Here is a 58,940-nt window from a genome sequence, read left to right as displayed (position 1 = left end):
GAAGCGAGCGAGAGAGAGTGTGTAAGTGTGTATGTGCGGGGAGTGCGAGGGGATCGTAATCGGGAAATTGGAATTGATCAAAATGACGAATGTACCGAATCGAAATGGTGAACGTTTTCATTGATTGCTCCGTTTCGCTTCTACAATTCCATTCCCGTTTTATTATTCATGAACGGTATATGTACTGCTCATTTCGGCACTTCACATTCCGCTTCCATTTTATTTCAACAAATCAATGCAAATGTCTTCTTTTGTTCCCCGCTTCATTCACACTTATTTTCATTTTATCACCGCTAATTATGAGCACTGTGATTTCTTGTTTAATTGCAATACTTGAAATTGTGTTCGTAGCTACGCAACACTGCGCCGAATGTCAAATGCCAGCCATATTTTAAGCACTTAACATTCCTTGTTTTCCGCCAAGGTAGATTCCATCATATGCACACTCATTCCAACGAAAAAGGTCGGCCGCATAATGTTCCAACTCATTCACTGACAACATTCTTTTATATGCTTTCCAACTCCGGCCGTCGGTATTTTTTCGGGTTGAATTCAAAACCTTCTTAACGCTTGAACGTTGCTTGCTTTTCTATCCTAAATAAATCGCGGGTCGAGTCAAAAGTTACGCAAATGCGGCACTTGAAATTAAAATTTAAAGGATTCGAGTGTGTGTTTTTCCCGACTTCTTCTCCTTTGCTTTGGCGTCGTTCAAAAGGTAAACTTGAACGATCGCATAATAAAATGTGAAATAAAAACACACAACAACACATCGCATGTTGGCAAAAGTTAAAAGGTGAGTGAGACGAACAAAAAAAATATTCGCTCGTGATTTTGTGCTGTTGTTGTTTTTCAGGTTGGTTTTCATTCATTCAAAGTTATATTGACGCTTGATTTTTATGGAGGCAACCATCTGTGTGTGAGTTTTTTTTTCGGCGTGATTACAGCCGTAAATTTTATTCTCGCAGCAAGCGAAACCAACTAAAAAAAATACTCGCGAAAGTCTCGAAAAAACGGGAAGTTTTATTTATTTTACGCCGCCGACGGGAGAGAAAAAAACGCATCGAGTTAAACAAATTTGTTTATTTCCAAACCGCGCGAAAACTAACCTGTTTCTTTTTTCCGGTGTTGTAATGATTTGCCATTTGAATACGAAATGAAGCGGCAAAATACCTCACTACCATTTAGAATTGACACGCTGTGTTTTAAAAGCAGCAATGAAAAAAAAGTTTCCGCTTATTTCCGTTTCTCTCTCTCTCTTTCTCTCCCTCGACAAACTACTTTTCATTTATTAAAAGTTTCCATTTGATGTGAGCATTACGGCAAGTATTTGCGGCAATGAGATGAAATTAAATAAAATTCAGTTAATAAAGCGACCGATGTGTTTGAACACGTTCATTGTTGTTTTTTTAATTTTGCTAATTGAACGCTTTATTTGGTTAGACGCAACGACGACGACGACGACTACGAATTTTCAGGATTGACTTGAGCCATCGACCCACCGACTGTTGGTTTTTTGTGCACCCACCCTGCAGCGGTTTGGCGGTATATATTTAATGAGATCTCAGTGACAGTGCTCATTTTGGTTCAGAGATAGAGAGAGAGGGAGAACTTCAACCTTGATTTCTTCACTGATCAAATAATAATTTGCTACGCAAACATTGAAGTATACATAGCTGCGTCTATTTGGAGCTCACGACCGAAAATTGCACTCTCATTTTCAGTCACCCAGCTTGCAGCTCTGCAGATGTGAAGAGCGTGTGTGTGTGTGTGCGGCGAAAAGGACAAACGAACGAACGGCTAGACGCTTTAGTTACGTACACATTAATTATTTATTCAACTAATTAATTTCACATGTGGTGACAGTGACGTAGCAACGGTGAATAGCGTTTGCCGTGTATGGAAAAAGTTCCATTTAATATTGTTAACACCGTTGAGCAAAAGTGCACAATTTTAAACTAATCAAATGTGCAATGAATCAAAACTTAGAGCTAACCTCTCACGGGCGGTAAATCATATGTGGCTTAACGCAAAATATGTGAATACGTATATTACATACTCAACGTATGCAATAAAATTGCCCTCAACTCAACGGTGCAGGCTGTAAGCAATGTTAAAAATATGTTTTTAATGAGAAAAACCTCAATGTGTAGGGTAAATAATAATCAACTATGATTTTTTCCCATGGGAAAATGTGTAACACATCACCACAGTGCTGTGGACGATTGGAACATGCGACATTAGCCTTAAACCAAAGCTTAGGAGAAATTGAAAAATCTCTTTTTCCCCTTCGTTTCATCACCAAAATCCTTTTCCATACGAATTATTTCCAATCAATTAAATCCTCCAACTTGACCTTGGTTACCATAACATATTGACTCAATATCAATGGATTGGATTTGCCAAATCAAGTCGAAACGGTTGTCCTATCTTAAATTTTCGATTTACCCGGTGTCAAATGGAGCGACGCAATTTCACAATGCACGTCTCTGTACAAACAGAATTCAATATTTGATGCTTACCATCTCTCAGACTGACAGCTCATGTCATCGAATTGTTTTCATCATAATACCCTCTTGTTTTCCCTTGTTTACTCTTCGCAATGTGTGCCGGTCGGATTTGGAATCGAAATTTTTTACAATTCAATGCGCATTCGGAAAATATTTATTAACTTGCGTCGGATGTTATGTGTGCGTTGGTAGGCTGAGTAAAGTTTTTTTTTTATGTGTGTGCGTGTGAAATCGGGTTTACTCAAACCGAATTCCCAAAGTGCCTTTCATTGATATATAGTGTATACCGGTTTGTTTCTGCTCCATTGTGTGTCTGTTGCGTGAACAAATAAAACTAAATAAATGTGAGCGCCGGTGGACATTTGAAAAGCCACACCACCGACACGGTATTTGTTTTCGGCTACTTGTTTATCTTTAGCCTTCTTCTTCTTCTCGACATCTCTTTTGCTAAGAAACAAAATTCGAAAACGAGCGAGTTGCTTTGACTGCAGTGAAATGAAGCGATTTATAAACACAAATTTGCGCGATTCAATTAAAGAATTTTGTTCGATTTGTTGATTAGGTTTTTGATTTTTTGTTTACACAAGCTGAAAATCGAGGTCAATTGTCGTGTTTATCAAAGTCAACGCTGCTGAACGCGATTCACCCAGATGTCATGCAAAACGATGGCATCAAAAATTTCCCATGCCAAATGAGCAAGTAAAAGTGGTATTCAATAAAGCGCTTTTGGTTAGACAAGCGAAAAGTGCTTGAAGTGCAGACGAAAATTAATGTGTGTGTGATGTGGAGAAGGCTGCAGAATTTGGTGGGTTCGTTCACTTACCCAGTTTGCTCGCGGAGAAGTGATAAATAAAATGGCATTGTGTGTGTGTGTGTGCTTTACTTGAGTTGTATGTGAATTAAGTACATCTGCTGCAGTATATTATCGAACAAGTTGGCATTTGGTTCACACAAGCATTTATTACGGTGGTGCGTTCGCGGCCGCCTTTTTGATACAGCCTCGATTCGGTCGGTGCTGATAGAGTGTTTGTGTGAGCGAGCTGCAAACGAATGGAATATGTGACTGTGTGTGTGTTTGCGTGTGTTGAGGAGAGCAAAACCAACGAGAGAAAGAGACGTAATAGTTTCGCCCCAGAGCAATAATGACAGGGCTAGAGCAAAGACTAATTGCGAGATCTGTAAAACAAAGAGCAAACGCTTGAACTGCGGCAATCTTCCTCTTCTTCTTCTTAGCTGGTAGAAAGTTTCTCTGTGCGTATCTCGCTTGAATCGACAAAATCCGGTTTCGGTTGCAGCGTTGCTTCTCGCATTGTTGCTTCTGTGATTTTTCGAGTTTTGCCACCACACACACACACACACACACACACACACACACACACACTGAGAGAGACATACAAGTGCAAACATATTTGCCTAGACACTCCTGGTTTTTCCTAGAGACTACCATATCTGACGTGCTGTGCCACTACTGTTTACATGCTCTGGGAATCAAATCACATGCTCCAAACCGAAAAGTCTGAAATCACACATTCGAAAACGAAAACAAATGAAATTGGAATGGATGGATTGCTCAATAAGTTTTTGCTGCTTTGAATTCGCACGCGCACACGGCGCGCACCAACATACAATGTGCACCAAAGCAATACACGCTGTCGAAAGCGTTTCGCAAAATAAAGTTTTCTTCACATGGTCAACCATGAGTTAAAAATCCAGCCATAAATAACAATGCAGCGACAGCAGCAGCCCATGTTCTACGACTGTCTCGGCGAAACATATGCAAGCGAATGTAATTTTTACATACGACGGATATCTTTATGCAAATGACACGATGCTCGCTCGACTCACCACTTGCTGCTTGCCAAGTGCTATATGCCAAACACCCATTAAAAACCTCTGGCAATATCATCATCATCATAGCCATGGACCTTTTCTTTTTCGCATTATCACAAGCCGAATATGATCGGCATGCAAAATGACTTTCTTCGAACAATACCGTATGTGAGATAGAGTGGGAATGAGAGAGGGAAAGAATGAGAAAAAACCGCTTGGCCGAAACACATTTCACGTATCATTACAAAATGAGTGCTTGTCTCTAAACAAACGCCCGTTTCCCTCTATGTTTTTTATCTGTGTAGTTTCTGAAAGCGGAAAGTTGTAGTAGTTTTCGGATTCGCATTTTATGCAAATGGTATTCGTTTCGCATGTTCAACATTGCGGATATTTACTCAATTACTTGATGTTCTAATGACCTCTTGTTTCCAGAGCATAGTTTTTGATCGTTTGAGCTTTTTATTGTATGGCTTCCGTTTTTACTCGCCGCCGCCGCTGCCGACTATGACGACGACGACGATGACGCCGCTCCCTCCAGCACTGAAATAAAACAACCGAAATTACTAGTATTCTCATTTTGTAGTTTTCGAGTTAATTACTTTTCTTGCAAACAAAAAGACAAATAAAAAGTGTTGCGCGCGAACTAGGAAACGTGTAAACAAGTTCCACCCCCTTATTCCACCGAAACTTTCTAAATGTCAGCATTTGTTTTCATTCCAAAGCGCTTTTTCATTCCGTGCCAACACATACACAATGCAACAGAGCACAGCACAGCACAGCAATAGGAGGCCAGTCAAGAGGAAGCAAACAAAAAAAACCCTGAACACCGTATCATGTATTTATTATGTACCATAAAAGTTTAATTGTGCAGAAAAAATTTGTGTATTCGCTAAAGCCCTGCATTTGTACGTTGCTTTTTTTTTGTTCTGCTCGTCGTTCACTCGGTTGTTGTTTTGAATCGAAAATAGATCAGCTTAAAGCGTTGAAATACGAAATTCTCCGGTAGACAGTATTTATATTTACAAGCGGAAATACGAGAATGAACAATCAGAGAGAAAGAAAACTCGGTCCCAAAATCTCGATGCGATTTTTTTTTCGTGCAGCTCCTTTCCGGGCATTTGCGAAAGTAACGATGTTTATTCACAGTTAAAACTATCAAAAGCGCTGAATTATGTGACGCTTGCAAAAGTGGTCGGTGTAAAGGAGAGCAATGGAGGGCTGGTGCCGGCGCACACAATTTGTTTCGGCTCGTGAAGCACACCGCAATTTAATCGATACAATAAACTATCAGGAAATCGCTAGTGAAAATGCCATGAACGAAACTCGCCAGCTCGCCATCGTCGCCACCGCCGTCGAAAATACAGACCGAGCTAACTTTTGTGAATGGGAGCGAGTTGCAAACACGATTTGTGGCATCATTTACTTATACAGACGACTATCAAACTTCGGTGCGATGCAATGAATATTGGTTAACTTGCGATGCGGTGTGGTTGTGTTCTGTGCTGGGTGCTGGGCGCTGGGCGCTGTGTGTGTGAGTGTTTTGCGATTATTACCACTGTTGTCAGAGAAGTGCTTGAAATTCATGTAAACTTTATGCCCATATCTTTAGCGTGTTTGTAATGCGTCGCCGTGGCCACACTACCGCAGCCACTATCGCCGCCGCTGTCGTTGCCGCCAGAGTCAAACCAGAGAGCGAGTGAACGAGTTTGGAAACAGGCAAAAAGACATGAAAAAAAACGAAATGAATAAAAATAAATTAGGGTAATTCATAGAAACGAAGAAAATTTATACCATTCGCACGCCTTTTACCTAATGTTAGCTGCCGGCGAAACGAGAAATCAACCGCAAACGGAATAAAAAATACGCTGTGAGAGAGAGCGCGTCCGCGCTCGTTCGGAAGCGAAAAACTTTAAACTTGATTCCATTGATGTGCAACCATAGTTTGGCCCATATAAACACATACACACACAACACTTCACTTGATGATCTTCTGTACGTTACCATAATTCGCGCGATTTTCCTCCCACCCATTGCTTCATTCTTCGTAGTTCAGTTGTACATAGTTTTTTTTCCATCGCTTGTATTTTGTTGCTTTCATTTTGCTAAAAGATCAAAACTATTAACCTAACACGTTTTTCAGTGTGTTTTTGTACTTATTGCGTAAGCTTCTCCACAAGCAGCACAAAATTTGGCCGCTCGAGCTCAACACACCGGAAGCCATCCCTAATTGGTCGCATTTCTGTTTTCGCAACTTTTGCAAAATAAATGTGCGCATTTGCCCAACACTTTTTGAACTTGCAGTTCAGTGGAACTGGGCACGTCATGACGGCACAGCAATGGGAATTTATCCTCGACCATTATTTCAGCTGATAGCTTTAATTTAAATTATTCGTTTACTTTTTAACTGGACGCAACGCTAAGTGAATGACAACAATTACTGCCGTTTGTTGATCAACTCAATCAATTGCCGTTTAAATAACCCAAAAACAACTCAATTTGCACTTGTTTGTTGGTCGCGAGTGAGCGAGCCAGCGCGCGCACATGTTTACAACAACAACTCAAATACTGAATGCAACGAAATGTTTCGCTTGGATTTTTCGCTCGCTTTCACTCTCCCTCTTGATATTCACGTGCATCGAGTTATGTGTTTGCCCTGAATAAACTATCGGTAAACTGACTGCCGTTTAAACTGCCGCGTGACTTTATCATATATTCATGGCCACCTTTGATACACAACACATCAATCTCAATATCAACATCAAACTTTTTGATTGATTCATTCGAATTCGATTCATGCATGCGAATTGAATTTGAACAAAATTCCAAAATAATTCAATAAATTCGATCGGTTGGTTGGTTACTGGTTGGTTTAAAATCAGTTCTAATTTTCTATAGCCGCCTGATTAAAAATGAACGTGCTGTCGGCGCACATTGGATGTCAGAAATTATGGGCGGCAATCAATAATAAATATGAGGTTTTAGCCGAATTATTAATGGCACGAGCTAAGGGCACTCTTTTAATGGAACATTCTTTCTCACTCCAGCTGAAGAGGGAAATCCCACTTTGTGCTGCACGCTTTGAAGTGATTATTTTTTAATAAAATTTATGATTTTATTATTAAATTAAATGTGTGAGTATCGCCACCGAAATACACATGTACGTCACTCGACCACATGATTAGGGTGTGATTTATAATCGAATTTTTCATAGCATTGAAATGTATCGTACGCAACGATGGTCGATTTTTGCGTCGGATTGAAAGTTGGTGAACGACAGAAGGAGCAGAAAGAGTCTGTTACAGGTGCTGAAAACACTACTTAATTCAAACGAATGCGTTACCCTAGTCACATAAATGACCTCCTGCCGCATACACACACAATGGATATGCAGTTGGGTGCCTGTTGGGTTCTGTTTGCGTCACTGGTGGTGGTGGCTGTGCTCTCTGGAAATATTGTGGTCTGCAAATAATCCAAAATACAAATGTCCTGTCGAGCTCTAATGACTGCATTTTATGCAAACGGCGTGAGTTTAATTCGCTTTTCTGCAACAATTAAAACCACAATTCATAAAATGCTGTGTGTATGTGTGTTTGGCGCCATCAGCCACGACGAAAATTGACCATTTAGCAAAAATGCTCGTATTGCCTAATTTAATTTACATGCAAAAAAACGAAACGCAATAACACAAAAACAACAAAAATATAATCATATCTCCGGTTGGCATGGTGCAAATCTGCATCACGTTCATTCGCTTTCTCTCTCCATCTCTCTCACTCTATCTCCCTTTATTTTTATTCCGGTCGAAATATTTCAATTTTGATTTTAATCGCGGAAATTTCGTTTAATCGCAATAAATGAGATTATGTTGCGTACAAACAATTGTTTATTATTATTTTTTGTTCGGTCTGGTCTTTCGCTTTCTATTTTTCCAGAGTCAGTGGTGAATTTAATCCTTGTGCAGTGCAGAGCAAAAGGGAGAGAGATGCAAAGAATTGCATCCATTCATCAGCCACTATAAATCACAAACGTGACGGCGAAGGAAAAAGCACAACGAAAATAGCAACGAACAGAGAGAAAAAAAAGAAAAAAAAATCCGGACATCAAACAATTTTCGTTATTCTTTTAGTTCGAAGAAAGCAGAAGAAAAATATAAAAAAAACAGTAGCAAATAAGCTTCCCAGAAATGTACTTTGTATTATTATTTTTGCTGTTGTTGCACGCGTGTGATATGAGCGCACGAGTTCGACCACACGGTATACAAAATTCACACTACCACCACCACCCATCTCCTATCGTATCTCCGGCGCTTACGAATTTTAATCTTCTTACAAGAAATGTTCACGTTTCAGCTTTAACGATTCCGAAAGGAAGACGACCAAAGCAATTCGTATTGCAAACACAGAACCCAACACACTCACACACACTCTTGCATACTCTCCGGTTGGGTTCTATCACATACGCTCACGAGCTTCAACAAATTAAATTTCGAGCAGACGAAAAACAAAAACATTGTGCAAATGCATCACAAGTGGGAATGAAGGTGTCAGACATCACCGGTGAGCTTCGACCATAAAGTATGCTTTACACACTCGCACTCATCCTCTTTCTCTCACTCATTCGACCTTCCACATACGCCACACTGCTCCAGCAAATGTATTTTCATTTATTTCTTGGAGTTTTACTTCCATCACACCATCGTTTTGTTTCGTTGTTTATTTTTTCATATTTTTTTAGTTTCGACTTGAATAAATTTTCTAATGCCTGCCACATAAATCCACTCTGTTGCATCTTCTTCATGCTGGCAGCACATGATTATCCCGAACCTGATATCCCTTCTCCTTCCTTCTCTCTTTCTCTCTCTCGTTCACTTTTCGCTTCACTCTTTTTCCCATCCCCACTCGCTGGCTCTTATGTTAAAACATGCTCTGACTGTCGTCCGGATCGCAGCAAATAAAAATACAAAGCAAAAATTGAAATAAAATGAATGACGAAACATAAAAGACACAACGGAGAAAAAAAGTGAAGGAATGAAGGAACACGGGTGGCAAAAAAGGCATGGCATTCAAGATGCAGGTAGCAAGTAGTTTTATTACATTCGTCAGTTGAAGCAAAACTGGCTGGCAGTGGCTGTGCTAATGCCTGTGACAGAGCTGCGGCTCGGAGAGAGGGTTTTGGTATGCGAGCACCGGCACACATCGACTTGTGTACAAAAAATACATCATAAACTTAGTTTTGTAACAGACTGCCGTAGATTGAAGTTGATGTCTTGTAATCTGTGCACAGTTGACTGAAGAAAATTGCATTTATCATATTTTTCTCGCGCGTTATCTTCGCTGCCATTTCTTCACTGATCAAATTTATCCGCTTCACATTTTTATAACTATGTTTTGTTGTTGTTGTTGTTGCTCAGTTTGGAGCCTTTTCTTCGACTAGTTCCTCGAAATATGGTTGACATTTTTTGTTCGTTCGTTCTCCTGCTCTCTTTCTCACTTCATTTCTATCTGTTGCAATTGGAATGGGATTCGTTTTGAATGACAAACATCTCAAGTTGTCGGATTGTTCATCTTCTCACAAGTATTATAATCAAATGTAATTTGTTTAAGGGCGAGTTTTCCGTTTGCCAACCATTCACCGATTCCTTTTTCAACACATTTTCTCCATCTCTCTTTTTCGTTCATTCGTTCGTTGAATCCAATTATTTGATTCAGTGCAACGAAGTGAATGGGGTTGTGTCGCGGAGTTGAAAATTTTTGAAAAGAAAATCCGTCTCAATTAGAACCAATAATGGAAATAATGACCTGCGCTTGTTTTCGTAAATGTTTATCAAATCGCTTTTCTGTTTGCATAATAACCGTCATCGTAATATTCCATTCGCTCCTTTACTCTCGAATGAATCGAGCAAATTATTCTCAATTTATTCGAATTTTGTGTGTGTGTGTGTCTAATGAAAAACTTTGTTCAGATGGGTTGGCTGTTGTATTTGCTTGCATTTTGTTTGCACGATCTCTCTTTCTCTTTTATTCACAGGATTATGTGTATGGGGTGATTGCATTCGCATCTATTTTCCCACGCAAACGACGACGAGTGAGCGAACACAGAGAGAAAATAGAGGTGCAATTCGGTCTTGCTTACGTGCACACCGAAGTTTAAGCATCAATAAATTACCGGTTGCTGGCGGTTGTGTTGATTGTGTTTTCTTCTCTTGGCTGTTGTTGATGGTGGTGGTGCTAAGTCTTGAGTCGTGTCGATGCAATGTGTAATGCGATACAATAAATAAACACCATTGACTTGTGCATCCCGCTCCAATAATTCATACTTAATAATAAATAATATAATTAGAATGAGGTAGAAATGAATGTTGAGGAAATAAGAAGAAACGTGCACGTTTCTGCACCAAAACAACAAAAACACACACACACATACATTTGGTAAATTACAAACGAGCGCTGGAAACTCGAAATAAATGCAACGCAAAGAGCAACATCAGCATCACTTAAACAATGGCCAAAAAAGTTTTACCCACTAAAATCGATGGTTTCTGTTTTTACTCGTTTAAGCAAACGGAAAAAGGATAAATGATAATTGGCAAGTATCTGGCAAAACTCAATTCGCCCGCACGCTCCGAATGCCTGATAATTTGACGAAGCGAACGAGAGCGAGCTAGCTAGCACAAATTGAATTTTTCTCCAAATAAATCAGCAAATACGAATTTAATTGTTGGAAACTTGGAAATGAAACGTGTCGATTATTGCAAACGGTAGCGATAAGCTTCACACCACCTTTCACATTCAAATGATAAGCTCGAAAATTCTCTCAACTCGACCACGAACCTCTCTCAATGCACCTCTCTCCCTGCTTCTGTCACTTCGAATTAAGCGCAGCTCAACGAGATTTACGTTATGCAACTACAATTCCAAACTTATTCGTTTTAATCCCACTTTATTAAATATTTCATTCAACAAAATCCAATTGAAATTGCTAATCAAAATAATAAGTTCTGTCCCGATTTTTCAAACGAATATTTCCACTGAACCGCTGCCACATCTTGCATTCGCAATAGATTTGCAAATGGAGAAAAAAAGGTTGGCAGCTGTAGGTGAAAAAAAAGAGAAATAATCGTGAAAAGAAACCATTCAATTAAAAGTTCAACAATAATCAGGATGAAGAAATATCAAAACCGACATACAATCCACCTAAATTTCCACCGTTGGCGAAAGCCAACCAAATCGAGACTAAACTTTTAATATTATGAGAGAGAAAAGAAAATATTACAAATTTCATTATTGAAGCTATATTCGCTCTGTGTTTTCTATTGTAATCAGGAACATTATGTCGAAATGAATGCTGCTCAAGAGCAGTGGATTTTCTTCTACGTTTCTCTCTCTCTCTCTCCAGCGAGTCGATTTTTTGCAACGCTCAACTTAAATTGCATGTCGACGAATGGTTTTTCAGCCTATGTGAACCACTTGAAAAAGTTGGATTAGTGTATCAGTAATTCAATATCGCAACGCCCAACAATAACAACACCGACCCAAGATAGGAAAATAAGGAACATTTCATAATTTTTGTAAATGATGTAACATTCAGACGACAACTGTTTTTTCGTCCATTTGGTTTGGACATTTTTTCGGAAAATTTTTACACAGAGAAACAGAGGAAACAATATGAATTGAAGTTATTCCTCAAAATGTTCTGGCCATTTTGGTAGACATTAAAATCAATAAATAAATAAATAAATTTCCATTTCGTTTGGTTTTATTTACTTCGATTGAGAAAAAAATCATTAAAAACATTAATTTAAAAAAAAATTCAATAAATCAACGTTTTTAAAGATAGACCAGATAATTTCCGGTTCAAAATCGTATATTTTTCAAAAGTTTTCTTTTATTTGCATTTAAAAAAAGAAGTTTTGTTCTAATAAACATTGAAAATTGGCATTTCCACGATTTTCGTTCTCAGCACTAAACAATACTTTTGCTCCTTGAGTTGCATGGAAAAGTAGAATGCGGGCCGTAGTTCTACGTAAGTTAAAAGAAGCAAACAACGGTAACAAGAGCAAATGATTTAGCGTGGAACAGGATTGCAATGTGCAATTTCACAAAAATACGAAACTTCTTGTTAACAATGCTATTTAGTTGAGTTGGCTGTTATCGTTGTTGTTGTTGCTTGTGTAAAAGTTGTCTACGGCAAAAAAGTATATATTAAACGAAACTTACCAAGTAATAAGTAATAATAAGAAGAAATAGGGGCCAATAATCATGGCAGCAATAGGTTGAAAGATGAAAATTCGTAAGCAAAAGAATTGTAATGAAAACATAAATGAGAGAAATATTCGTGCAATGGCAGACAAGTAGAAGACAGAAAAAAAGAAGTAGGAATGAAAAGCACTTAACAAACACAACAACGACAATGGCGCTACCAACGACAGCAGCAGTAGCAGTAGCAGCAGCAGCCGAACTGTTATATTCGAACGAAAAGCCTAGAAAAAAAAACAATTGCAAAACATATTTTTCTTATGATTGCCCATTAAAGACGTTTACATTTTTTATTTTTTTTCTTTCTCTCCGGTTTCAATTTTTCCTTAAGCCCAAAAATCGAAAGCAAAAAATCGCTTTGTTATAAAAAACATTCGGTTGAACATGCAAAAAAGCGTACCTACGTACAAAAGTTGAATGCGACCATAAGAGTCGGAGCAAAGTTATGGAGTAATTGATAAAAAAGCAGTAAAGAGAGAGCGAGTGGCAATGATTTTCAGTGATCAGGTTTTGTATGGAAGAAACAACAACATTTTCGTTAAGAGTCTTTCACGATAATTTTGCCGATTTATTCATTTCTTTGTTGTTGGTATTAGTTTGATGAAAAGTTTGTGAAACAACGTGATAGCGACGCTATTGTTTCCATCTCTATCTGCTGTTGGCTGGAGGCGGCTCACTCAAAGAATCGATCTGCCGAATTTAACTTTCATTGAAAACGTGCCTGTAAAGCACCTTATTCATTCGCAAATCGGATTTGAATATTATCATCAATTGAAGTACGATGAGTGCAGCAGCCACAAAGGCGATTGCAATTAAATTGGCCATGGTGATTTTTTTCAGCCGATTTTTTATCGTCAGTTTGCCGAATTGCAAAAGCCAAATATTTTTCTCGCTATTAAAATACATCTCTGAATTTCATCGAATTTAGAAAGCAAATCTCGGAAACCAGTGAAAAAAAAACTCATTTCGTTTGTCGGAAATTCGATTTCATTAGAATATTTTTGAATCATCATGAATATTCCTCCTTCCGTTGAACTTGCAGCAAATGGGGTTTATCACCTTTGTCTGGGATCCGATCGATTTAATTTCCGAATAAATGTGAGCATCTCTCGATAGCGATTTATTTAAATGCAATTGCAATCACAAACTTGCGGCGAATCAATGATAGATATAATTCCAACGGAAATGTAATAACGTCATTGAATCGGATGAACGTCAATACTCCCTCCCGTTTTCATTCATTCATTCGTTCGTTCATCGATTAAAAATCATGCAGGAAGCCTTACGAATGATGTAGTGACTCAACAAAAGTGTCGATTCACAAACTCGGCTCATTAATTTCAGACTTTTCCAAGTGTCGGCTTATAAGCATCGAGTGCAATCAAAGACAAAAAAAACCACTCACGAGAAAAGAAGGCGAAAAAACAACCCGAACAGAAAAAAACGTGGATTTGGTTCAATGCGCACAAAGTGATTCAGAGAAAATATCTAATCTTTCATTTCGCGTTGTTTTTTTTACTTTCTCTCGTTCATCGGTTCGAGTGTGATAAGCTCGGTGTGATAAAAAGAGGGATGAATGAAAGAACTCCATTATTTGTAAGTGATTTGCATTTAATAGGTCTCATTATTCAAAAGGGAAGGCAAAAAGAGAAAAAAACACAAACACAAACACAATCCACTGTTTTTCCAACTTTCATTCGTCGCATCATTATCCATTTGGCGATGCATAAGCAGAGCGCCAAACAGAAAAGGAAAAGAGAAAGAGAGGAAAAAAAGCAACACCAAACCACGGTGCCACTCAAAGGCTCAGGCTTTTAATTACCACTTTTTGTCACTGTTCCACGCAATCCATTATGTTTTACTGCTTTTTGCCACCGCAAATAATTGCCATTCCACAATGACAATCGAAATAAAATGGGCTTCTTATGCAAGTGTTCGCTTCAACCAAAATCTGCACCCAGCATAAATCCACACACACACACACAGGGAGAGAGAGAAGCAAAGCATGTCGAAATCATTTAGTGTGACACAAACACACAATGAAAAAAGAAAACACCATCGGCAACTGTTTTTGCATTCGATTCGCAGTTAATCAAGTGTGTGTTTCTTGTGCTCATCTTAGCAAAAGTCCACATCATTGCCGGTTTTGTTGTTTGCGTGTGAAAACAATGACGATGATCGCGCTAATTGCTATTTCGTTTGCGAGAGAGAGAGAGAGAGAGAGAATCCCATTGAATTAGCCGAATTAATACTCGGTCCAGTGATTTAATACAATTTCATTTCTTGCATTGATTCCGATATCAGCAAAAAATGAAATTAATTCCGCAACGCATCGACCATTTATTAAGTGTGATGAGAAATTTTACTCATTGAAACATGAGATAAGATAAGAAAATCTGTAAGAGAGGCTGAAATGAAGTACAATCTGTGAAAAAGAATTGACATTTGGTGCGGCACTATGATGATGTTGCATTCACTCTGGATACTCAATAGTATCCTTCGAATTTACTCCAATGCAGATATACAAACTATTTGAATACAAAGGATTTATAGAAAAATATACATATATTTGCATCATATGCACTCCCAAAAATCAGCCATATCCGTTATTAATATACCTTGTAGTAAACGCGTTCATAGTGTTTCACTGTAGTAGCAAAGTATCCTATTAAATTCCACTGTGGTATTACTACAAGAAAATTTAATAGGATACACCGCTACTACAGTGAAACACTATGAACGCGTTTACTACAAGGTATATTAATAACAGATATGGCTGATTTTCGAGAGTGTGTATTATTTTATTTCAAAATGTTATATCAATGTATACAATGGATTTTTAATAGTAGGAAAAATATTTCTTCAAATTCGTATTCATATGGATGATAGACTATATTGAAAATTGAGCGAAACTATGTTTATTGTTATTTAAATGAAAAACATTTTGTTGTACATCACCTTATTACTCATATTCAACTGACTAAACCAATATGCTAAATAAAGGTTAGCGCCCACGACGGATATTATAAATGATTTGGGGCAAAAATAGAATAAACAAAATCAGAACAGATGCTAATACTACCATTAGGGGATTTTTCTTGATCTTGTCGATGTACTTTTTTTCATCGGTTCGGATTAGGTCGAGTGAACAAATGATTCCGCTCGTAGTGGGATAATTATCCCCTCCTTTAAATTTAATTATAATGTCATGGTCAACGCGAACCTCATTGTTAAAATCGAAAGGAAATCCTAAAGGCCCACGATAAAGTGGTTGGATTGGGAATTGAATTTCGATTGTATAAGTGTGATTGGGGCGGAGTAAAATTAAATTACTTAGTTTGGTATGCGCTTTATATGGATTGTATGTCTTGTAATTTCGTTTATTGGAAAAATCAAGCAAATTACGTTGGTTGTAGAGTTCATTCACACTGCCATCGGATTTCATTTCAATAATTTTTGTATTAACCGAAAATTTAATCTTATCTGGATATTCGCAAGTGAATCCATTCAGTAGAACACGTTGATTGCAAGTGAATGTGGTTTCTAAGTTGCTTCCAAAGCCAATATAAAAGCCTCGGTCAAAATATGGGGTTACGTACCGCAACCAATTGAATCGTGAGCAATGTAAATGTTGTCCTTTAGTCGATACTTGTTTTATGCGTCGTGCAGTCCAGTTGAACTTTCTAGCTTCCATTTCACTTGCTTTGCTAACCATGAAAACGATTTCTTCCAATTCGTTTGCAGTGAATAGGCCGCGGCATGAGCGGATGCAAGCGGCTACATCTTCTTTTGTCATTGAACAGAACCGAATTTGATAGATAGACTCTTTGAGTTGAGCACGAAGACTTTCAGCGTTTGATGGATCTTCATTGTTGCGTGTGCAAGCCGCCTGCGCCCATGCGATGCACGCGTCGAAGATGTCCTTCTCTTCACAATTTAATTCATCGCACCGCAGAACATTTTCCAAAAATTCATACGGAAATTCTAAAAAACTGGATGATTTGAAGACCTTTTCAGCATTCGAACAGATTTCATCTTCGCAAAATGTCTTTAATTTCTTGGCTTCGTACATTAGTGCCAGTTGGTATCCAAAGAACATGCTATCATTAGTCAACGATTTTATGAGAAACTCTTCACATTTCTCAAATATATCGTCAGCTAACGACTGCTTGGCCAAATCAATAACACCTTCAATATTCTCCATTGTTAGGGTCACATCGTCCATGTAAGAAAATTGCAAAAATTCTTTAAAGGCATCGACAGTTGCTCGTCCATTGGTCATATCCACATCTTTATCTTCCGGCAATGATCCATTGAACATTGTACTCAACCATGGACTTGATGCGGTTAACATGAACTTATGGCCCGGAACTCGTTCACCATCGAACACAAACCAAACATCAGCTCCATTCGGATTCAAATATAAATTCTGAATCTTTTGTAAAACACCACTTTTTCTCATCGACATTTTGATTTGGCTACAAAAACGGGCGATAAATATTTGAATTTAAAATTAGAATCATAATTAAAATAGACCTTAGAAATCCTATAAAATCATACATTAACGTATACATTAAATATGTGCCGTATTTTTTTCATAAAAATGAAAACCTGTAGCTTAACAAACTGAATGTATTTAGAAAACTTCACTTACTTTGAAATAAAGCACCGAATTGTGTAAATCAAAACGACGAAATTCACTTGAAACTAATAAGCAAGAAATAATTGTGTTTTAATCAACAAGGTTTTGATAACAACTGAGATTTATCGTTTCTTCTTCTTCTTCTGTTTTTGACACTTCTTCCAGCTCTCACAAAAATTTTAGACATGTCAAGAAGCGCAAATACTTCAACTGCATACGTGATCTTCTTGCCGCTTACAATGATGTTTGGTTTTTGTGTTAGTAAAAACTTTGTTTTTAAAATTGTAGAACGATATGGTGATCAAAACAAAGCAAATTTATTAAATTCTAAAAGCCTCTAACAGCGATCAACTTAATACATTCACAAGATCCGATTGAATGAACCGCTTATCATTCGCTCTAATATGAACAGAACCTTAATGTTCATTTGACAGTTGCTTTGCATCTTACAATCTCTTCCACTCCAGTGTCTGTCAAACGATGCAGTTGATAAAGAGTCCAAATATGGCAACACTGATCATTTGTTTACATTTTTTTTGTTGACATACACCACACATACGTTATGTTCGATTTCATCACTTGAAACAATGATTGCATCTTATCACAGCTGTTTTCTTCTATCGCACGGTATAAAACACTGTTTCGGACCCGGAAGCAGTATTATTCTATTGCAAATAATTAAAGTGACTCAGTGAAGATAATATTTGTGCAAACTTTATTATCCACATTTTTTTAGTATTTCATTCTTGAATTTCAACCAAAGAAATGGAATATTTTATTTCCCAATGGTTTTTGGCCTAATTGGTAAATGGCTTTACAATCGATACAAAGACTAAGATAATTTGCACGATGAAATGTTTTTTGTGATGCTAAATGAACAGAATTGTTGTAAATCGAATAAAATCAGTGCGCATATTCGATGCAAAACGAAATATTGTATGGGGAAGTTGATGCTAAAAAAATGGTTAAATTGATCGATTCGGCGGAATGCTCCATTTACATTGCGATGTAAAACTTTAAAAATGAGCAACTCATAAGCAGCATGTTGAATGGTAAAAATGGTCGTTGACAGATCGAAGATAACTGTACACACATCAGTTGCTGGTTCAAAGCGGCTGGTTCTTTATTTCAAACGTTTGAATTTTCTTGTTATTAATGGGCTTATTCGGTATCTAGGTGTTGACGTCAGGCTCGCAGGTGAAGAAAGAAAGTTGATGCATAATAAATTCTGTTTGATTGACCCAATGTTTCCCAACGGTATTGTTATCAGCGGATCATTGAATTGGAGCAATGGAGTAGGTTGATCATTATTTAGATCGAATTAAAAAAATTTCTTGTGTTTCTAATCTGTAATGAAATTCATTGTGTATCTTCTCTTCATAGGGAATCCGAAACAATTGCGAAAATGTCACTTTCATTTGAAATAAACGCATCCACGAAGAGTACAAGGCATATTTTGATGAAATGTTGATGAAAATCGCATCACCGTTCATTTCATAATCGAATCGAATGATGCAACATGCATGTGCATAGGTTGAAATTTCTTCAATGTAATGAAAACCCACCTCTCCAGTTTTACTGGTGATAATCGGATATTGAGGTCCGTACCACAAACATGTGAAAGTTGAAATACTTTCCCATGGAATTTCCAAAACGAGGCTACTTTCTCATTGGAGAGACGTAAATAATTCATTAGATGACAAAGGAGTCAAACCGAAACATAATGGGCGTAACAAATCAGTTGATTCAGTACAGCAAACCAATCTTTTTTACAAGTTTTGATTGAAAATGTCTAAAAATAAATGTTGAATAAAGAAATGGAGCCGTATTTAGTTTTTATTTGTTCACATTGTATTTTCAGTGGTGTTCGTTGTCGTTCAAACTACGCAGATCCTTATGACAATTTCAATTATGGTAACACCACTCATTTGTTTGTAAACCACTTTGCTAATGAGCGACACAAACACAGACATAAGCATAAATTGTATTGTTTACAACCAAGCCGTCTATCACCCAGTATAAGACATTGTTTCCCAACATGAAGTTTAGTTATTCTATCACAGGCGTTTGAAGTGATCGTTTTTTTTTTAAATCCATATTCCCGTTCAAAAGTGACCCATTTTCAACAATGGATGGAACACTTGCTGTTTTTTTGGCAATCGCATTTGTATTTTGGTTCTACGAAAATGTGTTGAAGACGCGTATTGAGGTCTGTTTTGTTACTATGGACAATACCACTTGTTCCAATTTGAATAACGCACGGAATCACGGCACTAGATGTGAAAGCAAATATTGTCCGGAAAAATTGATGTCGAAAATTGCCAAAGTGATTGACTTGGCTCAACATTCGATTGATATTGCAATGTACAATTTAACGAATCACAAAATCGTTGGAAGCATTTTGGGAGCACGGAAACGTAATATCGATGTACGCTTGATAATGGATCGGTCTGCATTGGAAGGATTAGACAACCACACGGCCTTCATAAGTCTAAAGACAGCTGGTGAGAAATATACATTTTTGTTTTGTTTTAGTTTTTATCAACAATCTGAAGCCGAACTAAAAATATCTCCAGACTTTTGCACGTGAGTAAACTTTGTTTGTGTTTTTTTTTGTATTAGGAGTTCATATTAAAATTGCCGGCGAAGAGAAGAAACTAATGCACCATAAATTTTGCCTAATTGATACAAATCGTTGGATTAACGTTGGAATGATCATAAGCGGATCTTTGAATTGGACATATGGCGTACGTCTTTCTTAACAATTTGATTTAGTTATTGAATGATTTACTGGTTCTACATATTCGTTGAAAAAATATAATAATTTTAATTTTTCTTCATTTTTTTCTTGGATTTAGGGATTCAATCAAAACTGCGAAAATGTAACTTTTATTGAAAATCGGTTCACTCAAAATGAATACAATGAAACCTTCAATCATATTTGGAGTAAAATTGCAAAGCCAATCTAACAATTGACCCAATCAAACAACAATGTACAGATGCAATTAGTATGCATCAAGTGGAAATTTCCACAATATCAACACAGTCTTTCCTTTATCAAGGTCAACGGGTGTCAATGGAAACATACAAAAGTCGAGTAACTTGTTCCCCTTCAAATTGAAAACGAGACTGTTTTACGTTCCAGTTATTTTTCGTTGGGATATTTTTTATCAAATTGCCATCGATTCCAATTCTGATTATGATTCGAACGATTGTGTCGGTTGAACACATCAAGTCGAATACAATTTTTAAAACATTCCTTTTACCTTCAAAGTGTTACTCAATATCAGAAAAATAATTTAATTGAATAATGTATAAAAAAAATCATTCTATTAAATACATCAAACGAAAAAATGCGAAATCAGCGGTTTCTTTTGTTCATTGTGTCTTAGTTACAGAAAAAATAGCTTTCAGAAAGAGAAACCGAAACTGAAATCTGATATGGAATTAGAATTGTTTATGTATACAACGATATCACACTATAACATTAAAAGTGTTGCGCCGTCCATATATAGCAACACTTATCACTTGTAGGTCTCAATTAGACGTCAAACGATATGCATACGATTGCATGAGTGTAGAAGTATTTTCTGTTGTCTTTATCAATAAAGTGTTTCCATGTGTTGAACTGTCAGTGTATCGGTATCTTATCGTGACCAAATGTTGAAGCGCATTATCGGCTCCGCAACTAAATTGTATTGTTAAATTCCAGCTGATTGTGAAATCAATTGAAATTTAGTTTGGTTTATGTTCAGTTATCAACTAAACTGAAGCAATGACAGACGAGAAAGAAAGCAACGATTTTTTGTTGGTGCCCGCTCTGGTCGGAATAGTTGTACTGCTGCTTTTGAAAGTGTTTTATGATTTGTATCGAAAATTAACGAAAAGTCACCATGAAGTGTACTTTGTGATGATGGGTGAACCGGAATGCTGCAATCCAAATGACAGAAACATGAATCCGGGAAACAATTGCCGCAAATATTGCATGGGAAAATTGTTGCTGAAAATTATGAATCGTATCAATGGAGCAAAATCATCCATTTGTGTGGCTATGTACAACTTTTCGAACCATCGACTTGCGGACTGCCTTTTGCGTGCACATCGACGTGGTGTCAAAATACGACTGGTTACGGATAAGTCAACGTGCGAGAGCGGCGAAAATAAAACACAAGCAAAACGATTGAAAGATGCAGGTAAAACGATATTGGTTCTGATTTTGACATTTTGTCCTATTTTTGCTTCACAAAATGTGTTTCGAGTTAAAAAAAAAAAAACATTCAAAAATCCAATACAAACTCATTATGTTCTGTTGACCAGGAATTTCCGTGCGTATATCTGGCGAAGACGACAAATTAATGCACCACAAATTCTGTCTCATCGATGGAACATCACCGAAAGGCGTTCTCATAACTGGATCTCTAAACTGGACTTATGGTGTAAGTATACACAAAATCATCATCGACATTCTGAAACACAATGAAATTCAACTCAACAAACCAAATGAACCATTCTTTTTAAAAAAAAAATTTTGAATTTTTCACAGGGTTTATCAAAAAATTGCGAAAATGTGGCATTCATCAGCAATGGCCGTGTTCAGCAATTCTACCGCGAAGCCTTCGATCATATTTGGAACAAATTCTCCACACCGTATTATCCGCGCACATCGAATGTTTAACAATGACACACTGTCATTGTCAACAAATTGAAGCAAAATGAAACAAATTCCATGAATCCAAAGACTTTCCAAACGAATCGAATTTGGTTTGCGGTTGCCAATTGACAGAATTTTTGAACGAATTTATTTTCTACTTTTTTTTCTTTTTTTTGAATGGTAGAATATTTAGATTTAAGTCGATGAAAAATACATAAAATGAAATATTTGTAAGAAAAAAACCCAAAATGGAAAAATGTAGACAAATCAACAATCAAGTTGATGTTACGATTTGTGGCGAGAAAAAAATGTATGACTCATAACGGAGCACAGCTATCACGACTGGATAAAGAGATTGCAAAAACAAAAAGCAATTAATCACATGTGACGTACTGAAATATTGTACAAATTAAAATGTCTTTTGTTCAATTTAAGTGTCAGATACATGAGTGTGGCAAAAATGAGCGAAAAATTCAATATTTTGACAAAATTGGCATTTGGGTTATAATTTTGTTTTCATACAAGCCATTTTTGGATATAAACCTTAATAAAAAAAAAGTAATTAAATATTATAAAGACACCCTCACATCTTTTGGAATATCAAAGTCATATTATTATCTGCAAAACTATTAATCTCCTGCATTTATGTAACATTCTGTTGGTATTGCGAATATTAATTCCATTGAACTACATCGATATTATGATGACATTGCTAATTGCTATTGAATTAGGGTTATCTCAAAACCTCTATTGTGTATTGAATGTTGCATTAGTAGAATTAATAATCGAGTTAATGGATAGAAACCTAGTCTTTTGTTCTCGTGTTTGCATTGAATTGCAAAACAAAACCGAAATTAATACAAGAGTCTTGGGTCATTTTCGTGAATCAATTAAATTTTCACATCTCATCGCTTCCATTGAAATACCCCGAAAAATTCATTGTAATGATGGCACATTGTTCTTTCTTCTCATGGCGATGAGTTTCGTCTATCCAAAAGCAATTGACATCCAATTTCAAGTCTATTGTGTGTATGGGATTCAATAAAGATTTCTGCAACAGTGTCACCGGTCGATAAACATTCTCCTCTACGGTGGAATAATATGAAATGGTTCGGCTGTCCCATTCATTCATATTTGTTGAATGCCAATCATTGGGTCTGGATGACAGGTAATCAATAATGAAAATGCAGATACATTTTGCACCAATCCGAGTGTCACTCACGGTAGGAGAGCGAGAGTACGAGAGTGAGAAGTCGAAAAAGAAAAGAAAGGAGAGACGAAAAATTGTGAGAAAAATACATTGATTACGCTCTGAGTCGCTGAGTTACTGAGAATGTCTCGTTGACATCATTGCGGAAATTACATTCGCAGCAAGGAATATTATGGTGAAATCCATCGTTTCAAGTCGGAAACAGCTGCGCCGAACTGACACAATATTAATTAAATTAAATATTATTATTTTATTTTTTTCTTCGTTCATTTTCTACCGTAACCATATCGTATCAAGAAAGGAAATGAACAACTCTTACTCCTGCCGAATCCCCATCCAAACTGAATTCGAAAAATCCGAAGATTTTGCAGCTTAGCTACAGCCCGAAAATCCATCCAAAATATTGAATCGCTTTATCACTGTTCAATCTGACGTTTATTTGTATTATTATGATTTTTATTCTGTTTTATTGTATTTTCTTTTCAATATCTTCTCAATTTGCAGTAGCTCGACGACGTCGTTTCGCCGAAATACCGGATTTTTCCTCAAGCAGCAAACGAACATCTTGCCAAACTTTTCGGGTAAAATCGCAAGCGATGAAGAGTGTCGACACACATACACACACTGATTGGGGGAAAAATGTGCAAAATGAAAGTCGACACTAATATTAAATCTGAAGCATGGAACTCAACTGAACTGTTAGATATAGCATATATTTATGGGCTAAAAACACATCCACCGCGTGTCTCTTGTATAAATAAATAATATTATTATCACGATTCCTTCTCTATTGTTCGATAGTGTCATTCGAAATTGCATGATTTTGTGAAATCACACATTTTTCCGTTGGCACAACGTTGGCGTCGGTTGCTGCTCTGCGTCTACTACTGCATACTATATTGCTTTTCGTACCGTCTGCGTAAATATTTTCTCTCATATTTTCAACGCCAATCTACCGAATGTATAGCATCATCATCTCTTATTTTCATTGTAAATATACAATAAAGTGTCGAATTATTTCGTTTTTTCAAGCTTTCTCGTCGATTGGAAGCAAATGTTGATCTTAACAAAATGCTCGAAATAATATTGTGACAAGGGAAAAAACATCGGCATCAAATATGATGACAAATTTCCATTCAGCACTTCAAACAATGACACTTTACTTGCTTCGTCGCAACTCAATGCTATGATGTTTTGACCATTTGCAAGTGTGTTGTTTTGGAATGTTTCATTGGCCTTGTTTGTTATGTTTTGAAGCCGTTCTTGGAAATGCTGAACCGAAAACGATGAACTTCACGAAATCAAAGGAACGAATTCCAGGTAAAGTAAAATGCGTAGAAAAAGATGGAATTACCTTTCGGATCAACTGTTTTCGCCATATGGGTTGTGGATTTAGTATGATGAAAGATAAAATTAGAGGATCGACGGGATTTTCGTCCGTGATCCAATTTTGTGCACGTCAAATATATATATGTCAATAATAAATGCCATTTCACAAATTAAATAAATATAAACACAACATTTCTCATCTTTGGTCCATTTATTTTCAATTCGATCCATCGCGGTGAAAACTCGGCAATACGGAAAATAAGCGTGGAGAGAGATAAACGTAAGAAGAAAAAAACACACTAAAACATTTTGCTGGCCATTGGAAATCAGTTTATGTTAAATAAACACACCGAAAATCCGAAATCGTTGGCCCTTATCTTTTGAGTACTTCGAAATCAAAAGCGATTCAGTGTTTTCTCTTCTTCTTCTTTTCTTTGTGGAATACAATTTTACCATCAAAATCCCCAAAGGATGAGCGTTTTACTTTTGAGAGCAATTTCATTTAATTAACTTTACAGTCTTAATAGTGCATATTTGGTGGGGGAGCGAAACGGAGAGAGATAAACGTAGACAGGAAGGGGGGACGAAATACAAAGTGAAAACATCAAAGTTAGCAGATTATTCTAATCCATTTAGCCGATTTCACCGATGATTAAATAATCATAATTCGCTTTGAAACACCGATTTGGTTCGAGCCATCATCGACGTTAGCTCAAACTCTCAGACTCAGAATGGCTATATCTAACCGTTTTGAACTTTGGAACGGTGACTCATCTATTACAATTTTGATTATGCTTGAAATCCATGGGCTTTCACACGTTCTCTACAGCACCAAAACAGAGAGAGAAAAATATTATGATTATTTTCCCCGGTCGAGATTACACGTAGACGGTACGCAGAGAAGATAAAACGAAGACAATATTGTTGATACTCTCTTCGGGTACTTGAATGGAATCAAATACGCTTAATCCATCTGATTTGTTCCAGCCGGTCGATCCATACGCAAATACTCTATGCGAATAATGTTTTATAACTCTCGGAGAGGAATAGCAAGCAGCAAATCTGCCGCATTATCGAAAATACACATTCATTGCAATCAACCATGTTTTTACATCACTCCGCCCCACAAAACGATACTTATTACGATGCTGGATTAGTTGTTTTTTCGGTGTTGTTGTTACTGTTGCTATTGTTGAGTGTATACTCTAGGCTACGATGTGTACCGTTATAGAAAAGCTGACATCGAGATTATTATTATGCAGAGTTACAGTTTCCAAAATTAGGGCTTCGGATAATAAACCGACTCTTGACTCGATTTCATCCCACTCTTGACTGAATTATTCATTTCGTTTCCTGTTCAACATTTCATTGCAACCGGAAAAGGCGGTTTTGTTGTTCTGTCTTTTATGTCATCATCTGGTAAAACGCAACAAATTGTGACGAACGGCGTTTAATATTTCAGATCGAAGCGTATGCAGAAAATAGTTTGTTTTTTTCCCATCATTTTTTTTTATTACTGGTTTTGATTTGATCTTCATATTTATTTTATGGGTAATGTGAATCGTTTTCAAGAAATAAAACAGTACCATTTTGCCAACTTTTGAATGTGTTAAATTCATTTTTTAGGTATGCATTTCTAACCCGAATCTCTTGGAGTAACTGATTTTTCTCTCTTCCTCTTTTTTCCTCTCCCTCTCTCTATGTCTCTCCATCCCACAGAAAAGGGAAAAACTATTGAAATGTGAAAATGATGGTTTTGGTTGAACGGAAGGGACAAACACTGACGCACAAGTCAAAAGTGAAGATGATGGTCGATACAGCAGTTTGCTTTTTATGAGGATGAAAACCGTTTTCCTCGAGAGTTGTTTTTTTTCTTGGTTGCTTTCAAAGAACCTTCTTTCGGTTGATTTTATGCGCATCAACAAGCATCAAACTGTGAATCAAATGTGCGTGTTTTGTTTGTGGTTTCTTCCTTTTTATTCATTAAAATTCGCTTCAAATTGGAATGATAAAATGAAACACGATGCGAAGGTTGAAATTCAATCGGAAAGTGTGTAATATATACTTGGAATAAGTAACACTTGACTTAAAACATACCATTATTAGCCTAAAAGCTTGAGTCAAATTGAACGATAAACTGGTGAAATTTCGTGTGATAGCTTTTCCGATTCTATTAAATTGAAATCATTTGAAATTGACCTTTTTCTACGCGTTACCAAACGAAAATAGACGTTTCACTTGACTAAAAGAGTGTACGCAACTCATACAGATTATCAAATGTGGTGAAAAATGCTTTCATCCCACGTTTCAAACTTTATTTTAAGTGTGTAATATTGTGACTTTCTGCACTTTTCGATAGCGTCACGCGCTTGCTGAACAAGACAAGAAAAAAAAGGATCGAACGAGCAGAAAAGTCAAAAGGAGAAATGATTGCAACGTGACGCGCATTAAGAGTAACGAAAAACAACGTTTGCTATCTTATGTAAATGAACGACTCACTTTGGAACAAACGCGGCACAGCACACACACACACACACTCCCCACGAAAATCATAAAACAAAAGAGAAGCCGTGCGCAACAAATTCTTGAGTGGCTTGCCGACGGTGGTTTACATTTGAAATCACAATTTCGGTAATCATTTGAAGTGTTTTGAATGAAGCAAACGTGCATTATTAATGGTTTCACCGGAATAAACCAGCCAAACGTACAAATTTGGTTTGCCGTTGAATTTTTCGTGGGAAAATTCTGTTTTTGTCACATTTTGCATTTCTTTTCTTCTTTTTTTTTGTTGACAAACAAGCACGATCCCACATCAATTTTTGGATTTGGTTTTGATTCACCATTTTTACCTCATATGACTAGAGGAAAGGTCCATCGTTTGTGACAAGTGGAGAGAAATCTCCATTTGAACGCAGATGATCGTCAGCATCATTATCGCTCCCATTACTTGGAATGGTTTTTGCATTTTGCCATCGAATTGATACAAAGTAACGATGGACGGTGTGTGACGGGTGTGTGACAATGGAACCAGAAATTCAACTGAATCAAAAATGCACTTTAATTTCAGTGTGCATTGTAACCAATGAAGATTTGAGACTGGTTTAACAGCCCCAATACCATTTATGAATCAACTGGGAATCTAATCGGATCAAAAAGTGTACATTCGAAATACCATATGCATGCGCATACATTAAGCAATGATGCAAACTAGCTGTATGTGATATACGTAAAGCATTTATGTCACAACTAACAGCGCCATCTAACATCGTAATGGAATTATTCCAATGGATATTTCTTTTTTTATTAGCGAATATTCACTTAAAAAGTGTAAAAAATAAAAATTGATAGATCAATATGTAGAAACTTTTAATTTGCGTGAGATTAATATTTTATTATTGTAGAGAAAAATTTAAAATTTAAATTATTACTTAGTCACTTCACTTGTGTACAAAAGTTCAAGTTTTAGTGCTTTGGGTAAAGCTATTGAATGAACGTTAGCAACTCCACGTATGTTTACATTCGATGACAGCTGTCAGTGATACATTGAAATATTTACGGGGTTATAACGTAAATGATGTTTCCACTCGCGAACAATATTTATATAGTAATGTTTTCATAAATTAAACAATCCTGTGGCATGATAATAATTCCAGACATGGATTTTAAACTGTTAAAACTACGGTGATGCTGACTGACTCAATAAACCGACTGACTCAGTAAACCACGGTTTTCAATGACGTTTAACAAATGAAGAAATGAATTTTATGGTATTCTATCATTTTTGCAAGTATGCGATGAAAATTGTGTGAAAAAGATGCACAAAATATGTTGTAAGTGCTGTTTGTGGTAATCAAACATGAAAATGTTCGTGATCTAAACAATACCAACGATGAATTTTTCATGCCGCAAAAGAACGGCAACCTAACCTCCAAAGTTTAGCGGCTCTATGATTGCACCGACTCAATCAAAATATTTCATACTGCGCATTTTTTTCTCATTAATTTGAAGAAAATTTTTGTTTGACCAAATTATTTTCATGAAACAAACTCATTAAAAACTCAGGTTTATATTTTTATATAAAACATATTCGAAAAAACCATGGGAGATTTATGCCTTGGGCGTTAGCACTACAAATTCTTCCAATGAATTTCCTTAGTTTCGGTTTAATGAGTCATAGATATGGTTTATCGAGTAAGTCGTTAGTCGCATATCAATAATTGTTGTGAATCCAATAAAAATCAGGATTATAGAAATAAACTGAAATAATCATTGATTTCTTATGAATTTCCTTTTTTACCTTATTAATTGGATACTTATGGTTTGGGCGTTAGCACTACAAATTCTAGCATTGATTCAGGTGTTAGCCTTCAGTCAATGTTCGATGTGAACTCAACAAAAGTCAAAATTACTGAAATAATCATTGGTTTATTATAGCATTTTTTGCTTACTTTTATTTTCAGAAAATCAATGTAAAAATGTTGTTCTTTACACATAATTATACATAAAATAAAGTCTGCAATTCGAAAATTTGAAATTCCAAAGTACGCGCCATCACCACTGACTTTGACAGCTATGGGATTGAAGTATCTACCGTTTTTGAATTGTATTATTTTTTATTACGAAGTTAAACAAAATTTAGTTCGAGTTTTTCTCAATCAAGGAAAAATGCATATTCTTATGACTCACTAAACCGAATCAGAAATAAAAGTAATTGCAACATTCCAATTTGACGGATGGATCAAGCGTTTCGAACGTCTGAACGTTTGATCGTTTGAACGTTTTTTTTAATGTTTTGAAGCTTGACCGTAAGCATCATAGCTTTCTTCTAACGATTGTAGATGGCGCTATTCTTGTGCGTGTCACTTAATTTGCCTCATTGCATTAAGAGATGAATAATAAAAGCTGCATCGAATAATCTAAAATTAAAATAATGGTTTGAAGCATTTAAAATGAAACAGATGTTCAATCTTACAGCAAACAAACACGGATCACCATGTCAAAAAAGTGTTGTGTCGAATAGAAATGTTGGCGAAAAAAAAAGATAAATTTGGTTAATAAATTATGTTAATCTGTGGTCAAAAGCGCATGCAATTTATTTGCACGCCGTTCATTATTATTTAATTCATAATTAATTCACTATAAGCGCAGCTTGGACAGTAATCGTATGGTGAAACAATCCATTTTGATACGTTTTATCACGCGCGCACGCTGCGTTGTGTAACCATTTCATGTGCAGGTGTAAATATGTGCTTATAAGTTATCGTTAATATTATCACACAACATTAGCATTATTAGTTGGTGCTAAAAGTACACAAAAGAGCAAAACAAAAGAGCGAGCGACAACATCGCACGGAAAATAGAGCGACATACGTATAGAAAGAGAGAAGAAAGGTGCTTAGGTTCTGGTGGGAGAACGGTGTGGCGCCCGATAAGTATGCACGGGCACGATACAAGCTCTTTCGCATATTTAGCAACATTACACACAATGAAAGAGAGAGAAACAGAGAAAGAATGAGAGTCTTTGGTTGCTATCGCTTGAGGTGCATGTTTAGCAGCTAGCCGCTCCACTATTAATATTCTATTAACTTAGTTTTCATCTGCACATGTTTTCAGCTCGGGATTAGCACATTTGGCCGACAAGAAAATCCCCTAAATGCCATGCAAACAGATATATATGTGACATAAAAGAAGACATAAGCTTTACTGTGTATGAGAGGTGTAGAGTTGGTTTGGTTTGGTCCGTGTGTATATGTATGTCTTTAGTCGCATCTTTTTGTGTTTATTTTTCAGCGCGCGCGCACGTGCGCTCACCCGCACACTCGACGACTGAACCATAGAGAGAAAGAAACAAAAGTGCGTAGCGAAGAAGAAACGGAAATAAATTTATTGCTGCCAGAGGTGTTGATGATAATCGCACTTAATGCAATGAAATTTTTTCCTCCCTCGCTCTCGCTCTCTCTCCCGCTCTCTACCTGTACCAATACACACTGGACATGTTTATGTTTTCTTGACGTTTTTCCAACTCGATTTTCTTTTTGCTGCTTATGCTCACGTGTTTGTTCCACTTTCATCGTTTTGTTTGAGAACTTTTATGTGAATTGAACAAGAACCAGCATTTCGATGCGAACAGAATATTTCTACAGTTTTATTGTCTTGAAATGGTGTGTGTTTTTTTCCATCGGTTTTACCTAGTGGGTTTTGTTTATGCCAAAAAGTGCCAGCTTTATGTGGATTTGTACCGAAAGTATTTGTCGCACTGGGGAGCTACATAATCATAAAAATTATCCGAAAATCACTTTTATTTGCCGAAAGGAGAGGAAAAAATTGAACATACTGATTTTATCGAACGAACCGCTCTAAAAAATAGAGAAAAAAACCATGGCATTGTTCCGGTTTGTGATGACTGTTTGACGACATTCAAAATCCAAAAATTGCGACCATTTATTACAATGTGTTAAAGGTTAACAATTACTCCGATTTTGAGAGAGGGAAAAAAGGTATTTTCATCCATTTTTAATAGAGCTAGAACATTCAGAGCTCGGCCACGCGGGAAAAAAGCACGTGAAAAAATTTAATCGATTTTGCGGATTGAATGAATGCGGTTAGCTATCGGAAATCAGCAAATCATTTATATCCGGAATTAATTCATGAGCATACACCATGATCCATGGATAACAACGGTAGCACATATATAATGAAAAATATCTAGTAAATCTGTCTGCATGGAAATAAATATGGCAATGTTTCAACCTGCAATCACTCTCTTCCCTCTCTCTACCTTTTCTCTTTGTCGTTCGCTTTTTGCACTAATCCTCTCTCTCTCTCTGAACCCAAAAAAAAACAATCTGATACCATTCACACACAATGTCAGAGCGTAAAGCTTCTTCCGAATGCAACTTACAGAAAGCATTGACGGTGTTAGATGCTAATCCCTCGACTAATGCTGTTTACAAATCCGAAAATTGACAAGTGAACATGTGAAAGTATTAATTTCATTGTCAATTGCAACAAAAACCGATCGAAAGCATTTGAATAAACATTATCGACACAATTTCCGTTCATTTGCAACGACTGGTGGTAAATTGGTAGCTATGAATACTTTAGTGGGATGCCATTCGGCTTTCAATGATCATTTGGCTGAAATATTCGTTGTAGATTTGGTAAAATAAATTAAGAATTTCGATTGTAAAAATGAGTGAAGAATGAGTCTGAACCCGGAAATACAGAGCACGCTGTAATCGATATGAATTGTTGATCATTAAGCGCGTAGCCCGGGACCGTGGAGATAGAATTTCGTGTAAAATTATTTTGGGAATTTGTGAGAGAACCAAACATGTATTTGAATATTGTAAATGCTTCACATATGGACACATATGGTATGCGATGAAAATGCATCGGTTTTTTTTCTTGCTTGTATTTCGAATCGCACGCGAAAATGCTCCCCATCCAACGTTCAAGAATATTGCCATCGAAATCGTCGTCGATTGCAGTTTCAAAATGCTAAAGACATTATATGCAATATAAACAAATCTTGTCATTTAGAATCGATTCGACGAATGTTCGCTCGTGCGACAGAAAGCGAGCGAAACATTTTTGCCGGCTGATACATTTTCAAACGGATTGAAGAAAGCAGTTAAAGGTAAATGGCGAAGACAACAGATGTGCCTGAATCGAGAGATATTAAAATGAGATTTAGCGGCTATTAGAAAATCAGCTCCACATGTGACCGAATAAAAAGCGATTTCTTTTGTGTAAAAATGATTGAAATGAATGAAAAGGCTTCGAAATAGAAAGAAAAAACGCGCAAAATTGCGACGCGGATGAAGAAAATCTGTATGACATCAGTGGCGGAATTAAAGCATGAATAAGCCACAGCAGAAATACCGCAAAATCGTTACGAACAAAAAAATAGGAAAAATAGTCGAGAAAAGTTCGCGAAGCATACAATCACGTTAAATTATGACAAGTTTTTTTTTTTGTAAAATGTTCTAATGTTCGTGGATTGCAACGATATTTTGTGCGATTTTTTTTTGTTCATCGTCCTATCGCCCGTTCTCATTACAGCAAATTTTGTGAGCAATTTTTTTCCCGTCAAAAATCATAAAAACTACACATTTACAAACTTTTTTTTCCACCGGTTTTCCATTCACTTTGAGTTCCGATAGATAGTGTGTGCAACCCATATCGCTGTGGATAGAAGAAGCAAAAAAACACTGTGCGAATGAATGTGGAGTCGGTGTAAAAAATTGTTATAATCTTAAATGAGATTAAAATTTCAAATTGTTTCCTTTGGGGCACGTCTTAATCGCGGATATTAGTAATAGTATGCGAGCGACAGCACCATTCCAATGAACGATGACTGTTGAAGATGGGTGCGATGAAGGGATTTCACACGTTACTTTTTTTCATCTTCATTATAACCAGACAGAGAGTACTTATGAATCGAACGCTCCAGTAGACGCTCAAAGAAAATAAAAATGAAGACCAAAACCAAATTGAACATTTTCCGACAGCATTTCAATGTGCTGCTGCAACAACGAACGTCAAACGAATTTCATATTCATCGAACGCATCTCTTCTACTCGCACGGGCTCTCGCTACCGTGATATAAATAAATACTTGGCACTTCCACATATTACTTTCGGAATAACGGTGCATACATACCCGGCGAACGGGATTCCATGTGCATGTGCATATATTATGATGGTATTTTCAGTCTATCGTCGTCTCATATTTAAAGCGATTCTAATTTTAAGCAACACTTTTTTCGACAAGGCATGTTCTCCCGTTGCATAAATAATGCATTGAATTGGCTGCGGAACATATAAAACGATTTCCCCTGTTTTCACTTCGATTTTTGCTTAAAGCGTCAAACTTAACATGCAGCACGTACTCTACGAAAAATATGATAATTATCCCATTTTTTTCTCCATTTTTTTTTCTCTCTTTCTCGACTTTTCTACTACGACTCCAACAACACAACGGAAGAATGAATATGCTCGATCTGTACGCTGCTGCACCTGAACATTGCATACTCATTTTTCGCGCACGGAATCGCTCGCAGCCACAGCACGGCTCAACCGGTGTAGATAGCTGAAATAAATGGATATGTCATAAATGAACATCTTGCATGTATGAATATACTCGCTTTTTTTGCATAAGGATACTATTATGAACATATTGATAGTATAGCACACTATTTTCAGTGCATTGCCTTAATTCTGTGTATTCCTTCTAAATTTTTTTTTTTATGCATACCAGTTTTCAACTAGTTTTAAATCACAAAATAGCAATTGTTACTATCAAATTTCATTGGTCAATCATTTCGGGAAAATAAAAAGAACACAATCGCCGATTTGTTTTATTCAAAATGAACCTTAACTATAGTTAATTGATAGCTATTGGCAAAAGGCAAATGGTGAAAATTCGTTTGATCATGGTGAAACATGAGTGCATCTATCGTGAATGAGGGACCTATGGGAATCGAACAACTACATTTCTTGTGATGCTAAAAAGGAAAAAAAACGCGTAACAATTTTATTTTGTCAAATCATTTCAATAAAAGTTGGCAACAGTCACAAGATCTCTCAATGGAGAAAGAAAAATTATGCTTGCTATTAAAAGATTTCCAATAAATTGAAGTAAAATGCTTTATAATTCCCTTTTTTTCCATGAAAATACACAATTAAAATATGACATTATTTATTTGGTTAGAAAAAAGTGTCTGTGCTTTATGACGTTCGAAGTGGTTACCGCGCGTCTTAATTTGCAATGCACATTTAACAGTCTATGGGTTGTTTCTTCTAGCTATCGACCGAAGCCATTAATTATAATGGTCAGTCAGATATGAAAGCGAAGTATATCGCACTCAACCAAATGACCACCATAAAAGCCACAATTCAAATCATTAAATGAGAAATGGCGAACAATTGTAAAATAGAAATCAAGTCGAATGGATGGTAAGTGTTTGGCAAAGTATCCGAACTGAAAGTGTCATGAACCTGGTTCTGCCACAAATCGGATATGTGCCAAGTCTTAATGTCTTCACTCATATTTCTCCATCCCCGTTTTCATGCACGCGAGAAAAAAGACCAATACAACTGAACAAAAGTAAAACGACGAAAATAGAAAAACACTTTTATTTCTGTTTTTTCTCCATTTATTTGCCCGTGTGAATTGTTTCTCTTATCACAAGACATTTATAATGGACTGAAAATAATTTTTCGCTGAAATAATTGTTTCACGCGTTAGTGTCTTCTTTCGCTCTCTCTCTCTCTCTCTCTCTCTCTCTCTCTCTCTCTCTCTCGCTCTATAGCACGTTATTCATTGAACCTGGCGTGGAGCATTTCGTTTGTTGAAAATTGTGTTTTCATTCTTCTGCTCATTTTTCCAAGTGCACACACACACAATTGTGCCGAAGCCGAAAGTTGAATGAAGTGCTTTTACTGATTCATGTGTGAGATTTGGCGCAGACAATACACTTTTAAGTTATTTGTGTTGCAGACAGCACAAAATACGAAAGACAAATGCCATGCCAAGAAGAAACAGCAAAAATACAACAAAAGCAACAAAAAAAACAGCGAAGGAAAACAGGAACAACGGAGAAAGTGAACAAAATGTTTGGTTGTCTACAAATACAAAACGGAGTGAAGAGCAAATTTAAGATTTATGTGTATTTGCCATTATCATCGCACTTTATACAACGACTTCGTTTTGTGCAAATAAACGCGCGCGCCTCCGCGAAAGAGATTGAAAATGTACATTTGGCATTGCATGAGTTTCTGAGTAGATGGGAGAAGAAAAAAACAATCGAGAGTAGTAAAAGAGGAGTATAATCAAGGAGTATCTCTTTCATGTTGCTGAAGAGCGAGATCTGATGTTAAGAGTTAAACTCATGCTTGGCGGCATGCTGAAGGTTTTCATTTTTGCGTAAATTTATTATCTCGCTAAGATTCGTCTTGACGCTGCAAATGTATAAAATATCCAAAATGAAATGCTTTTCGAACTGAAGAGAAGTTAATTTTCGAATAAAATTTCTCGTACATTCAATACACTTTGGAATTCATACAGAAAATAACAGTAGTTGCATAATTCGAGTCATTGAAACATGCAATAAACTCTTTATAAACGTGCACCTCGTTTTTCGAAACCAAATTCGGTTGTTTTATCAAATGCTTGAATAAATAAAACGTGTTTACAAACACTTCCATACGATTTGGATGGATGCCCACAGCCATTACATACCCAGTCTTTGAGTTGATGTTAACCTATATGTCTGTTCTTGCTCCATTTACTTATTTATTTAGCTGAAAGTCAAGTTCAAACAATGGCATTTTGCATTTTGGTCCGGATATAATCAAATCGAATATTAAATGTAATTGTATTCTGCTCCGAAAGCCCGAAGTTATTGCCCTTTTTCTCATAACAAATTATCAAGTTCATAACGATTAATTTTGTAAAGCGGGTGGGAGTTCAGTTCGATGCGCATCGAATTCATACGGTTGCGAAATTAGCCTTCCAGTTATCATATTATTAACAGCGATGTTAATAAATATTAACATGGATGTTAATGAAATATTATCATGAATAAAAAGAATTACATTGGTAATCCCAAACTTTTCCGTACCGTTGGCCTGCGTTGTCTGTAGGTAATTTTGGTTATTTTTTGTGAATTTTCTTGAAATAAAGGCAGAGAAAATATAATAATAAAAATAAAGTGAAAAATCGGTCACTTTAACTAAAACTTCGACGATTTTGTATGAGAGGTACCCGTAAACCGATTCCTATTGGCTTCAAACTTTCTGAGGTTTCATTTTTTGGAGAAAAAGAAAATTTCGACAAAAATTGAGGACAAAAAATCAAACTTCTGCAAATGCGATCAACATGAAACTTTCAGAATCTTATTTTTTCTCCAAAAAATGAAACCTCAGAAAGTTTGAAGCCAATGAGAATCGATTAACGGGTACCTCCCATACAAAATTGTCCAGAAATCGGTAATTTTAGTCAAAACTTCAAAAAGTTTGTATGGGAGGTACCCGTAAATCGATCTCGATTGGTTTCAAAATTTCAGAATCTTAATTTTCTCCCAAAACATGAAATCCCAGAAAGTTTGAAGCCAATCGGATTCGATTTACGTATACCTCCCATAAAAAAGTGTCAATTTTTTGAGGTTTTTCTTAGGGCAAGTACCCCAGGATCAAATCGAAAATGGCTCATCTTCGAACTTAAACTAAGTTTTTCGGATACAAAACTTTTGGGACTTTCAGATTTTGATTATCTCCATTATTTTTTGAGTTATCGTGTTAACAAACACCAACGATAACGACAACGACAACGACAACGACGGCACACGAACGGAAAAGTGTCTCAAAAAGTGGTTTTCTACGCGTTTCATGAGTTTTTATGATGATCTAAGCTAATTTTGCGAAAAAAGTTTTCGGGACCAATTCCTATACTTTCCCTTGACACGTTGTGTACGGAAAAGTAAAATCGTAATAATATAGTATGATCCAAGATCGCTTAATAGACGAAGAAAAACGACACGCAGCCCTCTGGGCGAGGGACATTCAAAACAGTCATCGTACATATATTGAGCGGGCACTATCGATGCGTTAATTTGTGTGAATGCATTGTGTAAACGACAATGTTTGTGTTCAATATGTGTACGATGAAAGCTTCGAGCATTTCACGCGTAGAGGCGTCTTGGCGTCTCACGTCAAATCTTACCCATGTATTTGTATACAAAGAAAGCGACCTTGTATGATCATACTATCGGTATTAACATCGCATGTTAATAATATATTAGTATGATAATACCGGTATTAAGTTAATACTATTAACTAGTAAGTAATAGCGATATTAACAGGCGATGTTAATAACGTATCAGTTGTTAATACCGCCTAGTTAATAATATAGTATTAATAATCATTAATAATATATTATTAACTGTGCAGCTATAAACCGAACAAAGGAATTCGTACTTCAAGCTGCGTTCAACTTTTCAAATATTCCGTGAAATTTTTAGATAAGACTCAAAACAATGCCTTGTTGAAGAGTATGTATTGTGAAGTGAAAACCACATTATACAGAGCAAAAGTAACCATAACTGTATCGCTTCATTCATACAAACGTTTTGGCTTTCTCATTTTCTTGTGAGAGAATTTACAATGAAATGGTCTTAGCATTGATTCAAAATATTGGATTTGGTGTCTAATATAGAGAGTCTCTATTAGAGACTCTGTATGGTGCTACGCATCAATATAGTGAAATGGGTTTCATTCATGTTAATAATATCATGGAGTGAACAACATCACATATCAAATTTAGTGAAAACACACAAAACACCAAAAGCAAAATGGAAATGACACAAAAACCTATAGATACGTATTGAATTAAAAAAAAACGATTAAAATAGAAAACAATCGTACAACAAAATCAGCGTTTTTGTTTATTCATTCATATTTTTCCCACATAAAAAGTGTTCATTTTTTCTAGTTTACTAATTGCTTTTATCCAAAGCAAAAATCACTGCATGAAATGCATCGAATTTTTAGTTCAATTTCTAATCCCAGTAATAATCGGGCCTGCCTGATGTGATGGCAATCATTTCTTGGTCGAGTCGTCGTATTCGTCGGTTGATATCTGTGAACTTAGCGTCGATTAATTGCAAAATATTCTGTTCCATAATGTGAAATTGTTCATAAATAAAATCGCGTATGTCGTCGTTGATTTTCGGGCGTTTCTCGTCATAGTTACGAATGGTGCAATGGTGCTTGTGCTCATCGCTATGTTCATCGCCCGACGGGCACCCAATCGAATCGGATAAACATTCGGATTTGTGATTGACATTGCTTCCCGTCTTCATCGCTTGCATCGAATAGGTGGTAGCCTTAATTCGATTGCCATCAATGTTAAGAGTTTCAAGTTGAGACACGATGCCATCCAACTCCACTCTTAATATTTCATTGAACGACACATCCAGTGCATTCAGACTTGGCATTCGATTGTTTGGTACATCGAATCGCATCAGTTTATTGTGGCTCAAATCCAGCAGCTGTAAGTTGTTGAGCGTGTCAAAAATGTGTGCGTCAATGTGAGCGAGCAGATTGTACGATAAATTCAGATATTGCAAACGATGAAAATGTGTTACATTTGCCATGGATTCCATGCGATTGTTGGCCAAATGCAATGTGACAAGTGTATTTTCATGTGGTTCACTCAAATTATCCAAATTGATTTCGCGAATTTCATTGTTTGCTGCAATCAATGTGTGCATACGTTGGCTGAGTTGACAGATTTGGACGCCCGTATTTCGTACATCAACCGCTGCCACACCATTCAGCCGCATCAAGTGATGCGCTGCGACAACTGGATTATCGTACATTGAAAATGTTTGCATTGACCTTGGTGGTTCGGGCTGTTGCTGTGCACCACTACGCACATCGGCTATTTGGTTTGCATGCAAATGCAGCACATTGATGTTGGGCATCGAATCGAAAAGTTGCCAGTCAATTGCCCGAATTCGGTTGTTGTTTAATGTCAAAACGCGCAAATACAACAGCTTCTCAAACCATTGTGGCTGGACTACGGTTAATTGATTGTTGTGTAAATACAAATATTTGATCGAATAAGACGTGAAAATGTTTTCATTTAAATTTTGCAGCAAATTAAATGACAAATCTATTGATGCCAGTTTTGGTGCAGCATCGAATGCGAACGGCGCAATGTTGTCGATCTCATTGTGTGACACATTCAAACGAAGTAGTGAATTTGCATTCAGAAAATCGGCCGACGCAATTGATTTCAAGTATTTTTGGGTCATTTTAATGCTTTCGATGCCTGGATATCGATCGAAAAAATGCGCCGGCATTTGTGGATCGCTTGATTCAATGATTATTGCATCCGTTGCATCTTGTTCGCGGCAATTGAACGTACCATCGAATCTCTTCCATTCACCTTGTACATTCAAATCAGGCCCCACCCACGTTTGATACACCAACTTCAACGGATAACCAACAGTCGAAATATTCACAAAAATCACCGATTGATTACGCGCCAACACATTGGACAAATGAAAGAACAACATGCAGCACCAAACGGTTGATTGCGACGTTCGATGCCTAGAATAAAACAACAATGCTTTGAACATTAACAGCTAATTCCACTTGAATGATAACAATAATAATGAACTTACGGCATTTTTCCGTCTCCCTCTTTTTGTTTTCCTCTTTGTCTTGCTCTATCTGTTCCTCCTTCTATTTTTCTCTCCCTCTCTTTCTCGCACCGACTGGTTTACTATTTTGCAGTAAACTAGTTTTTGTTTTGTGCTTCTGTGCCGCCGCTTCGCTTGAGGGTTTTTGAATGACTGAAGTTCCACTCGGTTTTTATGGCTTTGTGGAGTGTGTGAATTTTACGAAAAACAAACACGCTGATGATATATACCTACGTGTCGATTTTTATTGCACTATACAGATTATCACCTGGTAGAAAAAAAAGATCACACGGTCAATAGGATTGATTTTTGTTTTCGAAATTTTTTTGATCATCTGATATTTAGTTCAGCTCATGAATAGTATAGGATTTTAAAAACCCTAACTAAAACTCCGGCTTGCAATGCATGGCCGGAGAATGCGAGTGAAATGTGATAATATAGAAAGCTTCCGATGACATTGGACACGTAACAAAACAACGGGTAACACATAAGGTTTGCCTGGTTTTATTTTTGTTTTTCATTTGCCAATTGTGTTTGTTAGCAGTTTACCAACTGCCCAATGATGATTCACACCCTGTAGCCGATACATCATTTGTGTAACAAACTCGTGTGAAATTATATACATCAGATAACTGTGTGTGTGTTTGCCAGACTCGATCTCCGTTGCTGTACTGTCATTTCTCGTTCGCTCAATAAATGTTTCTTTTTAACCGGCTTGTTTTATTTACGTTGCATTTTATCTCAGTCAAAACAGTTTTCGTCGGCATACAGACGGCGGCGCGCACATACAAACGGCAGATTGACAACACCGATACAAACAAGAGAGTAATAAAAACCTCCGAATGCATATGAAAACTTGACATTTGGATGAATGTGTGATAAGCTGAATTTGTGTAGAAGCTCTTTCATTTAATGTGTTCAATAGTAGCACAATGTTGTGTACCGGATTTTATTTTTGCCGGTGTTCGGTAGCATATAGTTCAAATGAATTGAATGAAATAAAAGGAATGTTTAGAATGCGACACAAACATTGTATAGTTTTTGTGTTATCTTTTAAGTGGCGTCTCGTAAAAAAATATACACACACAGTATGATTAACTACCATATATTTTGCACTTTAAAATGTTTATTGCATTCTCGTTTCCATGTTTGCCGAGAGTGGAATTTCAAAATTAGAATAAACTACCACAATACTGCACACATTGTGTCCACAGCAAAAATCTCAAGCAGCAAACAAAAGAGTTCGAAATGAATAAAATGCCTCGTCAAGTTGGTATGTTGAGTGGCCGATATGGTACTGATATACTGAATGCATAAAACTGGTTGGAGAAATTGCATGTATACCGAACAGACGGGCGACAAAACAAGAAAGAGAAAGGTGTTATATCGAAAACATACTCTTCACGACACCGAATGAAATATATGTGTGTGTGTGTGTGTGTGTGTGTGTGTGTGTGTGTTGACAAGATTTCAATGCCATAAAAAACGTGAATAAATATGAAAAGATTTCCGTTCGAACGGCAGCAGCTATTTATATTCAATGAACAAGAAAAAAATGTTCGAGATTTGTGAAGCATTTATTGTTTCAAAAGATGAATCATAATAATCGAATCAAACTCTTCTTTCACAACAGCCTATAATTTTAATTCCGTTCATTGGCTTCAACAATAACTGTATCAATTTTGCAACACTGTGGCCAACTTGAGTGTCAAAGGTCAGAGAGTTAGTTAATGTTCTGGATTGGATGTTCATTAGACAACACGTGAAATAAAATTTGGATATTTATTTACAACCAAAAACCGATATTTGAATTTACAACTTGAACAATAACACCATGAATTGGTTTGCTTGACACTTCCAATCGAAATTTCAAATCTTCCATTTTCATGTGTGTCGAAAATCAAAATTTCCGAAGCAATTTGGTCAAAATTGTCTTCAACGAGATAAATGCAAATCGTTGTCCAATTCAATTTCACGGACCGTTACTGAACGCCACAAATGCGAATGGGTTTCGTGTTGAGTTGGCTTCTCGACCGAAATGATCTGGATTAAATTCATCGGCATCTTCGCCCCAGACATCTTTGCGTCGATAATAGCCGAGACAATGACTGACGATAATAGCCGGTAATGGCCGAGACAATGACTTCCGTGTCGGTTGGTATCACCCCATTAATCAGTTCTGTATCTTCGGTGCAATGCCGAATTAAAAAAGGCGCCGCTGGATGCATTCGCAGTGTTTTCTTTATAACTTGCTCCAAATAGCTTGACCGATTAATTTGTTCCATTTTGATATCGCAATCTTGTGGCTCAGCACCGAACACCTCATTGATTTCGGCTATGACACGTTGCTCAATTTTCGTAGGCAGCACGAGCATTAGAATGATCATGGCCACTGTGTGCGCAGATGAATCTTGACCAGCAAAGATTATCAAATACACTTGATCGCGAATGCCTTGATCGGTAATGAAGTTGAGAAGTTGAGTCATCATCGTCTTCTTCTATGAAACTCAAATCTTCGTTATTGCTTTGCATGAATTCATCCATCTTTTGCGAGATTATCTAGAAGTAAAGATTTGTAGCATATTTCAAACGGAATTTCAGTCAAAAATTGGAAAAACAATACTTACATTCTCTTGTAAGGCCTCGGAAATTGCAATCGCCGCACATTCTTGTCCAGAGTTTGACTTATCCGCCAGATATATGCTATGGCATAAAAAAATATGATAAGTCAAACTCTGTTCTTGTCGATACCATCGCGTTTGTTGATAAATAGTGTCTGGGTGCAAAAATACGTTTGCAATTCGATATGTAACTGCTGTTAGCCAACTGTGGAGTGAAATTTTGAAAATTACGTCATATATCATTCATCGCCCTTCAAACGATTTCATTCTTTATTCCAACTTACTCCGTGAGTTCTTTCGTATAGTGCATATTTTCACCACTCTGTATGTTCATTTCCGAGCCAATTGCGGTATCTGAATAAAAAGAAACGATGAAAGAAAGAGTTCTAGGTCACGATTTCTTTTGGAGAACTTACGACAAACAACATCCAATGCCCATGCAGAAGTGTACTCCAGCATATCAAAGTGCCCTTTACCGACCACTCGACGCACATTCCAAACGAAAACATTGGCTTTCTGATTGAAAATCGGCAAAAATGACCGACAAATTTGATTGTTGAATGACGTTGACAGCTGTTTGCGTTGTGCCTTCCACATGTGTGCTTTCATTCCATGAAATTTAAGAGAAGTCATATTAGGAGTAGACCATGTTTCCGGTTTAAAGTGATTCTTTGGCTTGAATTTCAAATTCAATAGTTTAACGAGAAAATAATGTACCTGGAGATGAAAAGAGACCAACGCCCCGATTGAAGAATCGATATATTTTGCCTTTTTCAATACACGACTTGAATATCTTCCGGGTGATCGATACTTATAAAACACTTTGGGCCCAACCTACGATAAATGATACCGTTAAAGGTAAAATAATCAAAGAGGAACAAATTTACACATCAGATATTACCAACCAGCTGACGAACGGTGTTTTTCATTCGGTATAAAAATGCTTCATTGTGTCCATCAATTCTGTGGACGAAATCAAGGTCAATTTCAATTTTACTGCAATGACTCATTACCAATGGAAATGAATTCATCTTGAGATTTTAAATTAAATGTCCAGACTGATAGAAACCTTCACTATTCTTTGCCAAAAATTTCAAAGCACAACCCAATAATGGGCAATCATCAACTAACGGCATGTTCCTTGTGATTGTTAAAATTCGACGTTTATAGCGGTGAAATCGAATAAAACAGACAATTGGCCACGTCAGTACAGTCATCACAAATACAATCAGTAGATAATGACGAATTAACCACATTTTATTGAGTTTGAACGATCACCAAACACTCGCTTTAAAAATCTCAATGCAAATGATTTATTCTTATTTTTCAATGTAATTCTGAATGAAGCGTTTGCATGTGATCAATTTACTTCAAGAAAAACTCATTCGCCGTTAAAAGAGCATCAACTTTAATTGAAACGTTTCGAGTTAAATCGTTCGCACGAAGCTACCAAAAACCTTTAATCCAAAAAAATAGAATTAATAAAATAAGTGAATTGAGTGGCCGTTCTATTTTTCATGTGACGTCAATACATCTTGAAAACTTGACAACCTTAAATTGTTGAAAATTGTTGAAATGTTGTTCGAATTTTTTCAATGTATAAAAAAACGTGTTCTTGTATGCTTGAAAAAGCATGTCTTTTGATTCGTTCAATTTTAGTTCATTTATGTCCGAGTACTTACGATGCTTTAGTTGGTTCGAGCATTGCAAACGCTTCACTAAATTTCACATATTTAAATCCAACAAATTTGAATTGCAAACTGTGATGCAGCACCAACGATACGTATCATCTGTTTGGGCGACTGTAGATTCTCCACGAATCGTTTGGAATCATGCAACACCACTCTCTTTTTTCTCCCTCTATTTTTCCAACCATTTTTCTTTGCGGTTTTGATGATATTAGAATAATTTTATTCTATGTCACAAAATCTGAATGTGGGACAAGTCATGTACAGCTCTCGGAGTTCAAATTGACCGGATTTGGTTTTCTCTTTCCATTTTTCCTTCTGCTTCTGTTTGAAATGGGCTGAAACCAATGTCGGTTTGAATTCAAACGGCCGTTTCGGTTTTTTTACTCTCGCTCTGCCTCACTTTTGCATCATACAAACCACTGAAATCAATTTAAAACTAAATGAAATAGATCTATTCGAAGTTCATGTTTTTTTTTTATTTCGATGCCAACCACACGGCAACTTTTCGATTGACATTTCATTTCAATGTGCAAGCCATTTGGTCAGCCCATAACCACTAGATTTGTACAGGCAAAATGTATCTTATCGTTCATCATCCATTCAATGAAAAGAGAGAGGGAGAGAGAGAGAAAAAACCCATTCGAAACCGTAATCTGAATTTAAATCCATTTCCAATGCAAACTTAAGTAAATAATGAACAATTTACTCTATCTAATTTGATGAACGTAATCGCATTTCGATTATGTCGGTTATCCGGTATACGCTCGGCCAACGATTGAATTCAAGGCTTAAGCCTCGGTCAAAATGTGGAGAAGGGACAACATTATTCGTTCAACGATTGCCCGGGTTGTAGGGTTTACAATCAATTGAAAACCTTCTTTGTGGCTTCTATAATGGGATTGTATGCTCGATGATTTCAGACAGAGCGGTCACTAGTCATTGTATCATATGTATGATGTTTCATTTCCAACACATCATTTATTTATTTGTTGTTTTCATTTTAACTTCGATTCAATTGAAATTTTCACACATTTGCGCATTTGTGTCCATTTTTTTGGGAAACTTTAAGTGCAAGCAAAGTGTATGGATTATGTATGGAATTGAATCATCGCCAATTTTTTTGTTTTGAAAAAGGAGAAGAAAAAGAAAATCATCAACATCCCATTTTTGTATGTTCATTTAAATAAAAGTCAAGAAAATTTGATTTTTTTTTTATTTATCAACATTTTATTTACTATGTACATTGTACAATATTCAACTCATTTCCTACCGAAGAACCATCCATCATTTTTGAAAAATCAAAAGTTGGTACAAAATGAGTTGAACGGACTTTGCTTTTTCTAATTATCCATTCTGCTTAATTTAATTCATGAAACTGCGAATTTGAACTCAATGTGTTTTTTTTTCAAATTGCGGGGCATTGAATCTGTTGGCTATGTAACGCGGCTGTTGAACAGTTGCTGTCAACAGCGGCTGTTGGTTACGTACTTGTGCATGCGACAACTCATACATGTTCATGTCTATTGGAGTTGGGGCTACAGTTTGTCGCATGTGCAGGAATATAACCAACATCCACTGTTCAACAGCAGCGCCACATAGCCAGGAGATTCAATGCTCTGCTTCTTTTGTTATGTGGTTGATTTGCATGAGCTAATCAACTAATTTCCATGTTATTTTCGTATTCGAAATTTTGGAATGATAAATTCACTCCTTTGATGATTTTTTTTCTTTTCCAATTTTCCTCACTCATTTTGATTGTGAATTAGGATTAAAATGTAAAATGTGTTTGAAAACTCATTTTTTACAAATTCACGGCTCAGGAAGGGCATTTCGATTGTGCGATGTAAGCTAATCGATAGTTATTGTTTACATTCGATGGGGTGGAATCACTTGTAAAAACAATACTTGAGGTGACGTGATCTTGTATGGCACCCGACCAGACTTGCCACCTGTTTACAAAGGAAACACTTTGAATATTTTTCAACAAAAAAGCCATAACAAATGGAAAAATGTTTGCGATGTCAGCGAAAACACATTTTGTTTGTGAAATGAATAAAACATACTTTTTCTTGATTAATTGGCGCACACGAGCCTTCATGACGAATAGCAAAAAAATTATAAATCCTTGTAAAGAGTTCAAAATATCGAAGGCCAAGAATGCCATGTGATTGGGAGTCACAAATGAAATACCTTCAAAGAACCATGTCAATCCAAACACAATCATTAGTCGCAAGAAGAGCATGTAACTGAAAGCGAAAGACAAGTTGAAATATTTATCAAAAATAATTTGATGATGGAGTCATATGTCTAGGGAATAGTGCATTTTCGAAGAAATATATTTAAAATCAATTGAATCTTTTAAAAATTAGAATCAAAGGAAAGTTTTTCAAATAAGTTTTACCTGCTCTTTTTATCCATGGAACTGTTTTGACGGTGGAAGCCTTCTTCCTTGGAAAACGATCTCTTAAGTTCACGTTGTACTTGAATAATTTTCATTGTGCTCAGTGTGAATAATGTGGCGTTTATTGCAAATATCATGCAAAGCGGTAAATAGAAGAATCGAAATAATATTTGAACGTCCACTGCAATGAAAACAATACTGCCTCGTTAATTCTCATTAACAAAAAATACCACTAAAAGCATATTTAAATCCCAAATGACATACTTCTCAAATAGCAAATCTCCGTTCCAAAACCAGGCTTAAAATCCTTTGGAACACTTTCAATCGAATCGAGTACATATGCAATTATTGATATGAGCGATGACCAACCCCAAACGTAAAGCATATACAAATAGAATCGTTTCTTGTCAGAAATCGCTCTCGATCCCATGGTTGCCCTGCAATAGCGATCGAGAGTATTTTAATTTGCCAAATTAAAAAGTGAATAATTATGAAAAGAAAACCAATTACCGAAAACTTGACCACAAATCGAAACTCTATTCAAACAAACAAATAAAAAGAATAAGAGATAAGTCACGTTCAAACTTAATAATTAACAAATTTACCAATACGTTTGTCCAAATGAAGGATGAATGACACGAAAAAAAGATTATGTATGCAACGACTACACAAGGTGTATCTGGTGTATCACGATCCATATATATGTAGGCGGTGAATGCAAATGACACAGCCAAACACGCTAAATAGCATAACAAACATTTTCCCAGCAAATTCAAAAGTTCAGGCAGGCAGGAATACACCAGAATTGTGGCCAGCAAAAATATCACCGAAATTATCATAGCTATAGTAGAAAATTAAAAAAACGGAAATAACTTTTCAAAATAAAATAATAATGAAAAAATCACGGTGAGCACATTGAGACACTTCATAAGATAATTTATTGCATTAATTCCCTTCATTCTACAAGTAAGAAATAAATTCGACAAAAAATTTACGCACACACTTAAAGTAAAATCTTCTAACCGTAAGCCCGGAGACAATTGGAAGGTAGCTTAAGGTGAAAGCGGCACTGTACTCGGTGCACTCTTTTCTTTGCTTCAGTTTCAACAATGTGAATTGTGTGTTCAACAACAGAAAGTTGAGTGATCAACAACAGAATGTCCGTTGAAAAGTGGTCGTGCATTAAACGTCAAGGACTTATTGTACTTTGAGTAAAAATTTAATTTTTATCTTTGTCTTTGTCTTTTTGCTTTAAATGTGTTCGCGCTTCGTAAATTTTAACGGATTTTTCATAATTTTACCCAATGAAATATTTCTTGAATTGAAATGAATCAAGCCCACAATTGCCAAATACTTTTTGATACTTACTCTTTGGCAAAATTATTTCCTTTGGATGGATAGGTTGTTCCTCGGATTTAACTTCAGTTTCTCCATGTGTGGGACAAGCAAAAGTATGATTGTCATCATTGACAAAATATTGGTCTTCACTGAATTCCGTGCCTTTGAACATAACACTTTTGTTTTGAGACTTTGTTCCATCGCTGATATCGATCCAATCAGACGAATTACACGGTAATACATATGTCTTGGGAGTCACATCGATCGAAGCGAAACATGTGCACCTAAATGTAATAATTAACCAGAGACTGGCCACAAGTGGCAACGAACGAAACGCACAACACATGCTTACCATTTCAAAGTTGAACACAAATTGTGAAAAAATTTACAATGTAACGTACATTTCTTTAAATTTGATTACGTGATAAGAGTGGTGAAAATTTATTTATGAGTAAAATGGAATTTCAGAAGCCTTTAGTATCGGTTATAAGCAGGATGAGATAAAGCCATGGATATTGACGCAACATAATTTTATGTTTATATTTATAACAATCTTAATTCTTGGAATGTACCAAAGAAACATTTACACCAGAAAGAAAACATATTTAAGAATAAAAAAAGACGAAGAATTCAATTTAACATCAAATTGAAGGTCCCAATTGGATTATCTTTGAATAATTTTAATTGAAGAATCTAGAAAAATCACAGAAGAATACCTTTTTTTAAACGTAAAATGCAACACTTTATTCAATAGTATAATTTTATGCATGTATAAAAGAGCTTGAGCGTACTTTTTTATCCTCCAAGATAAGTCCATAAGAGTTGAGATGTATGTTAAAAACGTACAAAATAATCAAGTAATCATTAAATTTAAAATCATCTTACGTATTCAATGTATTACGTTCAAATTAAATTCAAACAAAAAAGCAATCTTTTGCGCATTTACACTGGAGTGTAAAATGTTTACAACGGTTTCTCGAGAACGATGTGCGTCACCGCTAGTGATAACATGAACAACAACGAAAATCTGCACAAATATGTATAAATGCGGGCTGTGAACTTTACAACTGCTACAAATTCCTTGTATGCCCTGGAATTGATAATAATAAAACATAAAATTGATATATTATAAAAAGGGGGAACATGTCAACCGAACCGATTATTTTCTTTCAATGCAAATGAATTCAAATTTTAATCATTTTTCTCGGTAGTCAAATCAGTTGCTATATTTATTATGCGCTATTTTTAATTACCCGAACTTTCCAAGATTAAATTAAATATGCTCAAAAGAAGATATGCTAAAAAATCGATGATGTAATAAAGCAAATGAATGTGAATATTATGTGGTTATTCACTACCCATTTTCTAACTAGTGTTCGAAAAATCAAGCATTTTGCATGGAAAACCGGTCTGGTAGAAAATGGGTTGAATAAGTATTTTGTGTAATTCTTCCTTCCTAAATGCATTTGTTATTCGATCAATGTTTCAAGTGACATGGTAATTTCATGGGAATGTATACACACTATGTGAATTCCAATCGCATTATCCTCTTACAAACTCAATCGTCTGATCGAAATGGTAGTATGCAAAAATGTAAATCTTGTAACCATTAATTTACTACCAGATCTTCGCAATTATTATACTTCATACATTTTATACATTGCATTGAAGTGAATTTCCGAACAATATCGATTTTAGAGATTTCATTATTCATCATTCAAGCAAGCGTTCGATGATTCGCTGCAAAAGATTCCATAATTCTATGAAATTTAAATGTGCTTATTGCTCTTCCGATGTGCATTCGCTGCAATCAGAGCCATTTGAACAAAATGCAAAATGACATCTCGACGACTTTTATTTCACGGAATGATTGTACGCAGAAAAAATTGCGAATTTCCATTTTGTATGCAACGAACGAACGAACGAAGGTGAAAAAAATGAGCCTCAATCATAACGAACTAGTTTGCAGCTTGACAACATAGAATTTGCTGCCTAGTATTTGCACATGACAGATATGAAACTAAAGGGAGGGAAAAAAATTGGCAATCGAAGATTTGGTTCCGTTCGGCGACACGAATCACAAAAATAAACATTCTAACAATTTTATGAATAAGATTAGCAATTTCCCTTGAATAAAAATATATAACACGATGTGAAGAGAAAAATACGAGTAGAAAAAGAGCGAACGGAAAGCAAATATGAAGTCGTCATGTGTGTGTACGAGCATGTGCCATTAAAACCAAATGCAGAGCGAGAAAAAAGTGTTGTCTACACAATGAATTTGTTCCGCTATGAAGATGTAGCTCTGTTTCCGTTTCGGATTCGGCAACAACGAGGCAGAAAAAAAGTAGCGAGAGGGAAAGGAAAACATGTAGACCGAAAGAGAGAGAAAGAGAGAGAAAGAATAACGAAGTGCTAAACTACACGTATGTCGACACACAGCACCAACTTTATGCGCTTGAATTCTCTGACTGTGCGATTTGATTTGTTTTATCGATTGAGTAAGTTCGTGTCTTGGCATTTGCTCGTGAATGCACTGCTAACATCAACATTCCGGCTCGCGTACAACTCATTTCTCTCTTGCTCTCTCTCTCTCTTTCTTCCTCTCCATTTCTCACTCTATCTCTCTCTATTCCTCGTATGCGAACGCCAAAATTGACTATAAGTAAATAAAATCTCCCGGCTTCAACGGCACACACATTTACAGCGCAACGATTGGTTGGCTATGCTTTTGAACATTATGCAAGCCAATAACGAACTATATTTTGAATAGATTGGCTGGAAAACGAAATAAAATGGTTAAAATGTGATTGAAATTTAAATGCTCTGTAACGCTGTGGAAAAACTTGTACTCTCGGGCATAGTCAAATTCCGCCAAAAGCGTAGGAAATATTAAAATGTTACACGCTTTCTTTGAATAGAGTTCGGGCAAAATTATGTATAAAAAGTGAGAGAGTTGCACCACGAAATGTGTGTGCGATTCAATGTGTAACATTTTCACGGGTTTTTAGATTGAATCACGCATTGAATTTCGTTGCGAATCAAAGAGATAAATCCCATTGCTATGTAATACAAATTCCATATCTCCATTGATCGGAATGTCCCGAAAAAAACCCCAAAAAAACCAAAAAAAATAAAAACAACTTTATAATCTGCGTAAAATGTTCTGAGTGCAGATAAAAAGTACTAAACCAAATAAAGAATTAAACGTGGCAAATGTAAATGTTCAAAGTTTTACACACATATTCCTGAATAAAATGCAAAATTAATCACGACAACAAAAAAGCAGTTCGATGTGACGAGAGTTTCATAAGTATGGAAGATAGAGAGAAAAAAACGCCAAAATGAACAAGTGATGTGCTCCATGTGACAATTCATCTCTGAATCAGCGGAGCAAGAAATTACAATGCCATTTCCATTTAAGCCCCATATAATAAACGAGGAGACACAACGATTTATTTCGGCGAGCAAGCACCGAACAGTGCAGTTATGTTGTCAAATGTACGCCGGAGGACCGACCAAAAGCATAAATACGCCCGACAAAACGATAACAACCGTAAAATGCCAGAAATGAAACAATATCAAATGAATGCGTATGAGACGGGCAATCAACATTTTTCTGCCTATATGTGTGATTGCATTGTGGGCCAATATTTGAATATATTTTTTTTTATTTTCTTCAATTCTTCGGACATTTTTCCGGATGATGCAAAACTTCATGCAAATGAAATTCCAAAAAAGCCTATATTGATTTAGCCGCCGATTTTTACACTATTTCGAATTCGACTTCCATGAGAAAAAATGTTTTTACATAGAAAAATTTACGCATGTTATTGCTTATGGGTTTGATGTTGTGCGCACTGCACTGAACACACAAGTCTCCTGAGGGCTGTATTTCTTAATGAAATTTATTGCTCAGTTTGCAATTTTTCCCGCTTTTTCCAATGGCTTTTTCGCAATTTTTTAACGACTCGATAGGCTTAGTGACGTCTATATATGTTTATATAGCTTTCTGCTGAAATTGTAACATCAAATCTATAGATGAGATTGAGAGTAGTGTATGTTTCACTGACTTTGTGATGAAAGAGAAGAGTAAGTTTCTTTCGACTTAAAAATGGTTAAAGGCGAGTATGTTCATTTTTGGCGGGTCGTCACGGTTTTTTGCGGTTTCCGTGGGACTGCTTAGAGATAATAACTTGGGCTCTTGGGCAAAGTTGTAGTACTTGAGGTCTTCTATAACTCGGCTGAAGACAGTTATCTCTTATTTACTATCAGTTTGACGAAAAGCGCGAAAAATGAAAAGAAAAAAAACGTTGTCTATAAATTTTGCTTTTTTTATTTGCGCGATTTGGGTGAAACTGATAAAAGATAAAAGATAACTGTCCTCAGCTAAGTTATAGAGGACCTCTAGTACTACAACTTTGTCGAAGACACCATGTTGTTATCGCCAGACAATATATTGAGATAATTTCAGCTAGCTATCTGAACGCTTTGAAGCTGATTCAGCCGCTAAATTCTATGCGTTACGTTTTTTCAACGCATTTGCAGTACAAAAATGTACATCACAATGGAACGGCAAATATGAAAGAGAACTAATCACTCCAAGTTGGAACGGTGATTTAATAAAAATGGATATCATGTCAAATAAAAATGGATATCATGTCACAAAAAACAATGATATCCATTTTTGTACTGCAAATGCGTTGAAAAAACGTAGCGCATAGAATTTAGCGGCTGAATCAGCTTCAAAGCGTTCAGATAGCTAGCTGAAATTATCTCAATATATTGTCTGGTTATCGCTTATCAGTTGCGCGGAAACCGTGAGAACCGTGGAGGCTAGACGGTACTACAATATACTCTATTTTAACGCCAACAGAATCATCAGAAAACATACTCTCCTCTTTCAAAAATATAAATCGAAGAAAAAACATACTCCACTCTCAATCTTACCCATAGAAATAATGTACATTCGCAAAAGAATGAGGAGAACGGTTGCATTCTTGACAACTTTGACATTTTGATGTACACACACATATAAAAACGTATGGCGGATTGGAAAACGTCAGCAATGAACTAAACCATCACTTGGTGTAGCAAGTTCATTGAATGTGTGAACGGGTGGTGTTTGTGTCGGAGACCATGTTCGGCCGCTTAGTTTAAAATAAAACAACACTTGACTTCCTTTTTCGTGTAATTTAATGCAAATAATTTGTATGCTGAGATCTCCGTTCGAATTGGGTATTTACCAGTATGGAAATGCAGTCCAATGATGCGCACAGACAAATCGATCAAGTACTTTCGCCCGACACAATCAGTGAGAGTTGTGCGGCTATTATTCCTTGATACAATGTATGGCGAACTGTGATATTTAACAAATGCAACTCGATCAAGTACTTTCACCCAGCATAATCAGTGAGAGTTGTGCGGCTAATATTCCTTGATAAAATGTACGGAAAAACTATGAACGACTTGGTTTCCGAAAGATGACTATGAAAAATGATGCCAGCGTGACTGTACTTTTTATTCTAATGAAATGCAAAATGGCTACTAACTAAACTATATGCGCGTGAACAATTTGCTTGTGATTCGAGTGACGGCTATGGAACGAATGTTCCGAAATTACATTGTGACTAAACATGCGGTTGCAAAATTGAACGATGCTATGTAACCCTATCAGTGTAAATCTGTGTGACAACGACAAACATATATGGTGAGTCCGAGCGTGTGTTGCCGCTGTTTCTCCATGTCGCACAGTAAACTGTCAATTGAACGTGTTACAACTAATTGAGTGCTGCCATCAGTGAAAACTGTACAGGTGGCAATATTCGATGACTTCAAAATCATATGAAAAACCACACAAGTGTTGATAGTGCAAACTCACGATTTTTCGGAATATTTCTTTGAAAAACAAATCGTGGATGAAGCCTAGGCTTTGCAGAGCCCGAATATCAACAATAAAAGAAAATAAATGAATATAATTCCCAAACAAATAATGTATATAAAATGTATGGCGTTTCCAATCTCACCACTGTTCACCACAATCAGTCAAAGCATTAATGTGAATGACGCATGACAAAGTGACTTTGACAGCACACGCATATGAATTGTTGTCATGTTTATAGTCGGAAACGTCAATGCAAAATCTCCAGTATCCAGTTTCACTCTACTTTGTTCATAACATAAATGTAACTATCAACATTTTTATATCTTCCTCGTAGGCACAACATTCCCCAATGAGCCAAACACGTGCAATTATTGTGCATAGTAATTTTTTTCCCAAATCGTGCACAATTTCTACACATATTGTGCCCAGAAACAAAATTTTATCTAAAAATCACACAATTTTTGCACTTTTAGTGCTACATTTAGCATTACATTAAAATATGCACAAAATTCAAACATTTAGCATTACATGTGTTCATTGGGTCGTCATCAGTTATTCAGCACTACGTAGGTCACTATTTATATTTCGGGTCCTGGTAATACTAGTGTTGCCAGCTGCAAACTGGAACTTCCATTGGAAAATTTGACATTTTTTAGGAATAAATACGTTGACAGATCAAAAAAAAGTTTGCCCCCCTTTGGTTACACCAGCCCTTCAAAATGAGGTCCTACCCCATTTTCATACAAAAAAAGTGTTGAGGAGTTAGCCATACTGAGCACCTTCTGAGGACAACGTGAAATGCCATTGTGTTGCTTATTGATTTCCACTAACAAACACATAATTACTGGGATCCGACCATACTTATTGTCTTCACAATGGCAATGAGTAAAAATCCCTAAAATTTCCCATACAAATGGACCTCACTTTGAAGGGCTGGTGTAACCAAAGGGGCAAACTTTTTTTCGATCTGTCAACGTATTTATTCCTAAAAAATATCAAATTTTCCAATGGAAGTTCCAGTTTGCATCTGGCAACACTAAAAATTGGTTAGACCCGAAATATAAATAGTGACCCTCGTAGAATATTTTAAACATGAATTTTTATTAGTCATTTTTAAAGTATATAGAAAATATATACTAAATCATGAAACTGTTTGAGAAGAACGGAGAGAGTTTTATTCAATGAGAATTCCCGGAATAAAGCAAACGGCGGTAGGAAAAAGTAAACAAATTCATTTATAAGACTTTCAATCAGTATGCTAGCATTTATTCAGTAAGAAGATCGCCGATCCTGTAACATTTCATATTTTCAGCCATAAATCTGCATCAGAATGTTATTCGTAACAAAAGTTATTTATTCATTTCTAATACTATCGAGTGTGTTTATCAACTTTTATGTTTTTTAACATTATGCGAATGCGAAACGAATGCGGCGCGAATGTTTACATATATTTTATATGGCAGCATTGCAAATACATCAATTGACACGAATGCCGGTGTGAGCTGTCAGTTCAACTGTCAGTTCATCATACATTGGTACGCGCATTCGATCGCATTCGTAAGTATTCGATGTTTTGTTCTCAAACGCGAATGCATTCGCGAGAGATAAATCCTCCTTGGTAAAGTATAAATTTTAAAAATGCTTGCCTCAATGAATTTTTGCCGTCAATAAGAATGACGTTAAGTGCATGCCTTCGCGGACGACGCCGATAATCCAATGCATTCCCGATATGATATAGGGGAAGAGGGGATAAAGTGGGACAGGGGGTAATCTGGGACACACTCATTTTCTCGCGATGGGCAACACCAAACGTCAAAACGATACTATACGTAAATGTGCATTAGCGTGGCAAATAAAATAAATTCTTAATGGGCTCACCTTGAAAACGGAGCAGATTTTTTTGTGATGAAGCATGAATCATTGAAATGAAAAAAATTTCGTTGCTCAAATATTTTCTGATGTAGTTGGAAATTATTCGGCTCAGAAAAACGGTGTCCCTTGTACAAATCCAATGCTCAACGGCCATTGCCACGAGCATTCTATGGAAATGCACAGTACACTCAATATCATTGAAACGATTTGCCGCTCGAACGCCAACCGAAATCGTTGCAACGATTTTCTCTTTTAACTCATATGCATAAACACAGCAATGACTTGTGAGCGTCGTAACTGATTGTGTGCGTCGTGTTCGGGCGTTGTCGAAATGAGTAAACAAAGAGAAAAAAAACGAAATGTGATGAAGCTAATAGCTGGAATTTTCATTGGAAATAAATTTTAAATTTAATTTTCGAGAACTATTCCAATAAATATTTTTTATCAGAGAATCATACATAAATGAACAAGCACCGGTTCGGACATAGAAATATGCAAGATAAATATGCAAAGCATAGACGCGTGCGGACGACCGCGCGACGAACGTATCAACGGGAGATCGTGCGTTTCGTAAGTGTGTGTATGAATACAGTACATAACAAACAACGATGGCTCTGTTGATACGTTCGTCGCACAGTCGTCCGTACGCGTCTATGCTTTGCATATTTATACAGTATAAAACATCTGGGTAAACATATTTCTATGTTCGAAACGGTGCTTGTAAATGAAATGTCATTTGTGTTAATACGCACTGGCGTTGCTTGTTCAAACGTGCGTTGAGTATGTTCTGAACGCGTTGAGTTTATACAGCGAAGCGTGAGATTTACCTGATAAATCCATCACATGAACTTATTTAATGCTGATGAATTCCGCTGAAAGTAAACTCTGCCGAACATTGTTTGGCGAACAAATCAATAAGTCATATAATCGAGAACTACTTGTATGCGTCGGCATCTCACACTAATAATCTCCAAAATGAAAATAATAAAGCTGACGAAGTACATGATGGCACAGATTTGAAAAGCGGCGATGATATGTTCCATTCGAAGTTTTGATGGTTCCCTGCACTTGGAGTTTGTTTTACGATCATCGATGCGATTTCCGACCCAAACATTGATCAGGCCAGCCTCTTGAAGTAATTGTAACTGACGATTAATTACACGAGTCAACATAGACTTTTTACGAAAGAAAAACACCGGTGAGTACATGTAAATTCTATCTTTAGTGAATTCCACACGTCGATGAGGCGAGTTCTTCAAGTTAAACGACTTTTTATTCAGGTCCGTTGCGAGTGCAACTGTGTCTTTGCTATCTTGATCATACAAAAACTGAATAGTTCGACTCAAATCGGAATACGTCATTATTATGCTGCGAGAAGATAAAGATGGGCAAAAATTGAGAAGTATAATTGTAAAAAAACAAATTGAGGAATGAGGTAAACCGGACTTGTCCCGCCCTGTGAACCAGTGTAATTACGAATTTCATTTTTTCAACAACTTACCGATCTCGATCAATGATGTCTTTGATTACATGATATGTAGATACTGTTGTTATTACCTTGCAATCAGATCCACGAATCTTATCGACGGTGTCATAAGGTGATGTAAGTGGATGACTTTGTAAATATGTGTAAAGAGCTGATTGGTAGGCATTTCGAATGATAAGCCATAAGAAAATCCAAAGTATGGTCAAAGTTCGAGCAAAGTTACCAAAGTTACGTCCACGTGCGATTCGTCGATTTGCAATGGCCATACCCAACACCGAATTCCACATGTTTAAGATCGGAGTGCGATTCGTTCGACCGCCAATAAAAAAATGTCGCCATTTCTTACTTAGTCGCTTAGTTAGCAATATCACCATGATAGAAGCAATTAAAATTGAACAGATTGCGATCCATGATTGTTGTGATAACGGAGCCATAAGCCTTGTGAACGGTGAATATGCTCCGGTTTCTCTGAAGCAAAACCCAATTGAAGCTTGTAGATACGGATTAGTAGGTGTAAATAATTCGGCTCGCTCTTTTGATAAAATGTATCCGCCGATTGCAAATTCTGCACTGCCATTGTAAACCTTGGAATAAACACATAGAACCAGATGAATGGAGGTTGAATCAAATACAGAAATAAAGAGAAAATAAATATGGGAAATCCGCACCAATTCCAGATTTCCGGTCACGGTTTTGTTGGGAAAAATGATTCCATGACCAGTTCTATCTGATGATTTCGTAAAAACCGCAACGAAATTCAACAATTTCGAAATTAGCTTCACAATGTTGATATCAACTCCACCGTATTGTGTGTTTACATCGGAAGTATTGTGAAGAGTGACAAATGGATCAACCAATGAAATTGCTATATTCAGTGGGCATTGATGGAAATTCGTGAGTTTCTTTGGAAAAAGTTGATCCGCCGATATGGTTATATTTTCGGTATAATTCAATGGCGTGAAAGATTCGATTTTGATTTGTGCCAAATTGAAGCAGTCCTTCTGATACGGCATGAACGTGTAGAGTGTCCAAAATTGTGGTTGATCTTGGATCAGAACATGTGAATTGATCAAGCTGTTTCTCCATAGTATTTCGAAAATATCATTCAAAGAATTTGTATTATTCTGCACAACCTCAACAGTAACCACAATAATGAATCTTTGAGACAAGTGGTTCACATGGATGGTATTCTCGTTCAAAATGTCCCTATTTTGGAATAAGATAAAACACATTTTATTGAAAAATTAAAAAAAAACCAACTCAATCGATTATGAAGTACTGTTTTTCAGAAAATATCCAACTTGACTGAATAAACTACTTACGAAAGTCTTTTACTGCCATCGACTAAAATAATATTAAATGCATTCCGATTATCGCCTATTATATCATTCAGTTTATTAAAAACATTGTGATCGAATTCGGTTAGGGCTGGATCGTCAAACAAATTTACAAAGAAATCATTTTCAAAATTCGTTTGATCTCTTTCGGACGGAGTGAAAATGATTGAAACGAAGATTTGGTCTTCGCTTAAGTATTTTATGAGATAATTGGAAATGATTTCACCCAAAATGACACTCTCGTCCGACTCAGCCTGCTCAATTCGAAAATTATTAAGCGTCGCAATTGCCAGCCCAGTACAAAGGCAGAAGAAAATTAAGAATATTTTGGGCTTCATTATTAAACTTCTAAGAATCGGTCAAACGAATATTTAAAATAATTTTCGTCACTATTGCTTTGACGATACTCACATACTAAATCGAATTATTGATATTGGAATTCCTGTTTGATCCGTTTTCAATCAAAAATATCCCATTAAATTAAGGAAGAGTTAATTACACCTAGTTGTGTGCATGTTACTATTTAATTTGCTCATCTGTTTGATTTAGGTTCTATGTTAAAGCAAATACATTTCCGTGCAACCATTGTCAACAAAACATATATTGTGAATGCTGAGCCTTCCATTGATTAATGATGTCAAAAATATTGAGTAGCATAATTACGGTAAAATTCAT

General features: G+C 36.3%; 7 protein-coding genes and 1 long non-coding RNA gene across 9 annotated transcripts; 3 read left to right on the top strand and 5 right to left on the bottom strand.

Moving 5' to 3' along the window:
* Positions 1 to 15,158: 15,158 nt before the first annotated feature.
* Positions 15,159 to 17,639, bottom strand: LOC129566722 (BTB/POZ domain-containing protein 3-like). The gene is made up of 2 exons (XM_055442922.1): positions 17,247 to 17,639; positions 15,159 to 17,070 (listed from the first exon to the last, which is right to left on the bottom strand). The coding sequence occupies exon 2, from the start codon at positions 17,058 to 17,060 to the stop codon at positions 15,597 to 15,599; it is 1,464 nt and encodes a 487-aa protein (XP_055298897.1). The 5' UTR covers positions 17,061 to 17,070; positions 17,247 to 17,639; the 3' UTR covers positions 15,159 to 15,596.
* Positions 17,640 to 17,675: 36 nt separating this feature from the next.
* On the top strand, positions 17,676 to 19,149 carry LOC129566726 (uncharacterized). The gene is made up of 3 exons (XR_008687762.1): positions 17,676 to 18,286; positions 18,411 to 18,529; positions 18,618 to 19,149. It is a non-coding gene; the product is annotated as an uncharacterized LOC129566726 (long non-coding RNA).
* A 103-nt stretch (positions 19,150 to 19,252) lies between these two features.
* Positions 19,253 to 20,234, top strand: LOC129566724 (mitochondrial cardiolipin hydrolase-like). Its single transcript, XM_055442928.1, has 3 exons — positions 19,253 to 19,738; positions 19,857 to 19,981; positions 20,093 to 20,234. Exons 1-3 carry the CDS (start codon positions 19,363 to 19,365, stop codon positions 20,201 to 20,203), a joined length of 612 nt encoding a protein of 203 aa, XP_055298903.1. The 5' UTR covers positions 19,253 to 19,362; the 3' UTR covers positions 20,204 to 20,234.
* Positions 20,235 to 21,009: 775 nt separating this feature from the next.
* On the top strand, positions 21,010 to 22,483 carry LOC129566725 (mitochondrial cardiolipin hydrolase-like). The gene is made up of 3 exons (XM_055442929.1): positions 21,010 to 21,427; positions 21,552 to 21,670; positions 21,778 to 22,483. The coding sequence occupies exons 1-3, from the start codon at positions 21,010 to 21,012 to the stop codon at positions 21,907 to 21,909; spliced, it is 669 nt and encodes a 222-aa protein (XP_055298904.1). The 3' UTR covers positions 21,910 to 22,483.
* A 15,352-nt stretch (positions 22,484 to 37,835) lies between these two features.
* On the bottom strand, positions 37,836 to 40,926 carry LOC129566660 (chaoptin-like). 2 transcript variants are annotated; one of them, XM_055442791.1, is made up of 3 exons: positions 40,822 to 40,926; positions 39,618 to 39,903; positions 37,836 to 39,543 (listed from the first exon to the last, which is right to left on the bottom strand). In XM_055442791.1, the coding sequence occupies exons 2-3, from the start codon at positions 39,620 to 39,622 to the stop codon at positions 37,986 to 37,988; spliced, it is 1,563 nt and encodes a 520-aa protein (XP_055298766.1). In that variant the 5' UTR covers positions 39,623 to 39,903; positions 40,822 to 40,926; the 3' UTR covers positions 37,836 to 37,985. The 2 variants fall into 2 exon arrangements, with proteins under 2 accessions (XP_055298766.1, XP_055298765.1); XM_055442790.1 differs by lacking the exon at positions 40,822 to 40,926 and having other exon boundaries at positions 39,618 to 40,103.
* Positions 40,927 to 41,984: 1,058 nt separating this feature from the next.
* LOC129566618 (cytochrome P450 4V2-like) lies at positions 41,985 to 42,853 on the bottom strand. Its single transcript, XM_055442702.1, has 4 exons — positions 42,673 to 42,853; positions 42,541 to 42,610; positions 42,263 to 42,461; positions 41,985 to 42,194 (listed from the first exon to the last, which is right to left on the bottom strand). The coding sequence occupies exons 1-4, from the start codon at positions 42,851 to 42,853 to the stop codon at positions 41,985 to 41,987; spliced, it is 660 nt and encodes a 219-aa protein (XP_055298677.1).
* A 2,310-nt stretch (positions 42,854 to 45,163) lies between these two features.
* LOC129566617 (G-protein coupled receptor Mth2-like) lies at positions 45,164 to 48,032 on the bottom strand. Its single transcript, XM_055442701.1, has 7 exons — positions 47,717 to 48,032; positions 46,954 to 47,189; positions 46,859 to 46,884; positions 46,613 to 46,785; positions 46,349 to 46,529; positions 46,011 to 46,193; positions 45,164 to 45,896 (listed from the first exon to the last, which is right to left on the bottom strand). The coding sequence occupies exons 1-7, from the start codon at positions 48,030 to 48,032 to the stop codon at positions 45,764 to 45,766; spliced, it is 1,248 nt and encodes a 415-aa protein (XP_055298676.1). The 3' UTR covers positions 45,164 to 45,763.
* An 8,321-nt stretch (positions 48,033 to 56,353) lies between these two features.
* LOC129566616 (uncharacterized) lies at positions 56,354 to 58,519 on the bottom strand (the record flags this gene model as incomplete). Its single annotated transcript, XM_055442700.1, has 4 exons — positions 56,354 to 56,810; positions 56,944 to 57,512; positions 57,747 to 58,134; positions 58,251 to 58,519. Coding segments are annotated over 4 exons (1,683 nt in total), but the record flags the coding sequence as incomplete, so codon positions are not given.
* Positions 58,520 to 58,940: the final 421 nt, after the last annotated feature.

This window comes from Sitodiplosis mosellana, unplaced genomic scaffold (genome assembly GCF_009176505.1).
Source record: "Sitodiplosis mosellana isolate CC-2019 unplaced genomic scaffold, AAFC_SMos_1.0 Smas_scaffold_4, whole genome shotgun sequence".
Classification (NCBI taxonomy): domain Eukaryota; kingdom Metazoa; phylum Arthropoda; class Insecta; order Diptera; family Cecidomyiidae; genus Sitodiplosis; species Sitodiplosis mosellana.
This window is presented reverse-complemented; position numbering and strand designations above follow the sequence as displayed.

What these genes read in the sequence shown, in the direction of transcription:
- LOC129566725 (XM_055442929.1), top strand. Translation starts at nt 21,010, where the DNA reads ATGACAGACGAGAAAGAAAGCAACGATTTTTTGTTGGTGCCCGCTCTG. An exon ending in AAAACGATTGAAAGATGCAG is followed by an intron (nt 21,428 to 21,551) that starts GTAAAACGATAT and finishes TCTGTTGACCAG; the next exon opens with GAATTTCCGTGCGTATATCT. An exon ending in CTCTAAACTGGACTTATGGT is followed by an intron (nt 21,671 to 21,777) that starts GTAAGTATACAC and finishes AATTTTTCACAG; the next exon opens with GGTTTATCAAAAAATTGCGA.
- LOC129566722 (XM_055442922.1), bottom strand. Translation starts at nt 17,060, where the DNA reads ATGTCGATGAGAAAAAGTGGTGTTTTACAAAAGATTCAGAATTTATAT.
- LOC129566724 (XM_055442928.1), top strand. Translation starts at nt 19,363, where the DNA reads ATGGATGGAACACTTGCTGTTTTTTTGGCAATCGCATTTGTATTTTGG. An exon ending in CATAAGTCTAAAGACAGCTG is followed by an intron (nt 19,739 to 19,856) that starts GTGAGAAATATA and finishes TTTTTGTATTAG; the next exon opens with GAGTTCATATTAAAATTGCC. An exon ending in CTTTGAATTGGACATATGGC is followed by an intron (nt 19,982 to 20,092) that starts GTACGTCTTTCT and finishes TCTTGGATTTAG; the next exon opens with GGATTCAATCAAAACTGCGA.
- LOC129566617 (XM_055442701.1), bottom strand. Translation starts at nt 48,032, where the DNA reads ATGTGTTGTGCGTTTCGTTCGTTGCCACTTGTGGCCAGTCTCTGGTTA. An exon ending in TCATTTGGACAAACGTATTG is followed by an intron (nt 46,885 to 46,953) that starts GTAAATTTGTTA and finishes TTGTTTGAATAG; the next exon opens with AGTTTCGATTTGTGGTCAAG. An exon ending in TCCATGGATAAAAAGAGCAG is followed by an intron (nt 46,194 to 46,348) that starts GTAAAACTTATT and finishes TTTCGCTTTCAG; the next exon opens with TTACATGCTCTTCTTGCGAC.
- LOC129566618 (XM_055442702.1), bottom strand. Translation starts at nt 42,853, where the DNA reads ATGTGGAAGGCACAACGCAAACAGCTGTCAACGTCATTCAACAATCAA. An exon ending in GGCATTGGATGTTGTTTGTC is followed by an intron (nt 42,611 to 42,672) that starts GTAAGTTCTCCA and finishes CTTTTTATTCAG; the next exon opens with ATACCGCAATTGGCTCGGAA. An exon ending in CCGAGGCCTTACAAGAGAAT is followed by an intron (nt 42,195 to 42,262) that starts GTAAGTATTGTT and finishes CTTTACTTCTAG; the next exon opens with ATAATCTCGCAAAAGATGGA.